The sequence below is a fragment of the Cornus florida genome, unplaced genomic scaffold (assembly GCF_030987335.1).
Source record: "Cornus florida cultivar Cherokee Brave unplaced genomic scaffold, ASM3098733v1 CherokeeBrave_3.0.0_Hap2_Chr06, whole genome shotgun sequence".
NCBI classification, from domain to species: Eukaryota; Viridiplantae; Streptophyta; class Magnoliopsida; order Cornales; family Cornaceae; genus Cornus; species Cornus florida.
In genome coordinates this window covers 44,610,787-44,679,239 of record NW_026775576.1, presented here as the reverse complement: position 1 = coordinate 44,679,239, position 68,453 = coordinate 44,610,787, and the positions used below count along the sequence as shown (strand labels likewise).

General features: G+C 34.6%; 3 protein-coding genes across 3 annotated transcripts; all 3 read left to right on the top strand.

Annotated features, from left to right (window-relative positions):
• The first annotated feature begins 28,416 nt into the window (after positions 1-28,416).
• On the top strand, positions 28,417-29,827 carry LOC132311409 (UPF0481 protein At3g47200-like). The gene is made up of 2 exons (XM_059809311.1): positions 28,417-28,735; positions 28,820-29,827. Exons 1-2 carry the CDS (start codon positions 28,442-28,444, stop codon positions 29,693-29,695), a joined length of 1,170 nt encoding a protein of 389 aa, XP_059665294.1. The 5' UTR covers positions 28,417-28,441; the 3' UTR covers positions 29,696-29,827.
• A 6,389-nt stretch (positions 29,828-36,216) lies between these two features.
• On the top strand, positions 36,217-37,185 carry LOC132314008 (transcription factor TCP19-like; the record flags this gene model as incomplete). The annotated part of the gene is made up of 1 exon (XM_059812932.1): positions 36,217-37,185. A coding segment is annotated over one exon (462 nt), but the record flags the coding sequence as incomplete, so codon positions are not given.
• Positions 37,186-37,578: 393 nt separating this feature from the next.
• On the top strand, positions 37,579-38,777 carry LOC132314007 (uncharacterized). The gene is made up of 4 exons (XM_059812931.1): positions 37,579-37,854; positions 37,977-38,030; positions 38,295-38,374; positions 38,456-38,777. The coding sequence occupies exons 1-4, from the start codon at positions 37,579-37,581 to the stop codon at positions 38,775-38,777; spliced, it is 732 nt and encodes a 243-aa protein (XP_059668914.1).
• The last annotated feature ends 29,676 nt before the right edge of the window (positions 38,778-68,453 follow it).

The window sequence follows — 68,453 nt, the reverse complement described above, 5'->3', positions numbered from 1 at the left end:
CCTTGTTATATGCATGACTTCCATACTTGGTCTTCCATTTTGTTTCCTACGGTGGCACATTGTTTGTGGGCCGGTTTCTGTAATGGTTTCGTGGTGACATTCCTTGTAAAGGAGTTGTCACATTTGCGTTGTCTTGAGCTATCCACTTCCTTAAGGTGGAAAGAATGCTCCCTTTTCTCGTTTGTCGTGTTGACATTTGTGGGGGGAATAGAGTTTCTCCTCTTCTTCTTGGTTCGTGTTAGGGATTTCACAGGGAGTGAGTCTCTTCTCTTCGTTGCGTTGTGCACGGCTTTGGGGTTGGCTGGTCCGTGAGGATCACAATTGTTGTCTTGAGTCCTTGGTGAGGATTTAGTTGAATTTGGTTGACTTACTTCCATGTAAGGGGTGAAGTCTTTGACATTGTTGTCTTTCATTTCAGAGACAGAGTCGAGTTATTGTCCTTCTTAGGACTGGCGGTTCTTTTTCCTTCGTGTCTTCTCTTGGGGAGTTTTGTCGTGATGGGTTGTGGTGCTCAAAGTGAGTGAATTGGTGTGAGATCATTTTTCGGGGACTTGTGTCCATATCATTGAGGATCTATTTGATTCGTGAGGTGAGCTTGATGTTCTTTTGAGGATGTCTTTTGGAGACTCGTTTCAGTTTGGAGACCCTAATGTGGTTGACTTTTAGGAAGAGCTTTGAGAGATCGTTGTTGGATATGGCTTATTTGAGGAGTTTTCTCGTCTTAGTTATGATTAGGTATTGTTTTGAGGAATCGAAGTTCCAGTGATTGTTTATGGATTGAAATCGAGGAATTTTGATTTAACTAAGTGTTGCCAAGTACGGTTTTGAGAGACTTATTTTGTGATATTGATTGTTGTTAAGATTTTGATGTGTGTGCCACTTGGTGGACTTGTATTTCGAGGATTTAGTTATTCGTGATAGGGATTTTGATCCGATATTTGATTACGAGGAGTAGTCTTATAATTGATCTATTTCAGGATGATATCTGGGATTTCAGAGAACTATTTTGCTTGTCAGGCTTTAGATTCATGATTGATGTTGTTAATAGGAGTGTTTTGAGACATTGGAGTTGTTGGTTTTGTTGTATTGAGGATTTAAGGCCTTAAGCATAGTAGTACCTATAGCATTGTTATCAGAGTTTAAGGATTGGCCAGGATGGTCCCGCCGGACATCTTTGGACCATATCTCAGCTCTCACAAAATGTTGGTCTCTGTAGTGCTTTTGGTAATGATCATTTTTGACATTGATGTCATTTGTATTGAGAGATTTCATGGGTAGACCTAGTGGGGGCAGGTTATGAACAAGTGCCTTATACCATCACGCTTTCGTACAATATTGTGTGCTGTGGGCGGGTGCTAGTTGCCGTCGATGCTACCTTGCTGACGAGTAAGTGTGGGCGGCCACTAGACACTGTCGTTGCTACCACACATTTGAGTACGTCGTAGGCGGGTTCTGGTCGCTATTCGTACTGCCACATCGTCTTTGTTTAGTACCTTAATTTGATACGTGGATATCTTGGAGTTCTTTTGGTGGTTGTTTTCGGATTCATTTGATGGTTTGTCAGAAGGGACATTTACAGTTGTTGTCTTCCGTTCCTTTGTTTGACCTTGGGTTTTGTGTGTAAGTTTCAACTTGTCGTATGGCAGTGGGGTCACTATTCTTTTAAGAGGTTGTCCTGTTATGAGCACGTGGGTGCGAATGACATTGGTTTCTACGTTGTCGTTCAGTTTTGGGATTGCTTTTGTAGCATTTTGTGTGCGATACTCGGAGATGTACTCCGTAGTTATCCTGGTTTCGCCTTTTGTTTTGTTGGGGCTAGATTTCGGGGACGAAATCCCTTTAAGATGGGAAGGTTGTAATGACCCGGTCATTTTTCTTCTTTTTCTTTTTCTAAGATTTTCACGGATATTTTTTTTTTTTCGTTGATCTTTTCCTTTCTGAGTTTGGTTTCTCATCACTTAGTGTTGTCTTGAGTGCTCTGGAATGGTTTCTGAGACTCTTTTCCTTGGATTGACAACTTCCTTTAAGGACCGCGTCAATTCCACTTTTTTATTTTTTCGACACTATTCACTTTTTGTCTTTTTTCCCTTTATCGTTTTTCCTTGCATAACCTCACTTCTTGTACTCGGATTTGATTCTGGTTCTGCATGCATTCATGATATTTTATTTCCATGACATTGGTATTTTTACTTTTGTAGAAAAGCGTGCTAGTTGCTTACTTGTTTCATAAAGAGGCATGAATGTATATTTTATTGTAATTATCCTTAACTTGTGGGGTTTTAGTGTAATTAAATAAAGTAATTATTTTTTGTCTTAGGGACCATTTTTTAATTTAATTTGGAAGATATTTTCAAAAATGACCTTTTTGCAATTATTGGAAAATGTGACAAGTGTCACATTCTCATGGAGCCACTTGTCGGCATTTGGGTGGGGAGACTTGGAAGCATAATTTATTGACATTTGGAGGGTGGAGATTCACCCACTTGTTGGCCTAGGATTGGAGCACTTGTTGGCTTAGATGGTTGACATGTGTAGGCTTGAGATTAGACCTAGGAAGGAGTCTTGGATTTGTGACAAGTGTAGGCTTACAAATTGGTCTTACATTAGTGTGTGTGTGAGAGAGAGGTAGTGTAAGATCACATAGTGAGTGGAGGATTTCTATTTCCTCCACTCACAATTAATTTCATTTGTAACATTATCTCCCTCACCACAAACCCTAGCCACCATTAGAGGAGCTTGATGCTTAGGCTTTGACCTTGATTTTTAAGTAAGTGTGGGCGGGCACTAGACACTGTCGTTGCTACCACACATTTGAGTACGTCGTGGGCGGGTTCTGGTCGTTATTTGTACTCCCATATCAGCTTTGTTCAGTTCCTTGATTTGATTCGTGGATATATTGGAGTTCTTTTCGTGGTTGTTTTCGGATCCGTTTGATGGCGCGTCAGGAGGAACATTTACAGTTGTTGTCTTCCGTTCCTTTGTCTGACCTTGGGTTTTGTGTGTAAGTTTTGACTTGTCGTATGGCCGTAAGGTCACTATTCTTTTGAGAGGTTGTCCTGTTGTGAGCACGTGGGTGCGATTGACATTCGTTTTTACGTTATCCTTCAGTTTTGGGATTGTTTTTGTAGCATTTTATGTGCAATACTCGGAGATGTACTCCGTAGTTATCCTGGTTTCGCCTTTTGTTTTATTGGGGCTGGATTTCGAGGATGAAATCCCTTTAAGGTGGGAAGGTTGTAATGAACCGGTCATTTTTCTTCCTTTTCTTTTTCTCAGATTTTCACGGATATTTTTTTTCCGTTGATCTTTTCCTTTGTGAGTTTGGTTTCTCATCACTTAGTGTCGTTTCGAGTGCTCTAGAATGGTTTCCGAGACTCTTTTCATTGGATTAACAACTTCTTTTGAGGACCGCGTCAATTCCACGTTTTTATTTTTTTGACACTATTCATTTTTTGTCTTTTTCCCGTTTATCATTTTTCTTTGCATAACCTCACTTCTTGTGCTCGGATTTGATTCCGATTCTGCATGCATTCATAATATTTGATTTTCATGACATTGGTGTTTTTACTTTTGTAGAAAAGCATGCTAGTTGCTTACTTGTTTCATAAAGGGGCATGGATGTATATTTTATTGTAATTATCTTTAACTTGTGGGGTTTTAGTGTAATTAAATAAAGTAATTATTATTCTTCTTAGGGACCATTTTGTAATTTAATTTGAAAGATATTTAAAAAAAGGACCTTTTTGTAATTCTTGAAAAATGTGAGAAGTGTCACATTCTCATGGAGCCACTTGTCGGCATTTCGGTGGGGAGACTTGGAAGCATTATTTATTGGCATTTGGAGGTTGGAGATTCACACACTTGTTGGCCTAGGATTGGAGCACTTATTGGCTTAGATGGTTGACAAGTGTAGGCTTGAGATTAAGCCTAGGAAGGAGCCTTGGATTTGTGACAAATGTAGGGTCACAAATTGGCCTTGCATTAGTGTGTGTGTGAGAGGTAGTGTAAGATCACATAGTGAGTGGAGGATTTCTATTTCCTCCAATCACAATTAATCTTAGTTGTAACATTATCTTCCTCACCACAAACCCTAGCCACCATTAGAGGAGCTTGATGCTTAGGCTTTGACCTTGATTTTTGAGAGCCTTCCATTCACCTTAGACTTAAAACCTTGGGAGACAAAAGTTTCCTCTTGCTCTCCTCTTCAAAACCCTTGTCTTGTTTTCCATTTTTGAGCTTGGTTGCTTGGGATTATAGAGATTCAATTCTCTATTGAGGTAGGGGGTGTTATAGTTTATTTTTCAAGTGATTTTAATTGTTTTTTGAAATGGAATACAAGTGATATGCATGTTTTAATGTTAATTTGAGAAATTAATGATTGTTGTAACTTGCATATAATTCACTTTTGACTTGGTATATGGCATGGCCTTCACTTGATCCTTGTTATATAATTAATTGGAGCCATTTAAATGAGTTTTCAAATCTAGAGATTTAAATGAATTTAACTTGATTTAAATTCTATTTAATTGTACCACGCTTGTTTTCCATTTTTGACTTGATATATGGCATAACAATAACTTAGTTCTTGTTATATATTTATTTGGGATCAATTGAACAACTTTGAAAAATTAGAGATTTAATTAATTTAAATTAATTAAAATCTACAGGATGATGTCTTGCTCATTTTGCTCTTTTGATTTGATATATGCAATGAGCATGCTATGTTGTTTAACATATTTTAATTTGAGGTTATTTGGGATAGATTTGAAATCTAGTGACTTTCCATAATTAGGTTGAAAATCTCTTAAAATGTAGTATTTTAATTACCTTGTGAGCATGCTACTAACTTGATGTATAATTAGTACTTGTGGCCTCTTAAAATGGTAATTAAATTAATATGATATATGTTTGTAAATATATGCTTTATGTGACATTTAAGATATAACAAACCTTATACTAATATATCATAAGATAATTAACAATATGCTAAGAAATCATTAATTAAATATGTAACTCTATATTTAATTAAATATGCAAAATAAAGCAATAAAATAATAATAATAATAAATAAAGAACCTAGACCAAGGCTAGTATTGGATACTATGTCCTTAAGACAGATTCGCTCCGCTATGGTGCTAACGGACTCAATGGCGTCTATCTCCTAGGATACAACGGTCTACATCCACTAGTAGCAGCACTACAAACTCGTGGATACGGCGAACCGTCTCCGTATAATACTCTTTCTGACTCAAAAACGCATCTATACTATATAAATGCTGAATTGGGTGCAATCTGAATCAAATAGTTCGGACCAATCTTAATATGGCTCGATGAAATTGGATTAGGGTCTAAGTGTTTCGGACCACTTAACCTATGGTTTGAACCCACTTGGGTTGGGTTCAAGTCTAGAGAGGGACATAGAAGAAAATGAAAATGAACAATTTGCAAATGATCCAAAGGGGGGTATTTATAGAAACAGAAATGCCTTTTCGGATTGGGTACGTCTCTTCATCATTGAACACAACCATTGCAATGGTTCACATGGTGTCTGTTCACCAATAGACACATCCATTCCAATAGGTTGCAATGGTTTACATGGTGTCTGTTCACCACTAGACACATCTATTTCAATAGGTTGCAATGATTCACATGGTGTATGTTCACCAATAGACACATCCATTCTAATAAGTTGCAATGGTTCACATGTTGTCTGTTGATTTTGAGTTGCAACCCTTTAGAAACAGATACAACTATTTGAAAAATAGATACAACCCTTTAGAAATAGATGCAACCCTTTGGAAAAGAAAAAAAAAAACTAACTTTGAATTTAAATTCAAAAACCAACCACCCATTTAAATAAGCCCAGCCCAAAATTAAAGGCCCAATCCAAGATTCTATTTAGTAAAAAGAATAATTGGACTTTTATAATTAGACCCAAGCCCAAGCCTAAGCCCAAGCCCAAGCCCAAGTTTGGCTTATTTAAATTTCAATTGGTTTCAAAATTTTTTCCATGTGGGACAAACACTTCTTACATTTTGCATACCCATTTAGGCTTATCAAAACACCACACTTTGGAGCTAATTTCTCATTCACTCGGAAACAGATTTGAGAAAGTAAATATACCACGTTCATCTCCTTACGGAGAGAAACGCGCTCATCTAGAGATCCGCAAAAAATTCTTAGCGGAATTTATTCCAAATCTCATCCAAAGTTTATGCTTTTAATGCCTCTGTTTCCAACAATCCCCCACATGAATGGAAATTTGCGTAAAATGCAAAAGATGATCATGTAGACATTAGAGAGAGTATAGTCGGAAAGTTACTGAGTCAGGATAGGTGGTTTTTGGCTTTGAACCTTCCCTAGTGTATTGCTATCGGATTTACTGGCTAACCAGTGAACGCGATATCTTGAACTGTTTAGCCGTTTGTGTGAACCAAGACAATAACAAACACACAGTACCTTTCCTCACAAAGTTGGTTCTCATTGTTGTGTTCATTTTGGCCCTGAATAACTCCTGGTATTCAATGAGTGCTCCAGAAAACTTAGCCTTTATAGTTCTCATAGAAGCGGCCCCACTTCACACTCATATAGGTGACTTCTTATTAAGAGTATCCTACCATACCCCACTTGAATTTTCAAGGTATAAGAGTCATTAAAAGCGTAGCTTATCCTAATCCTCACTGTAGGTAACACTGTCTCATCATAGAAATGGGCAGAAGATTTATATCTTCCCAGTGCTTCCGGTGAGTCACTCAGAATTTCTGTTGTCCCTTTGAACCTAGATCTTGGGATCTCCAGTCAGCTAGGTTGGGTTTCCATTAAGGTGACTCGTTAGCTTTCGACTGTAAACCCCATTCCCCTCGATGATCTGTACAATTGCTCTCTAGTACAACCCTCAATTTATATGTGGTCACAAGGTTGTGTTTAAAAATATTACACTCTGCAGAGATTTCTCCAGTTGAGAGTAACTGTATACTTTGTACCCTAAAATTGCTTAATGTTAACAATATCATTTTCTTTAGTGGCATTGGTGTAGACTTATTTTAAAATGTCCTCTAGGTGGAGTCTATTGACTTTCCTATTTGATTTTTTAAAGTTTTTAACTTTGAGTTATCTTAAGAACATGCAACTACATCTTTAATATAAAAGACATATCCATTCTTGGATTTGAAGTTTTTAATATCCCATATCCAAATTGCATCACTATTATACTTCCAATTTAGTTAGATACCTTGATCTATGCAATATTGGACTTAGGGTGTATCTCAACTACCCAATTTATTATTTTTCAGTGATCCTATCCTGGATTAAAAGTGTGTAATTAATCACAATTATTAAGATGCCTTGCAATCTTAACCAGTGATATACTTTGAATAGTATTTGTATTTGAGATTTAAATCTACAAAAGTTAGATAGACTTTTGTTGTCATAACTAGTATTATCACAATCTCACTCTATTGAGAATATACTATGTTATCAGATGTTAAATCTTTCATATTAAATATATCATTAGTATATCATTAATTTTTTAAGGCATATAATGACTTATGCATCACATTTATATCATTATCTCAGTACCAGCTTTAATCCACTCAAGGTCTTATAAGCTTGCACGCTTTACTCTTCAACCAGAATAAATAACTCAGCTCTTCCACTAGAAATACCATGTATTATTATTATAATACTATAAATGATTTTTGGTTCTATCCTAAACCTCTTAGGACTCAGAACACCCCACATTTATAAGTATTTCTCTTAAGATGAGTGATTTGTAACAAATTTCATCTATGGATAATATCTCCCAACAACTCTAAGATAATCCTAAAATTATATATATATGATATATTTCTTATGGTTTTCCAACTCCTGAAATTTCATATATTAAATATTTCACCTTATCTACCTTTCCAAGGTTCTATATTCGCTTCTCAACAAGCATATATACCAGTCTCTAGTGCATATGTATTCACTTTATCTCTAGCTTATTCTTATAATATGTCAGAGACGTTACTATGAATTAATGCTAAAGATATTAATTACAATGGACTCTAATTAATATTTGCTTCTACATCTCTTGTATTTATGAATTGAGTTATTCATGTTTAGGTTTATATTAAGTCAGTCAGATTAATATGTCATAATCTTTCATATGTCACACATCACATAACTCAATCATTTAAGCAAATAATTCTCTTATTATTTAAGCTTTGGATACATCACTACACAATGAACACTTATTTCTTAGCTATCATTACTAGTTAAAAGTGACTTTTTAAGCTATCATTACTAGCTTAGATTAAGCACACTCTTCTCATTAATCACTATTAGTTTATAATGAGCACCCACTTCTATGCTAATACCACTAGCTTGAAGTTAAGTTTACTCAATTATCAATTCTAGTAATTCTTAACTTTAGTACACACTTATCTAAGTAGTCTACCTTGGTAGATGCGTAATTTGTTTTGAAGAATATTCTTCAAAAACTACTACTTTACAAGTAGTATTATTCCCTCATACATGAGCAGTTATGATGTATAACTCAAATAACTTATGGCTAAAATGGCTACTCATCACCCTCGTGTTTTTTACTATCAAGTTAAGAGGTAGAACCAATAAACATATTTTCATCTTCCTCTTAGGTTCTGTGCACCTCATTAATCATTTTAGCTTATAGTTAAGCTAACTAGTTTGCAACTTAGTAACATTTTAGCTTTTAGGTAAATTGTACATTAGAGCTAACTAGCTTGATTTAGCTTGTCTTGGTGTACTTGCTTCGTGTATCCATAAAATTTTCCATTGAACTCTTTAGAGTTATCAGAAATCTCTCTCTTATTCAGCCCATTCACAGCTATACGTGTCTTAGACATTAATATAGATCTTTTCCCTTGACTATCGGGAGAACTAACGTAGATAGACTAGTCAATTTTTGTTTGTCGTATTACATACACAAACCGGTCATGAACTCGTACAAATATAATAATATCACACATTAGATAAATTATATTGTAAAATTGAATTACTATGCATACTAATTAATTCAACTCCATAGTTCAATATTATAGTAAACATTTATAAAAACAATATTGAACTCGCATAAATAAATATAACAATATAGTTTAATATTATATTATATGATTAATTATAGCGCATAATTAATTTAGGAAATAATAATATTAAGGAGAATATTTTGCTTCCTTAAAGCTTTGTGGCTCATTCTCCAATAAACATGCTAGAAAATTAAGACCAAAAGATTTAGACGTTCTAAGATTTAGACACCCCCACACTTTTAAGAATTTATAGGAAGATTTTTGACCTTTCCATTATTCATATGGTGTCATATTCGTTTTCTTTAGAGGTGTTTTATTGAGAACATGGTTTGCGGAAATCAAATCTTACCCCCCACAAATTTTCATTTAAATCAAGACTTATTAACATAGCATTCATCATTTCTTCGTGAATTATACCAAGTTCTAAACCATAAGAGCATGGTGTTTTGTATTCACCATCTCTATTATTTCTTAACACCTTGATCTTTTTTGCCAAGTTAATTCTCAACTTCATTTTTGTAATGTTTAAACATTTCTAAGGTTTTATTTTTGCTTCGTAGCAAATATACATAACAGTATCTTGTGCAATTATTGATAAAAGTAACGAAGTAACTTTTTCCATCTCTAGCTGGTATAAATTTAAAATAATATAATATACCACATAATATCATATTACAAAAATCACTCAACCAATATTGAATTATATCAATAATCTATTTATATAATATGCTAAGAAATCATTAATTAAATATGCAACTCTATATTTAATTAAATATACAAAATAAAGCAATAAAATAATAATAATAAATAAAGAACCTGGACTGAGGCTAGTATTGGATACTATGTCCTTAAGATAGATTCGCTCCGCTATGGTGCTAACGGACTTAGTGCCGTCTATCTCCTAAGATACAACGGTCTACATCCACCAGTAGCAGCACTACAAACTCGTGGATACGGCGAACCTTCTCCGTGTAATACTCTCTCTGACTTAAAAACGCATGTATACTATATAAAAGCTGAATTGGGTGCAATCTGAATCAAATGGTTCAGACCAATCTTAATATGGCTCTATGAAATTGGATTATGGTCTAAGTGGTTTGGACCACTTAACCTATGGTTTGAACCCACTTGGGTTTGGTTCAAGTCTAGAGAGGGAGATAGAAGAAAATGAAAATGAACAATTTACAAATGATCCAAAGGGGGGTATTTATAGAAACAGAAATGCCTTTTTGGATTGGGTACGTCTCTTCATCATTGAATACAACCATTACAATAGGTTGCAATGGTTCACATGGTGTTTGTTCACCAATAGACACATCCATTCCAATAGGTTGCAATGGTTCACATGGTATCTGTTCACCACTAGACACATCTATTCCAATAGGTTACAATGGTTCACATAGTGTCTGTTCACCAATAGACACATCCATTCCAATAGGTTGCAATGGTTCACATGGTGTCCGTTAGTTTTGAGTTACAACCCTTTAGAAACAAATGCAACTATTTGAAAAACAGATACAACCCTTTAGAAATAGATGCAACCCTTTGAAAAAAAAAAAAAAAAAACTAAATTTTAATTTAAATTCAAAAACCAACCACCCATTTAAATAAGCCCAGCCCAAAATTAAAGGCCCAATCCAAGATTCTATTTAGTAAAAAGAATAATTGGACTTTACAATTAGACCCAAGCCCAAGTCTAAGCCCAAGCCCAAGCCCAAGTTTGGCTTATTTAAATTTCAATTGATTTTAACATTTTTTCCATGTGGGACAAACACTTATTACATTTTGCATACCCATTTAGGCATCATATCAAAACACCACATTTTGGAGCTAATTTCTCATTCACCCCGAAATAGATTTGACAAAGTAAATATACCACGTTCTTCTCCTTACGGAGAGAAACGCGCTCGTCTAGAAATCCGCAAAAAATTCTTAACAAAATCTATTCTAAATCTCATCCAAAGTTTATGCTTTTAATGCCTCTATTTCCAACAATATAGAGTATCATTGATTTGCAAAGCTTGTTGAAATGTTTCTTGTGTAGGTATATAGCTTGTTAGAATATCATAATTGTTTACCTTGGAAGCTAGTTACTAAATTGAAACTTATTTAGTGCTTGTGGCTTAGGATGGTAATGTGACTCAATTGTTGTGAAATATTCTTACTTTGTGTATAAATTGCATATTGAGGGCGTGACTTGTCATATGCTATTTAAACTTGAATTCTATGACATGAATTGGGTGAATTCAACCTTACTTGTGCATGGAATATGGTAACTTGCATTTGATTTTGTATAAGTTTTGAACTTATTGATTTAATTTGGAAAGCTTGTGATGACATAAATTATGTGATGGTTAGGGTTTGGCTCTAGTACGGAGACAAGAGTCTTCTAAGTCATAAATGCGCACTAGGTGGTACCTTGTGAGTCGTAATTACCCGAAAATACTTGCTTGGTCTAGAGACCGCATGTCCTAGTCTTTCCACTATTTGATTTCACATTTAATTTCAAGTTGTTAATCATGGATTACTTGTAGCTTGAAAATTAATGCTTACTTTGGATATTTGAATCCTATTTAGGATACTTGAACTTGTATACTTGCTCCGTGAGTTTAAATTTCATTTAGTATGCTTATGCCGTGTATTCTCGCTTAGGCGTATCTCTTTTTGCTTAGTATGCTTGTGTCAGTATACTTGATTTACGAGATTTTCATATAAAATTTATACTTGTGTAAATATGCTTAGACATTGCATGACTTGTCTTAACATTGTTTAGTATACTTGGAAATGTATGCTTGTATGTTGTATAACATGTTTTGACATTGTTTAGTATACTTGAGCATGTATACTTGTATGTCGTAGTTCATTGCCATTGCATGAGTAGCTTAGGATGCTCACTGAGTCTTACCTTGTCATAGACGTTAGGTGGCATGACCCTTTTGAATTATTTCATGTCATTATAAAAATCTATAAAGAAATCGAGTTGATGCATGCTCATTCTCTACGAGTAAACTTGTTTACTCACTCCGAAGTTATTGAGGGATTTGTTCAGGTGCAGGATTCAAGACTGGAGATTTACACTTGCCTTGGGTGATTCTTAGATTTGAAACTTCTTTTAAAGTATTCTTGTTCACATGCAAATGTTAGCATGTTTGAGTCTTACTTTTAAAGATGTAATACTTAGTTACGTTCAATATGTTATTTTTGCCTTATTACATGTAAAGTGTACTTGGATACACTATTTGGGACCTATCTGATATGTATGACCTGAGGCCAAGGGCCACAAACTTTTAAGTTCAAGTATATGCATTTTGATTCCAAGTTTTGCTTTTGAAATGTAATCTCACTAACTTGGAGGTTTAACATGTCAAATTTTGTAAATGTTATGTAATAAGGCCATAGGCCATTGTAGCATACTTCAATATGTGAATTACACTTGTTGGCATGTTTGTATAGCTTAAAATCATGTTTTTGGTCCACATTCATGTTGGGGTTTGAGGTTTGGGTGAAGCCTCAACAAATTTTGTTCATAACAGGTCATTCAGTAATGTTTCAAGGAGTTTCGGTCGACTGAAACTCTATTTCGGTCGACCGATGCCTCAAACCGGTCTACCGAAACAACCAAGCCTTAAAATCATATTTTCAGAAAGTAGTCTGTGAGTTTCGGTCCACCGAAACTTACCCTACTTCTAATTCGATCGACCGAAATAGCCCTCATTTGCGCAGCTCTTCAGTTTAGTTTCAACACTGATGGTTCAACTTCGAAAGGCCATAACTTCTTCGTTTCTTATCCAAATGGGGTTATTCTTGAGCCTAAACTCAAGGATTTTGAGTCAGCCTTCCAATGCTACCTATGTCATTCTCAGATTCCAAACACAGTGAGAGATATTCATATTTTAGTGGAGTATTGTTAGTTTTCACTTCAACCGAAAAAGGGCAATTTGTGGGATTGTTGGTCAATGTTCTTAAAACCTCTTGGAATGTCTTGAAATGATTGGATTAGGTGGTATTCACCTTGTTTGACTTGTTTAGAGTCAAGTTTCTTTCTTTAATTGTGAATTGACCGTTTTGCCCCTTTGATAACTAATTTTGTCCTTTTTTGACCTTTGTTTCCGCTTTTGCTCTCTTTAAGTCCTGTGATCTCATGAAAGGTCACATTAGTGTCTTAGGAGTGATTCCTATCTCTTAAGACCTTGGTTTATCATTTGCTTCCACATTTCGAATCCGTTATCGGATTAATTTTCGGTTCATCACTGATGCACCGGGTTAAAAAACTTGGGCCGTTACACTACTTGAACGAAATGGAACACTTGTGGCAACACTAGCAGAATGTACGGAAGCTATGTTAAAGTTGATGTACCAGAATTGCGTAGATATAAGGTGTCTTCAGTATTTTGACTCCTATTTTGTAAGAGACACGATATTAGATATGTTGGGATTTATATGTCCTGGCATAGCAAATTATTATTTAGATTTTAGTGACATATGTTTATGACATATCTGAAATATTTATAATTTATATAATTGGTGAAATATATGTATTATATTTCGATTCATTATGGAATTGATAGTGTCCACTTGATTACAAGCGATATTTATATATGTATCTGATGGCGATCAATACATGAATATAAATAGTAATCATAAATTGTTCATAATCGGTAATTATGAATGGACTCATTATTAACTAAGATTTGAACTGGATCCGCGTTAGGTTGAGATATATTGCGAGAGCCGTCGTATGCAATTTCCAAAAATTCTGCCGAAGAAATCAAAATAATTATTAATTAATAAAAAAGTCTATATTTCTCTCATGCTTAAGAGTCAAATGCCATAACCATGATAAGAAGCAATTGCATACGACGGCTCTCGCAATATATCTCAACCTAACGCGAATCTAGTTCAAATTTTAGTTAATAATTAGTCCATTCATAATTACCGACTATAAATAATTTATGATTACTATTTATATTCATGCACTGATCGCCATCAGATACATATATAAATATCTCTTATAATCAAGTGGACTCTATTAATTCCATAATGAATCGAAACATAATACATTAAATTGACCAATTATATAAATCATATATATTTTAAATATGTTAATATATGTTACTGTAATCCAAATAAAAATTCACTATACCAAGACATATAAATCCCAACACATCTAACATTGAGTCTCTTACAAATTCGGAGTCAAAATAGTGAAGAGACCTTATATTTACGCAATTTTGGTATATCAACTTTAACATAGCTTCCGTACATTCTACTAGTGTTGCTGCAAGTGTTCTGTTTCGCTCTAGTAGCTTACCCATATGCCTCATTATCCTGAATCTCATCACACTTTTGTCCTCCGTCTACACCGTCCTTTCTTATTATCGCAACTAGCAAGGTAACTATTTCATGTGTATCAGTGTGTATGTATGTCTACTATTTCTTTGTTCCAACAACTCCATCTTGTTAATTAATTCGTCTGGATCACCATTAGTAATCTGAAATGTACCGTTAATTAGAATTGTATTAGTATTTGTGAGAACGCGTGTAAGTCATTTATGTACTGCCATCTTTATGCTTGTCATTCAGATCTCTCTCTTTATTGTATGATTCTCATTATTATTAGTGTTTGATATCTTCCCCAATATTCATCTTGAATTACTATGAAGTCAATCTTATAACAACTTGTAGATCGAATGTGTTCAAAATTGCAATATTATACTTGCATCTGCAACTATTTCAGATCCACTACAAGTTGAGACTTGAGACATCATTGGAGATTTACGAAAATCCTAGGTGTCGTCTTCTGGCCTTAAAAAATTAAGTTGGTTCTGCAATTAAAATATTCATGGTGATGCTATGGTCAATCATCAACCAGTTTTCTGGTTCATTACCTGATAATTACTTCAGTTTGATCCAACACATCTTCTTTCCCCTATAGCTTGTGAGCATTCATTGCTCCTCATTTTTCTGCGGTTTTGCCCTTCCTTCTTTTTGGTTAGGTTCCCATTGGCTAGATGAAAATAAATGCTATAAAATGAAAATGATACGAAGGAAAAGAAAATAACTTTTTAAGTTTATTTGGGCAGCCAATTTTTTTAATAAATTTGTGAAAAAATCTCATTTCATGAATAACATGAAAGTTAATAGAAAATATTATGAATTACTTAATCTGTTCATTTTATATTAAATATGTAGGTCTAAATAAATTTAAATTTAATAAATATTTTTATTTTTTAAAAAATTAAATGTAATATAAGAATCAAAATAATAAAATTTTGTTATAGGGAGAGAGGGGAGGGTAACTATTATAATATGCTCACCAAAAATCATGCATAAACAATTTCATATAGTTTTCTGTAGAAAATTTTTGTGAAAAGTTAGGTGGTTATAAAAATTATTTTTTCACAAAATTTTTCCTTTTTTTCCTAACCAAATTCTTCTGTTTTTTTTTTATTTTTTATTTTTTATTTTTTTTGTAAATCCCCTTGCACAATTATTATCATTTCATTTTCTATTTGTATTTTACCAAATCTCACTCAAAAAGAAAATTTCTCATTAGAATGACAAAACTTTGGTTGTTGTGCCTCATTTTGACAAAGTTCATTAGGGTGAAACCCACTTAAATGTGGTGGTCCTTGCAGCTGGCTGTATCTTGATGAAAATTTTGGTTGTATAGTTAGTGAAGTAAATAATCTAACTACCTAGACTAATAATGGGTTTAACTGAAATAAAAATCATTTATTAGCCGCTATTAGGGTTACATAATAAAGTGGAATGATCATTGAAATAAATAATTTAGCTACCCAAACTAATAATGCATTCCAGTGAAATAAAAATCATAACAATCATTCATTAGAAGCTATAATGCCAATGTAATAAGGTGGAATGGTTAGTCAAATAAATAATCTAGCTACTCAAACTAATAATGGGTTTCACAAAAATAAAAATCATAACAATCATTCATTAGTAGCTGTCAGGGTTACGTAATAAAGTGGAATGGTAAGTGAAATAAATAATATAGTTACCCTAATAATGGGCTCCACGGAAATAAAAATCATAACAATCATTCATTAGCCGCTATCAGGGCCTATGCAATAAGGTGGAATGGTCAGTGAAATAAATAATTTTGCTACCCAAACTAATAATGGGTTCCACAGAAATAAAAATCATAAAAATCATTCATTAGCAGTTGTCAAGGCTACATAATAAGGTGGAATGATCAGTGAAATAAATATTCTAGCTACCCTAATAATGGGTTCCAGTAAAATAAAAATCATAACAATCATTCATTAGCAGTTGTCAGGGCCTACGTAATAAGGTGGAATGGTCAATGAAATAAATAAACTAGCTGCAAACTAATAATGGATTCCACCGAAATAAAAATCATAACAATCATTCATTAGCAGCTGTCAGGGCTACGTAATAAGGTGAAATGGTCCGTGAAATAAATATTCTAGCTACCCTAATAATCGGTTTAACTGAAATAAAAATCATAATAATCATTCATTAGCAGTTGTTGGGGTTACATAATAAGATGAAATGGTCAATGAAATAAATAATCTAGCTACCATCAAATAAAAAATAAAAAAAGGCCTTGTGCGAGAATCAAGTTGTAATCAACAACTGTGTAGATATCAACTGAAGCAAAGCGGGCTTAATTTCCGCATTAGCAGCATAACATATTTATCCATCTCATAGCTCATTCCACATACACCACAAACTGGTTCCACCAACATCCCTCTCCACTAAACGTCATATATTACTTTGTGTTTGCCATTTTTTGTTGTTAAAACGAGTTCGATTGAGTTATAAATTTTTAGTTCGATTTGTCAAGATTGAAAACGGAATTAAAGATTGATCGTGTTCATACTTCGATATACTCCATGATTAAAAAAAAAAAAAAAAACAATGTTTTAGGAATCTAAGAGAGTGTGTGAGGACACTTGGAGATTCAAAATTAGGTTTTTGAAAGATTTTACATTTGCCTAAGGATGCAACTTGGGCATGCCCAATCGGACCATGTAAATTAGAGCATATTCCATGAGAGTCAATTTTCTCAATTGGCATGATTAAAGCTAAAAAGGGGTACCCAAAATAACTTGTTGTGCCATATTTCTGATGAGTAAGAAAGTAGATGGTAAACAAATACCTTCTTTACAAATGAAAACCTGATTAAGTTTATACTTAATCTGCATCTTACCTCCACCCAATCCGAACCCACCTCAACCTGACTTCGGATTAGTCCAACCAAACCTGAGATAATACAGATTCGGGCTTTAACCTGTGAGACCCAACTCGAATATTCCTGGGTTGGACGGGCTATTCAGGTCAATCCATTTGTTTTTTCTGTTTTTTTTTTTTTTTTCCCTTAAAAAAACTTTAAAAAAGTAGCCATCAGTAGTAGTATGCCTTTTTTTTTTCAAAAAAACTTTACGAGGATGACATGTCGTCTGGCGGAGCCTAGAAGAAGGTGACTCGCACAGACAGTTAACTCCTTTTCAATAGAAATTCGGGTCTTGTTGTAGTGTTAGCCATCTTTCTTTTGGGAAAGAGCATGTCAGGATTTTCCATCGGGGCACATCAAGGATGTGGAGGTTTGGAACCAATAGTGAGAGATCTCGCAGCAAAGGTTTTGATTTTCATGGTGACTTGTTCCTGAGACAGAGCGGGTAACTACGATTATATGACCAATCTCCCATTTATTATTTTGTCCCTAAGAGTTCTCTCAGGCCCCGTTTTACCAAATGAATTAATTAAGTTCAAATTTTGCAAAGATGAATAAACAGGTTTATATAAAAAAAGATGCTATAAAAATTCCAAAATAAGCTATACTAACTGAAAAAATTGCATCTTTCACAAATTCATACCAATCCATCAAATCATTCAAATTTTGATGTAAAAGGTTTATAGCCGGATTTAACTATTTGGATAATATATCCAAATCCACTCCTTCGTGATTGAAAGGAATTCCTATGGATCCAAGAACAAAGTGAATAGGGGTACAAGAAAGAATTACTTTTAGTAAAGAGGGGTCCATTGTTGGGATTTATATGCCCTGGCATAGCAAATTCCTATCTGGATTGTATTGACATATGTTCCTGACATATCTGAAATATTTATGATTTATATAATTGGTGAATTCAATGTATTATGTTTCGATTCACTATGAAATTGATAGTGTCCAGTTAATTACAAGAAATATTTATATATATATGTATGTGATGACAATCAATGCATGATATATAAATAGTAATTATAAATTGTTCATAGTCGGTAATTATGGATGGACTCATAATTAATTAAGACTTGAACTGGATCCGCGTTAGGTTGAGATATATTGCGAGAGCCGTCGTATACAATTACTCCCTATCACCGTCATGGCATTTGACTCTTAAGCATGAGAAAAGTATAGACTCTTTTATTAATTAATAATTACTTTGATTTGTTCGGCGGATTTTTCGGGATCCTTAGACCGACACTTTGGGTAGTTATGTAATTAATAGTTAGAGGGTTATATTTTCAATATTTGCATCATTGCTACTTGTATTTATTTTGAATTGATTATGGTTGATCACAAAGTAAATTCGAAGGCCTTCGTGTGTTTTTAGACAAAATGATTTATTATATATTTATTTATTTAAATTATTATTTTTGTCAAATAAATGTTTTATTGTGATCGAGCCAGAAATAATCAAAGGTACCAAAATAAATATATTAATTAAGTAGTCGGATTGATGGCTATATTTATCCGATAACTAATTATGCATAGAGGGGTCAAAGTGCAATATTGACTTAGAGGTTATTTATTATTTAATTGGAGTTCAATTAATTTCTTTTAGTGGAGTAGAAATTAATTTATGAATTAATTGAATTGGGTCCGTGGACCGGGCCAATTATTAATTCATTGTAGCCAATAAAATAATAGGCCCAATGGATTCTCACTCATAGCCCAACTTGATATTGGAATCATATTAGATTTGAGACATATGAATTAGAGATGGAGAAGGATTTGTTGTTTCCTTTTCTTTATTTTTATGTTGCCTATAAATATACATGGTCTATGTATATGTTAGGGTGTGATTTTTATGAGAAGGAAAAAGGAATAAATTTTCTCTCTCTAGAAAATTAGGGTTGATGTTCTCATCTAATGGAGGCTCCCACAAGCCTAGTTTTCCAAGGTAATTCATGGAGGCTTATGAGTGATTCCTAAAGGCAAAATAGTTACCAAGAAGATTGAGATCCAAGTAGAAGGCATCTTGCTAAGGGATCTACAATAAGTGAGAACATTCACTTTAGAGGAAAGTTTTAAAGGTTTACTCAGACCTTTGATGTAAGTATTCAATCCATTAATTGAATGATACACCATATTTATTTTTGCATAAAACTTGTCTCTATGTGATGAATCAAGATCTATGAATTTAAATCCCTCGAAAAGTTTTTGATGTAAGTATTCAATCCATTAATTGAATGATACACCATATTTATTTTTGCATAAAACTTGTCTCTATGTGATGAATCAAGATCTATGAATTTAAATCCCTCGAAAAGTTTTTAAAACTAGCACGTTTCCCAACAGTGGTATCAGAGCATGGTTTGATTCATTACTAGAGATCATGATTTTATGAAAATCATCATTCATGGATCCAAAATTATATTCATATATATTTTTATTGATGTATGTTGATGTATGATTTAATATGTTGATATATATTGATACATGATGATGTATGAATAATTGTGAATGAATGATGATGTATGGTTGGGCCATGGATGAAGCTTATAGGAATATTACATGTAATTTTATCTTTGGATGAATGTAATTAAGGCTTTGATTTAGCCGTTTGAAAGTTCAATGATGTAATTTATTTTTCCCATTGTATTTCAAGTTGTAAATATTTTTAAAGCCATGTAATATTCATCAAAGGATGCTATGAAGCTTCAAGAAGGTCCAAGAGGGTTAAATTAGGCTTCAGAAATTTTTTGGGATTTTTTTAGCAATTTTTCAGAATTTTTCTGGAATTTTTTAAGGCCTAATTTAATTTCTGGAAATTTTTATTAATTTTTCTGGATTTTTCGGCGTTTTTCCGGTGGCCGGAGCATCACCGGCGGCGAGAAGAGACGTCGGAGGAGGCTAGAATCAGGTGTGGCAGCTGTGGGGTGAGCCTGGCGCGTGAGGAACACGCGCCAGGAGGTGACATATGCTGGCGCGTGCATTGCACGCGCCAGCCAAGTGTGTATGGCCTCCACGCGCGTGCAGGCGCGTGCAGGCGCGTCCCACGCGTCCCACGCGCGTGCCAGCGCATGGGGGCGCGTCCCACGCGCCCCAGACGCGTGCCAGCGCGTGGGGGCGCGTGGCTTCACCTGCAGCATGCCCCAGGCGCGTGTGAGCGCGTGTGGGGCCCTCCAGTCGCGTTCCAAGCAGTGTTTTGCTTCTCCTAGCGCGTATCAACCTCCTGCGGGTGTTTGCAAGCTGATGGAAGATCCTCGCGCGATACTTAGAGTAATTAAATGTTAAAAGCTGAATCCATTGGCCATTTAATTTGCTTTATCTGTCATTTATTGTTGTATGTGATGCATGAAATAATTAATTGCTAATTATTATTGTTCATGCATTGGATCCATGATATTTATTTAAATGGCTTGATTTATATTAGTTAAATTATGAAAATTAATTGGATTTGATTACTAATTAATTAGAGGGCACTTATTGGGAAACGAAAAATTATTTTTATTTTTGAAGTGTGCCTCAAGTTAAATATTAGTGAATCGTTTAAAGTCCAAATATTTTCTAAATTTAATTGGATTAAAATCAAGACGTTTTGCATGCATTATATCATGTAAATGAATAAAATGAAAACCCTGATTATGAATGATTAAAAATTGAGTGGGAGCGGGGATTTTTATACATTGCCCCATGGCCTTCGTTATTAAAACCATTGTAATTAGATCTTCAAAAATAAGGCCCCACGCATGATTTGAAGAGTCTTAATATTACAAGAATGGTTGTCTCATGAAAATGAAAATATTAAATGTTCATTGTAATTAGATCTTTAAAAATAAGGCCCTACGCATGATTTAAAGAGTCTAGATTATAATGACAACATATTTAATGTTTTATTTTTCATTAGAGCATAGTGTTAGCTCCCCAACGGAGTGGTCTACACTAGGTGATTTTAGAAAGGCTAAACATAATCGGGAGTCATTTCATATAGATAGACAAGGCATTGTCTTAAGAGATATGGAGATGATGGGATTTGCCCGCCAATAGCAATAATGAATTTCGCCAACCGAATAAGTTATTGGTGTATTGGTTATCCGATTTTTCATGCAGTGGTTAAGGGACCCACATACTATTTTAATGGAAGTGCTCACCTAATAGTAAATGAATCTCAACAATAGTAATAATGAACTCCTCCAACAGGATAAGTTATTGACATATTGATTGGTTGATATATTATGCTACAGAGTTGAGGGACCCGCATTAATTAAAAGGGATTGTTCACCAATAATGATAATGATCTCTTGTTCGATTGAGATTTATTATATTATGTGGTTAACAAACTCATTTTAATTTTAAATATGCATGACAGAATTAATAATTCACCTTGCATATTGTATGAATGCATTTATATTCAGATTAATTATGTCTAATCCAGTTTATCTACTTGCTTACATATTCTATGATATTGGACCTTATTTATAATGACTGGAAAATGAACTTAGATATTTTATTCACAACGTAAGGGTACAAAATGTGTTTATTACTCCTATACCTATCTCTTTTACTTTGAGATACCAAATTTGACATTAATGCTTTTAATAAATTAGATAAGGCAAATGATATGACTTGGTGCAATATTCTAGAGTTTAGCTCGAATATACTCCAAAGCTAACATTTGTATTATTTTATTTTCTTCAAGCATCATATTAAATGTCAATGAGATATTTTGGTGAGATTAGATAGAGCATATGCCTAAGTACTGTGTCAAATTTAAATACCATCAAGATAGCCTGATGAACTCCAGTTTGAAATCAAATTTTGGAAAATGATGGTTTATTATTTAAAAATTAGCTGGAGATCAATAAGGCTGACTTGGGTGGTAAGTTTCAAGTTGACATGATTATTGCCTTGTTACCAAACTCATTCGACTCTGTTAGAGTGAACTAAATAAGGAATCAGTTTGAGTTCACACTCGTTGATATTCTTATAGAATTGGTAACAGAAGAAGGGATAATCAAGAGTATGGGCGTTCCTATCAATCTAACCTAGTCTATACCATCTTCTTCTAGGCCCAAGTGGACGGGCAAAGCAAAGAAGAAGGATGATAATAGGACTAGGCTAGCACAAAACATAGGTATCTAAAAGGTTAAAGGGAATAAGGCAGTGTATGTTGAGGGCGAATGAAACTGTTTCTTTTGCCGTTAACTAAGACACTAAAGGACAAACTGTCTAAGCAATGACGTGGCATAGGAAAATATATATTTAATCATTGAGCCATGTTATGTGGTTGTATCTATTGATTCCTGATGGATAGATTCTGGAGCCACTAAACATGTTTGCAATTTATTGTAAGGATTTCAGGAATCCAGAAGCCTTGATGATATGGGTATATATTTATCTTTTGACCTGATGCCAAGGTTGTAGCTAAGTCAATGGGAGTATTACATCTGAAAATAGAGAGTATGAGGATATTAGTATTAGAGAACTATTTTTATGCACAGAAGTTAGACGCTATCTTATTCTTGTTTCACTTGTGGTTTATAAAAACTGTGTTGTTATTTTGTAAAACTGGTTTTATAAAATTGAAATGATATGCGATTACTTCTGGTGTATTGAAAGATGGTTAATATACTATAATCACAAATTCTTAAGATTTGCAGGATGTAGAAACAAATGTTGCATCTTCTAGATTGAATGATAAGAGAAAATTTGTTATTCCTGACTCATTGTATTTTTAATGTCTATTTTTGGGTTGTTATCAATCAAAATAAGATTCAAAGATTGGTCAAAGAAGGTTAATTACCTAGTGAGGCAGGGGAGCCTAAACCAAACTTGTGAACCCTGTTTTGAAGGATAGATAACTCTTAGGGCTTAATCAGCCAGATGAAATAGACATAAAGGACAATTGGAGTCGGTACACACTGACACGTGTGGTCTTATGAACATCCAAGTAATATTACTCACGTTTTGGATAAGTTTATCTGATGCAACACAAGTCTTAAACTCTTGGTATTTTCTGAGAAGGTTAAGACTGATGTGGAACACATATTAGGTAAACTTGTCAAGACACTTCGATCTTATCGAGGATATGAGTATTTCTTGGGATAGTGCAAAGACTATATGGTCAATGAGGGTATGATGTACCAGTTTTCCGCAATTGACGCTAAATGTATTTAGGTGTCAAATAGGAATAACAGAATTCCACTTAACATGGGTAGATCTATGATCAGCTATGCTACATTATCTCTTTCATTTAAGAGTTTAGCGTTAATGACATCGATGCGCATTATGAACTGCATTCCATCTTAGTCTGTCTCAAGGATACCGTTGAGCTGTGTTTTTGACTAAATATTAGTTTGAATCATATGCACATATGGGGTAGTCTTGCACATGTGCGCTTGATATGGACAAGTAAGTTGGAAGCAGATCATAGGCATGCTAGATTTGATAGCTACTCTAAATGTCACTAGGATGGATTATTTTATGATCTCAAAGATAAAAGTTAATTGTTTTGACTCACTGTTTATCTATAGGAGAATCATATTATGAATCACATACTTAGTAGCATAATGTTAGAGAATTTGGTATGAGTACCAGATGTACCACATGTGAACACACTTATTATAGAGATTGAGAATAATATATGAATTCCCTATTGATGCGTTAGCATCATCTATTACACAGATTCTTGCATCGGTACATTAATGTAGTGGGAGGATTATCATCCAATTCGATAGAATCATGTTTTTAGGTGAGACCATTATGGACATCCCTGTTAAACATGAGTTGGACCCAGTAAGCTACACGGAAGCGTGAACCGATGTGGATACAGATCGTTTTGGTGAGTTACTATGAAATCAGAGTTGGAATCTATGTATTCTAATAAATTCTGGGATCTTGTAGAATTTTCTAGTAGGGTGATTCCTATGGAAGGCAAGTTAATCTACAAAAAGATACCAGAAGATTTCTTAGTGAATAAATCATGAGTGTACAAGGGAATGTCATTATTTTTCTTAATTCTATATATTGATGACATCCTACTCATTTATAATGACGTGGAAGTTTTGTCATCAATTATAAGGTAGTTGTTCAATTACTTTTAAATGAAGGATTTTCAAGATGTAAGCTATATTCCTAGGATCAAGCTTTTGCAAGATCAGGTTAAAAGAAAAATAGGCTTATCTTAATAATCCTACATTGATAAAGTTTTGACCAGGTTTGGTATGCATAACTCAAAGAATGAGTTCTTGCTTTATTGATATGGATGGCTCTCTCTAGTAAGTAGTTTTTCAAGACTATCAAAGGAGATTGAGCAAATGAGACTGGAACAATATGTTTCGGCATATGAGAGTCTCATATATGCCATGGTCTATACCAAACAGGACATCCGCTACATAGTAGGGATAGTCAGTAGAGATCAGTCCAATACTGGACTTGACAACTGGTCTATTGTGAAAAATATCATTAAGTACCTAAGGAGAACTAATGATATCATATTCATTTATGGATGTGATGATATGGTCCTAGTCAGGTATGCTAGTTCTGATTTTCAATCAGAAGTAGATACTATGAGGTTCATGACTTAGTGTATGTTCACTTAATGGAAGGGAAATCAGTTGGTAGATTGTCAAGCAGATTTCAACTGTTGACTCAAACCTGCAGGTGGTGTATATTGCAGCCTTAAAGGTGGCAATATAAGCCTATTGGTTTGATCTCACTGATTTAGAGGTTGTGGAGCATACTAGCTTGCCTATCGAGCTATATTGCGACAATAGTGCAGAAGTAGTCCAAACCAATTACCCAAGGTTCCATAGATGAACAAAATACACTGATAGGAAGTATCATGTTCTACATGATATTGTCCGGCAAGAAAATGTACTTATAGCTAGAACATTGCATTGGAACACAACTTTGTTGATCCATTATCAAAGGTGTCATTGATCAATAATTTTGATCATCATCTGGATAACATTGGAGTTAGGTGCAATTTGAATTGGCTATGAGGGCAAGTGGGAGCTGTTGGGATTTATATGCCCTGGCATAGCAAATTCCTATCTGGATTGTATTGACATATGTTCCTGACATATCTGAAATATTTATGATTTATATAATTGGTGAATTCAATGTATTATGTTTCGATTCACTATGAAATTGATAGTGTCCAGTTAATTACAAGAAATATTTATATATATATGTATGTGATGACAATCAATGCATGATATATAAATAGTAATTATAAATTGTTCATAGTCGGTAATTATGGATGGACTCATAATTAATTAAGACTTGAACTGGATCCGCGTTAGGTTGAGATATATTGCGAGAGCCGTCGTATGCAATTACTCCCTATCACCGTCATGGCATTTGACTCTTAAGCATGAGAAAAGTATAGACTCTTTTATTAATTAATAATTACTTTGATTTGTTCGGCGGATTTTTCGGGATCCTTAGACCGACACTTTGGGTAGTTATGTAATTAATAGTTAGAGGGTTATATTTTCAATATTTGCATCATTGCTACTTGTATTTATTTTGAATTGATTATGGTTGATCACAAAGTAAATTCGAAGGCCTTCGTGTGTTTTTAGACAAAATGATTTATTATATATTTATTTATTTAAATTATTATTGGGTTAAATGCAAAAAACCCCCCTGAACTATTGGGGGTTTTGCAACTAACCCCCTTGAATTAAAAAAAAACCCCTAAACTATGAATTTGTTGCAATTTGCCCACTCAGGCCACCGGAAAAGTAAAAAGACGAAACTGCCCTTCCAAGTTTGTTATATACTCAATACAACCAAACCCGAAGCCACACACACTGTAGAAATGGAAGAAGTGGCGGCAGCACTGGTGGAGATCTCTTTGCAATTCGTCAACCGTGGATGTGGAACAGAGCATCGATCATCGTCGTAGCCGCCGAGCGAGAGAGAGAGGGGTGAAGGTGATGGCAGCCGGCGCGTGAGAGAGAGCTCGGCGGTGTGGGTTGTGGATATTTCGGCTGGTAGAGAGCTCGATGGTGTAGAACAGCGACTAGGGAAGTCGCGATTCTGGCACAAATCAGAGAATGGCACAGCGGCGACGGATCTGGCGTTGGCGACAACGGCTTTTGTGCGCCGGTGATTGATAGAACAGCGGGCAAGATGGGTTGTGGATGAACTTCGGCAGTGCTCGGATGGGGGCGAGACGGTGACGGCGAGCTTTCGCAGCGGTGGGCGACGGGTTGTGGAGAGGACTCAGCCGCAATGAGGTGCTTCACGGTGTGATGGCAGCAGCGAGCTTGCCTTCGGATGATGGTGGTGGTAGTGGAGCCACCACTAATGACGACTCATGGTGCAATTAATTTGGGGTGATTACCAGTGACGACTCGTGTGTATATCTATATATATATAAATATATCGATTGAGCTTTGGTGTTTCAGTACGAATTACTGTATTTGAATTGATTCAATTGGGAAATTGTTTGAGAAACGTTTGTGGCTACGGCGGTGATGGCAGTGGCTGGACTGGTTCACTATGAATTATTTAAATTTTTTAAAATTGTGGTTCAATTGCTTCGAATGGTGGTGGCAGTGGGATTTTAGTGTGATTTGGGTTAAACGGCTTTCGGTGTGGAAGATGGGCTTGTCGGTGTTGAACCACGAACGCCTGCTGTTGAAGATGGTGAACAGTTATAGGGCGTGTTTGGGTATGCTATGGGGTCTATGGAAATTAAGGGCATTTTAGTCCTTTCATGCATATAAGGGCAGTATGGTCTTTTAAAATAAGTAAATTATTTTTAACGGCCAAAACTTGCCGGATTTTTGCCGGATGGAGTTATCTGAAACAAAATTGAATAGTTCAGGGGGTTAGTTGCAACTTTTGTAGTTTAGGGGGGTTAATTGCAACTTTGTCAATAGTTCAGGGGGGTTTTTTGCATTTAACCCATTATTATTTTTGTCAAATAAATGTTTTATTGTGATCGAGCCAGAAATAATCAAAGGTACCAAAATAAATATATTAATTAAGTAGTCGGATTGATGGCTATATTTATCCGATAACTAATTATGCATAGAGGGGTCAAAGTGCAATATTGACTTAGAGGTTATTTATTATTTAATTGGAGTTCAATTAATTTCTTTTAGTGGAGTAGAAATTAATTTATGAATTAATTGAATTGGGTCCGTGGACCGGGCCAATTATTAATTCATTGTAGCCAATAAAATAATAGGCCCAATGGATTCTCACTCATAGCCCAACTTGATATTGGAATCATATTAGATTTGAGACATATGAATTAGAGATGGAGAAGGATTTGTTGTTTCCTTTTCTTTATTTTTATGTTGCCTATAAATATACATGGTCTATGTATATGTTAGGGTGTGATTTTTATGAGAAGGAAAAAGGAATAAATTTTCTCTCTCTAGAAAATTAGGGTTGATGTTCTCATCTAATGGAGGCTCCCACAAGCCTAGTTTTCCAAGGTAATTCATGGAGGCTTATGAGTGATTCCTAAAGGCAAAATAATTACCAAGAAGATTGAGATCCAAGTAGAAGGCATCTTGCTAAGGGATCTACAATAAGTGAGAACATTCACTTTAGAGGAAAGTTTTAAAGGTTTACTCAGACCTTTGATGTAAGTATTCAATCCATTAATTGAATGATACACCATATTTATTTTTGCATAAAACTTGTCTCTATGTGATGAATCAAGATCTATGAATTTAAATCCCTCGAAAAGTTTTTAAAACTAGCACGTTTCCCAACATCCATAACTTCTATTCAAATAGTTTATGTATCTGTACAAACGGTTTGACCGACTCGGCTCCCGGTATGACATTTGCACATTTACAGGATTAGCTGGCAAAGGCATCCATCCAACAGCAGATCCTTTAGATTCAACGTCAAGATAGCATTGCACAGAACACGTATCTATTGAAAAGTCAATGCACTTGAGTATACTGCATGCATATATATAGCAGTAGATAAAAACATATACAAATAAAGCCCTTTAGATCCATCCAGAACAGCTCTGTCCTAGCTTGCTCAAACCAACCAACCCACAAGTCCTGACAAACACAAAGCTAGCTAAATAATAACAAATCGGTAATGGCCAAAGAAGAAAATTCAGAGCTTGAGTGGATGTTGGAATTTATTCAGAGAGATATACATGAAAACAGATCATGCAACACAGTCTCTCATGGCTGACGAACTGTCGGCGCCAAGGGTCTATGGCATGTATGAGGTCCCTGATGTGCTTCTTGAACAAAACAGAGACGCCTATACTCCAAGCTGCGTATCTATTGGGCCTCTTTCCAGATTGTGGAGAGAAGATCTAAATGAGATGGTGGCGGTGAAAAAGAGGTATATGTGTGAGCTTCTTGAGCGAAATGGAACATTTGGGGCAACACTAAGAGAATGTACGGAAGCTATGTTAAAGTTGAAGTCCCTTGTTGAGGATTGCTATTCCAAAAGCTATGAAGACTTCTATTATGTAAGATACATGTTGTTAGATGGTTGCTTCATAATTGAACTTCTTTACAAGAAATACGTATATATGTCTGACCCAATTTTGCAGAACCATTTGAAGTACAATCAGGTCAGACATGACCTGGTATTGCTCGAGAACCAGATCCCCTTCTTCGTTCTTGAAGAATTGTTCAGGCTGACTGTGGAACGTATCCCCCCGGATAGTACTACTATGGGGCCCCACCCAGTCTCCCTCCGTAAATGTGTTCTTTCATTGTTTGGAGATATGATGGGAGTAGGAAATATTGGTGGTGAAATAGAGAACCTGAAAAACAATTCCCCTTATCACATACTCCATTTTTTACACATTTCCCACCAATCTCCTTTAGAGAAGGCACCAATATTTTACACACATATGGAAAAACCTAGATTCAAATACAACGCAACAAAACTCCGTAGTGTAGGAGTCAAGTTTGTGACCCGTAACAGAGTAAGCCTGTTTGATCTGAAATTTACTATTCCTCGTCGCTTCTTTTGTTTGTGGAAAACAGGTCATTTTAGAATCCCACGTTTCTCTATCAATGAAATCACTGAAACATTCTTGCAAAACATCATTGCTTTTGAGTATACTTGTCCCGGTGTTGACAGGTACTTCACATCGCATGCTCTTGCTATGAGTATCCTCATGGCCTCTGCCGAAGATGTTAAATTGCTGGAAGAAGCGGGAGTCATATGCAACCATTTGGATTCGGGTGAAGCAGTGTTGGAAATCTTCAAGAATATTACCAGCAATGAAAGCATTGTAAGAAATCAAAACCTTCTTTACAAGGATATGTGGAGACAGGTGATGGGTTTTTGCTCACCTTGGCGACTAGCTTTTGCTAATGTAACCACACAAATGGCAGTAGCCGCTGCCATTATCCTGAATATCATCACACTTTTGTCTTCCGTATATACTGTCCTTTCTTATTACCACAACAAGTAGGTATTTATATATGTTGATCTTGAAGTATATGTGTGTGTGCCTATTCCTTTGTTGCAATAAATCAATCTCGTTGTTTCATCTAGATCACCAGTAATTATTTGAAATGTACCGTTAATTAGAATAGTATTAGTACTTTTGAGAATGTGTGTAAGTCATTTATGTAGTGTCATCTATATGCGTGTCATTCATATTAGAACCTTTATACATAATCTCTCTCTCTTTATTGTATGATTCTGTCATTAGTGTTTGATATATTCCCCAATTGCTGTCCTTTTAAATTAATTGTCTGTTTATAAGCTGTTGAATTATCATCTGAAGTGTATTATCCATGTTACAAGACATGTGTAACACTAATTGGGCCTCTCCTTTCTGTCAGTTGGTCAGACTGAAAGATGTAAATTTGGGTTGAATATTGGAGTAATGACTTTGCCTCTAACACCAACATTAAGCCATGAATCATTCCAAATGTGAATTATTCCTTCCGTCAAAAACTCTCCAACCCAACCCTTTAGCAACCACCTCCCTTGCGGCCAATAAACTAGACCACGCCCACAAAGCTCGGCATCTTGGAGAAGCTTCAAGGTGTTGGCAAGGTAGCACACAATGCCGCTCCTTACACTGGTGGGCTTGGATCGAATGCCATAAAATGTGTGTCTTACCTGTCTTACCCTCATTGGACACCAATTGGTTTTTCAGATGAGATGGCACGGCCCAATCCAACACGAGGAAAGAGCTGTTTGGAAAGTATTTGTTTTTCAACAGCTCATAACCCAGCATGCAACTTCCAACTCTGTTCTGCCAAGAGAGGTAGATTAAACGCCTCAAAATTTCTAAACCCTTGCCCACGGTCCTTTGAAGAGCACAACACATCCCATTTGGTCCAGCGTAAACTTTTCTTAACCTCATTTCCACCCCACCAAAAATCACACGCCTATGGCTGGAAGTCCAAGATTATAGCTTTCTTTCATATGTTCCATATTAATCCCCAGCTGTGAACATAGACTTTGCCCCCAGAGAAGTACTTGAATTCGGCTAAAAAACCACTATGTTATTCATGACCTGATTTATTCTTGTATTTCTACTGTCACACTTGGTTTTTAGTAATGGATGCTGTCATGGACTCATCAAACCTACCAATCAAGTAGAAAATTGCGAATTTTTATCACCCAACTTTAATCAATCAACTCTAGATTTCTGTCTTCAGAAGAGTTCTTCCTCACTCCAGGGATCACACAGATGCTTCCTGTTTTTCTAAAGAACTGATTCCTTTTTTTAAAGAGGGTAGGATTTGTATTGAGTAGAAGAAAACTAAATAATGAGAGTCTGCTGCTGAAATATGAGCATCACATACACTATCAAGCAATCCTCCTCTACCATTATCTCAAGTGAAAGGATGACCTTGAAACTTGAAAGCCTAAATCCATGAATTGTCTAGTGTCCACCATTCTTCAGAAATTCCTTAGGCATGCATGGTTTGACGAGAGGGCTACACTCGCATAGGTTTCAACCTTCCACCTCTCTTCTTTCATTTATGCAAAATTTCATTGAAATCACCCATTACATGCATGAGTTTCAAGCTGTTGTAAAACTGACTTTTCCATAAGGATGCAACAAAACACAAAACAGCAAAAGAAGACGAGGAAAGAGAACTACGGGATGACCAAGAAATAGAAATAAACTCCAAAGATGATGTGAATCAAAGAGCCTAGGAACAAAGAGACACTAAACCAAATGACGATGAACGAAAAGAGCCTAATAACAGAAATACAAATTAGCAGATATAGAAAGCAAATGCTAAACCAACACTACAAGGTAAACAAACTAACAAAAACCAAATGGCAGACACCAAAGGAAAGGAGCAGCCTAAGAGAGCAGGCTACAAACTGGAAATGAATTTGCCTTCTTTTTGTAATAATTGCATAATTTATCATTTATTTAGAAACAAAAATGTGCTCTTCCAATGACAATGGGTAATAGGTTAAATGGTATTGATCTTTTTTTTGTAATGACCCACTCCACCACATGGTATGATATTGTCCGTTTTGGGCCAAGCCTTCACGGTTTTACTCTTGAGCTTCACCCCAAAAGGCATCATACTAATTGGAGATGACACACTTATATATAAGCACTTCACTCTACCCAGGCAATGTGGGACTGTGCACCCGTAGCTCGCCAGTATGGTAGCCTGTCAGTGTCTCTCATCCACTCACGGCACACCCGTCCACAGGGTCATTACAATTCACCTCCATTGGAAGCCCGACGTCCCCGTCGGCACACTTCCGGTTGGGTCAGGCTTTGATACTATTTGTAACGACCTACTCCACCACATGGTATGATATTGTCTGCTTTGGGCCTGAGCCCGCATGGTTTTGTTCTTGAGTTTCACCCCAAAAGGCTTTATACCAATTGGAGATGACACACTTACATATAAACCAGGCGATGTGGGAATGTGCACCAATAGCTCACAAGTGTGGTAACCTGTCAGTGTCTCGCGCCCGCCCACGGCGCACCCACCCACAAGGTCATCACAATCCATCCCCGTTGGAGGCCCGACGTCCTCATCCCACATATGTAAGTGTGTCATCTCCAATTGATACGAGGCTTTTTGGGGTGAAGCTCAAGAGCAAAATCGTGAGGGTTTAGGCCAAAAACGAATAATATCATACCATGTAGTGGAGTGGATCGTTACATTTTTCCTTTTAAGTTGAGTGTTTGAACCCATCTAGGACAATATTGTGAGTGAGAGCATGAGTGTGCTTGAACTTTTGGGAAAAATAAATACTACGTAAATAAATAATTGTGGGCTTCCAATGCTTACATGCCATGGCAAATGAGTTTAATCACTATTTTTTTTCAACAATGGTGGTCTGGCACTCCATATATACTACATTATAAGGCATGTGCAATTTTCTTGTTCCATAAGCATCGTGCAATTACTTAAAAAATAAATTGGGGGAAGAAAATTCTCTCGAGAGTAATGGAGCGTCATGTGCACTCAAGGATAGTAAGAATCACTCTATAGTGCATTACACAATAAGTACTGATAATGTGATCTCATACGTTTTTAGTGTACTTCAACGGTACTTATAATGTGATCTCAAACGTTCTTATATGTGCACTCGGGACTCAACTCAGGATCGTTCGTTAACTAAACGAGCCGAACTTAAGTTCATTTTTCAGGCTCGTTTAGTAAACGAACAATGAGCCGAGTTTGAGCAATTTTGAAGCTCCAAAAGCAACAATTTTGAAGCAGTTGCCACCAATATCATAAGTTCTTATACAGACCGGAAGTTGTAGTTACTTGTAAGTAAATCTTAATCAATCACTAACTTTTATTTCGTTTGCTAGAAGTTTTACACAGCAGTAAAAGTCATTTCATTGCTTGTCACTTCAAAGTAAAATCGAAAATTATTTTGAGAAGGATGAGGTTTGTAGACTTGATCAAAAGCCTAAACTGTATAATTGTTTTAAGTGCATTGGCAGTGACATCGTTGGATATTTTATGTAGTTATGAAAATTAGTGTTTTTCGGTTGTTTTTGTTTTAGGTTGCTTTGTTTTTATGTGTTCTGATTTAGTTAATGTTCGGTGGCTACTTATATTCTTCATTTTAGTTTTTGTTTTTATTCTTGATTATGCAAATTCCGTTGAAATATTCTTGCTTCCGAATAGTTATCTGGTTTATTTGAAAATATTGAAGACGAGTGACTCTGTTCCTATGAAACCCGCAGCAGCATCACTATTGGATGCATATTTTAAGTAGTCTACAATTGCACATGTTCACGCACGGTGTGCCCTTTTCTTGTAATAATGAATCTGTTGTTTGGTAGATATTATGGACCTCAATAATGTGATGCCACAAATAACTAGTTGTGTTTAGTAGGTGTCATGGTGTGCCCTTCGCTTCTATTCATTGAGGGCAGGATCAGCATCAGTGGAAGTAGGAAATAATTTTAAGAAAATAGAAATGTGGGTTACTTTTATATTTCTAGGATCCATAAAATAAGGTTTTGCTGTTATAAAACATGGAATTCTATGGGAACAATGAACATAAATAGTTACGAATTGAGCAAGAGAAAAAGTAAACAAAAAATGGTAGAGAAAAATTATACAAAATGGCCAGTTATTAATGGAATTCCTTGTCAGCACACTCTGAAATACTCGTTTGGCCAAAGCTTCCAAACACATCATAAGCTAAAACCGTGCTCCCCTCTCTCCCTTGGACTATCTGTTCTTATATAATTTTTTTTAATAACCAGTGAACTTTTTAAAATTTTTAGTTCTAGGGAGGATTGAACACTGTGCTTAGGAAATGGAACCAAGCAAACCCTGTATTGTTAAGTTCATTTGGAATCACAGACATATGAACAGTCTCTGTAACAACATTAGGTAAAGGATTGTTCAATCAACAGATTATCATCTATACGAAAGATCGATCCATTCTCCTTGTAGAGGGTTTCTTTATAAAGCGACTCATTTTGAATGTATTGGTGTTCAACCAAAAGTCTGACATAAATGTTATGGGGTTTGTTCACACCTTAGATAAGGGCATCTTTCATCAAGGATGTTAATAATATCAAAATTTTATGTTCAATTTCTCAATTGGTAGGACCATAGGTGCGATGATTTAATAGATGGATGACAATGTCTCTGATTCAAGTCATGATCCCGAAAAACTGAAAATGAATGGCCTTTTTTTAAAAAAAAAAATCAATGCATAATTTACTTATGCAGTGGAATAAGGTCCTTGTCCTTGAGCTGCACTCTGCTGAAGAATGGATTGACTAATTCAACCATCAAGGAAAAATTTGTATATATCGGAGTCGATGCTTATTAAGTACCTCAAAATTCAAGATCCAAGTTCTAGTGTGTATTAGTTACATGATGGTTGTTGCTACTGCTACTTCTATTAGTTTTATTTATTTTATTATCATTATTATTGTATATATGTTTATATACGAGTATATATTATTGTATATATTTATATTTTATTATTATAAAAATCAGTATTATTTTTCTATAAAAAAATCCAATCAATAACTATAATTTAGTACGGTAAATAGAGTCATGGATTTTGACCGTCCTATATTAAATGATTAGTAATAAAAATGGGTATTTTAGTCTTTTGAATATATGATATTTTAGATTAAAATATAGGAGTAAAAATATCATTTCAAACCCTTTTAAAAATAAAATGGTACTGCAGCATCTCTGTTAATTATCATGGAAAATATGAATGTGATCCGAATAAAGAAATAAGAATTATTATTATTTTTTTTCATTGGATTATTTCAATTTTATTGAATTGTTTGTCCACTTGGGCCTCATCTTTGGGCCTTGATCTTCTTTTATTTTACCTGCTCTTGGGCCTCCTGCATCCGGACCCTGATCTTTCTTTTCTTGTTTGTCTATGCATTTTGCTTTTGCAGCCCAATCTATACGGTAAATATTTACACTATTTATACAATTTGCTTGATTTTCAGAAAAAATAAAAATATAATTCATTGTATTGAAATCCTTGCCTCCTCATTTTTTATCTATAAAAGAAAAAATATATATTTATTTCTAGCTTCCCTCCCCCCCTCATTTTTTATTTATAAAAGAAAATATATATATTTGTTTTGATCATAAAAAATATATAAACATCTAATGATATACTTCCTCAGTTCCCAAAAAAAAAAAAAAAAAGTGGCCACCTTTCTATTTTTAGTTGTTCCAAAATAAGTGTGCAATTGAAAAGTTAATGTACTATTTATTTATTTATTTATTTATTTTATTTTTTTGGTAACATTATCATTTTAACCTTCTTGCATTGAATTTGTAAAAAATAAATCATCACATCACTATGGATTTATTATGAGTAAATTTGGTAATTTATTTACTATCAATATAATAAAAAGACACTAAAAATCATCTTCTTAAAAAATTAGATTCCCAAAAATTGGGATAGAAGGAGTAATAACTAACAACTACAAGTGTTTTAATACTTAAAAAAAAAAAAAAAAAAAAAAAAAAAAAAAAAAAAAAAAAAAAAAAAAAAGAGAGAGAGTTCCATACACAAACCTATTTATGCAATATACAGATAGTAATAAACATAATAAACTGATGTAAGATTGAAGTGTTGCATGGACCATGAAAACGTACAATGTTAGAGTTGCTTGATCAATTCAGTGGGATGTACACACAAATTTTTTAATAGTAGAAACAATAAATCCCAAAGTAATAATAAAAAATAAATTAAATAAATAAAACCTAGATGTATCCTAAATATATAAAACGAGATGGTTTTGAGCACAGGAAGGGAGGGTTGCATAGGATTCCCTCCAGCGGATTAGGTATCAACCAGCTTCAAAGCAAACAATCAAAGTTAGATAACGGTTGAGAATTATCAATTATTCTATTAGGAAAATACTTCTATCCTGCGCAGGAAGGATGAAGTTCATCCTACCTGCGTACGTGGCAACATATTATGGCGCCACGTGTCCAATACTAAAATAATTATGAAAATGGGTCATGCCTATTTTTACGGGTTAAACCCGCTCTTCTCTCTCTCTCTCTAAATGCAGAACCCCTAATCTCAGTCTCAGCCTCCGCCTTTCCACTCCTTCTCCCACCACCATCAACGCCATCATCCACATTGACGACCACATCGGAAGGAGACAGCTCGAGGAAGAAGAGAAAGCGAGCGTGTAACAGTGATTTTTACGACGTAAACGATTCGGTCTCTTCCAATTTCGCGTCGGTCGCGCCGGTGACGCTGCAAGGTCTAGTGCCTGTGTGGGCCGTTGGCGGTGGAGCGAGGGTTCTTCCGCCGAATGCCATCCCTGACGGAGCATTTTTCATGATTCCTCCCGCCGGTGCTGCCATTGCTGGACCTTCGAATCAGCCTCAATTATGGGCAATTCTGGTCACGGCGACCCCTGCTTTTAATGTATCCGCCTTTCCACTCCTTCTCCCACCACCAAGGCGAGTCAATGTGTACTAGAACAAGGCCAGTTGTGGGAGGTTCGTCCCACGCGCCGTACTGATGGACCTTGAACCGGGCATACAGAGACAGAGACCGTGTTTTGCTTTCACGGGTCTGTATTTTTTTTTTTTTTTGATGTAGTTTCCTGTTTTGCTTTCACGGGTTTGTAATTTTCTTTTTTAATGATTTTCTTTTAATGCCTATTGTCAATTTTCCAGTCTTATTCAGACCATAAAAAGGAAAGCAGATTTTGTGGTGGGTATTTACGATTTCTTACTTGGTTTTTGTTTTATTGATCTCTCTCTTGACAGTGATTGGGGTTTGAAGCCAATTGGTTTTGCGGTTCAAAAAGCGTTTCAAATTTTACATCGTACCTTTACTTTTGTGGCCGATCTCTCTGGCAGAGTGTGCCGACGCCGAAGTCGTTGAGAATGATTGCGTTGATGGTGGTGGGAGGAGTGGTGGAAAGGCGGAGGCTGAGAATGAGATTGGGGTCTTTTGCATTTAGAGAGAGAGAGAGAGAGAGAGAAGAGCGGGTTTAATCCGCAAAAATGGGCATGACCCATCTTCATATTTATTTTAGTATTGGACACGTGGCACAATAATATGTTGCCACGTCATCGGAGGGGATGAAGTTCGTCCTCCCCGCGTAGGATGCAAGCATTACTCTTATTATTAAATAAGTGATGGAATCTTAGAGGAAACCCACCAAGCCTTCTGTTTTGTTTTGTATTTCTTCACTCTAAATATATAAGATTACAGTACATAAAAACAACACATATAAGGCCAGTGCAGTGGTATTGGCTTGCTTGCTCAAACCAACCCACAATTCCTCACAATTTAAGACAAACACAATGCTGCCTAAATAATAATAATCAATCGGTAGTGGCCGAAGAAGAAAATTCAGTGTTTCAGGAGATGGTGATGCTTCTTCAGGGTGATATAGATGCAAACAGATCAAGCAACACACAGTCTCCTCCGATGGCTGGCGAACTGCCCGCGACAAGGGTCCAAGGCATGTATAGGGTCCCGGTTGTGCTTCGTGTACAAAATGAGGACGCCTATCGTCCAAGCTTCGTATATATTGGGCCTCTTAACGGTTGGAGAGGAGGTGTAATGGAGATGGAGGCGGTGAAAAAGAGGTATATGGGTGAGCTACTTGAGCGAAATGGAACACTTGCAAATGAGCAGAATGTACGGTAGCTATGTTACAGTTGAAGTCCCTTGTTGAGGAATTCTATTCCCAATTTTTTTTTTTGGATGATGTAAGATGCATGTTGTTAGATGGTTGCTTCATAATTGAACTTCTTTACAAGAAATGGGTAGACATGTCCGACCCAATTTTGCAGAACCATTTGAAGTACAATCAGGTCAGACGTGATCTGCTATTGCTCGAGAACCAGATCCCCTTCTTCCTTCTTGAAGAATTGTTCAGGCTGACAGTGGAACGTATCCCGTCGGATAGTACTACTCTAGGGCGCCGCCCAGTCTCCCTCCGTAGATGTGTCCTTTCATTGTTTGGAGATATGATGATGGGACTAGAATATATTGGTGGTGAAATAGAAAACCTAAAAAACAATTCCCCTCATCATATACTCCATTTTTTACACATTTGTTATCTATCTCATTTGCAGAAGGCACCGATATGGTACAAACACAAAGAGAAACCTACATTCAAATACAGTGCAACAAAACTCCAGAGTGTAGAAGTCAAGTTTGGGTCACGTATCAGAAGAGAAAGCCTATTTGATTTGAAATTTAGCACGGATCGTCGTTGCTTTTGTTTGTGAAGAAGAGCTCATTTTAAAATTCCACGTTTCTCTATCAATGAATCTACTGAATCATTATTGAGAAACCCCATTGCTTTCGAGCATTGTTGTCCCGGTATTGACAACTACTTCACATCACATGCTGTCACCATGAGCATCCTCTTGGACCCTGCAGAAGATGTTAAATTGCTTGAAGAAGCCGGAGTCATAAGTAACCAGTTAGGTTTCGGTGAAGCGGTGTCAGAACTCTTCAAGGATATTACCAGCGATGAAATCATTGTAAGAAATCAAAACCTTCTTTATAAGGATCTGTGGATGCAGGTGACGGATTTTTGCACACCTTGGTGACTAGCTCTTGCTAATGCAACCACACAAATGGCAGTAGTTGCTGTCATTATTCTGAATCTCATCACACTTTTGTACTCCATCTACACCGTTCTTTCTTATTATCGCAACTAGCAAGGTAACTATTTCATGTCTATCAGTGTGTATGTATGTCTACTATTCCTTTCTTCCAACAAATCCATCTTGTTAATTAATTCGTCTGGATCAGCATTAGTAATATGAAATGTACAGTTAATTAGAATTGTATCAGTACTTCTGAGAATGCGTGTAAGTCATTTATGCACTGTCATTTTTATGCTTGTCATTCAGATTTCTCTTTATTGTATGATTCTCATTATCATTAGTGTTTGATATCTTTTCCAATCATCTTGAATTACTATGAAGTCAATCTTATTACAATTCGTAGATCGAATTTGTTCAAAAGTGCAATATTATACTTGCATCTGCAATTATTTTAGATCCACTATAAGGTGAGACTTGAGAGACATTGACATTTAAGAAAATCATAGGTGTCTTCTGGCCTTAAAACAACATAACACTAAAAAAACAACAGAAAAAAAAAAAAAAAAAAAAAAAAAAAAAAAAAAAAAAAAAAAAAAACAATTTCTTAGAACCAAGTGAACCCAAAAAAACTCAACTAAAAAATTGACTCTAAATTATCAATATTTAAGACTAGTAAAGATTGCAAAAGGAGGACAAATCATCAATATTCAAACTCAAGCGTTGAAGAACTAAAAAAATTGACTATAAATCATCAATATCTAAGAACCAAAAAACGTTGAGATTGAATATCTTAAAAATTGTTCTTTCTCTCTCTCTTTGTTTTTCTTCTTTATTTTGTTTTTTAGAGTTATTAGGCCTTGATATATTTTATTGTTTTTGTTTAATAAAAATTTTCACATTTAGCAAAGCCCATCACTCTATACCCTCTTATCTCTTAGTTAATCGTCCAAAAACTTTTCTTTTTAAAATAGTATTAAAAAAATTCAAAAATACAAGGTAAAATAAAATAATAAAAAAAACCTAAAAAAAAAACTAGGTATACCATAAAAATAAAACCTAAATGAACCCTAAATTGGAATGAAATTAAACACAACATGCAATATCTACTAAACAAGGTCGTTTGATTGAAAAGAAAACTGAGAAAATTTATATTCCTAAAGAGAAATTGGTTGGTAGTCACCAAAGAAGAAAAACTGATGATAAATAATATACATATATATACATATATAGAGACAGAGAGAGTGTGTGTTGATTTCAAAGATTGTGTCCGCGCGCGTGCCAGAGAGATTAATTTCAAAATGAGAGGGGTTGGAGCTACGAGAGAGAATATACAATATCTAATTTAAATTTATATATATATATATATATATATATATAATTATAATAATATTGACCACAAAAGGTATTAGTGTAATTCACTTTAAAAAAAAATAATTATTTCCTTTCAAAAATTTTATTTTGAGATGTCCCATTCGAAGCACTATTTTTATAATATTTTTAAAATATTTTTTTGACATTTACTTAATTAAATAAGTACACTAATTACAAAAAATTTCCGTATTTGTCTATATTTTAACAAATATAAATTTAAAAATTCAGAAAAATATTATAATGACGTTAGTATAGCGAAGCTACCGTCAGATAGCATCATATGACATTTGAAAACACAACTCTTTAGTCTGATAAATATAAAATAAAATAAAATAAAAATAAAATAAAAAGACAGCTTTTTAGTTAGTTTTTAAAGAAAGATGGCTTTTAATATGTATAGTGTGGTTTGGAGGCACAGGAGCGGATGCATAGGATTCCCTCTAGGGAATTAGGAACTAGTCCATTGCACTACTGGAGCAGGAGGTTGAGATTTATTATTAAACAAGTGATGGCAGGTAACAAACAACTAGGCTTTTTTTTTTTTTTTTTTTTTTTTTTTTTATAACTTTAAAAATTCTCCATCTAATGGTTGACCCCATTAAACACAGAAAATCATCATATACAGGTATCCATCCAGTGCGGGTGTCTTGGCTTTTGGCTTTAGGGGTGGCAAAAATTCCAACCCGGTAGGGAACTGCCCACCCCCGCCCCGCCCCGTTTAAAACAGGATTGGAGAACTGTTTACTTAAATGGGGTGGGGATGGGGTGAGGTGGCACTGATAGATTTGACAAAAACAACAACCAAGAAGGAGACAAGGATGAAGCAACTAGCCGGTACTCCTACCGTCGTACACTCCCTCCTGCCTCCTTCACCATCTTGATCCACCGCCTCAGCCAACCTCCGCCTAAGCCGACATCCCCCTGTTTTTGCAGATATTTTTTCTCGATCATAGGTTAGTTCAAACAATAAGATCCATCAATTGATACTATTTTAAGCCAAAATCTTTTTCTTGCAATTTTTTGGTTTGGATTTGAAGTTATTAGAGGCGAGATTGTAATTTTGTTCTCGACTTTCCGAGGACGACGAATTCACAAACCGAGTGCCCATATCCATGCTACCCACCGCTAACCGACACCAGAATAGGGTGTCATATCCATGTTTTTTATGTTATATTTTTCAAATTCTAAACAGAGTGCAAAATTTGGTTTCATTAGGGTGTCATATATATGAAATGGGAAAATTCATTACTGTTAGGAATCACTAATATATTTTGATGTTATGTGAGATGTTATATATATATATATATATATATATATATATATATATATATATATAATGATTGTGATGTTGTCTTTTTTGCATAAGGTCAAATAAATGGTTGTAGAAGTTTGTTGAGGATGACCAATTATGGAGCGGGGGCGGGGGTGGCGCAAGTGGGGATGGGGCGGGTGGTGGTTATGAGGATTAGGGGTAAAAAAATAATCGGTTATGGGGCGGTTTTGGGGTAGCCAAATTTAAACGGGGACGGTGATGGGTAATGAGAAACCCGCCCCATTGCCATCCTTACTTGGCTTGTCCAAACCAGCCCAAAAATCCTGTTGCTAACAATTATTATACAGGCATGAATATACGATCAACAGAGAGTAGCACTGCACATTTTTGAAAAAAAATTCTAAGTGTTGAAGGGCAGAAATTTGAAGAATTGTGTCCATGCATGCACCATTCAAACACAAAACCATTTTTATGAGAGTTTTTGAAAAAAAAATTTAAAGATAAAGTAAAAAATGAAAGCATGAAATCCTATCTAGTAATACAAAAGATGAACAAAATAAAAGAAAAGAAACCGAAAAGAAAAGATATACAAAAGATTTCAAGATAGGCTCACAAAAGTCCCAAGCAAAGTAATGATTCCCAAGCTAGCTCCTCTCTCAATCAAATACCTAGAATTGTACAAAAACAAAGAATAAGCAAAATATATACACAAATCCTATACTAACCATCAAATGTTCACTAAGGTTAAATTGAATCAATTAAACTGTAGTCCCTAGCAACGGCTTCAAAAATTGACTGGGCCTTTGTGAGAGGTCGCTTCACAAGGCCAATATGAATGTGGTTTTAGAAGCATTGAAAGTCAATTTTACATTTATAAAACTACCACTACTATATAGCATAGTGAGTAGGGATCGTCCACAGGGACTAACGGCTGGATTCAATTTATAATTAGTGAACAATTGATTGAATAGAAAAGAAAGTTTATTTAAAATCCTAATTAAACTAAACAAAATAATAAATGCAAATAAAAGAAAAGATAAATGGATAACAGAATGGAGGTAGAGATACTTAAGTCATGGACTCTACCTTTGGCCTTGTAATTTTACCATTGCAATCAAATTGGAGAAAATATTTGTGCAATAATAGAATTGTAGCTACAAGCACACAATCACGGTCAAGAAAATATGTAAATCAATAAGCATAACTCATTAAAACTAAGCATGAATTGTCTACCTACTTACTTCTACACTAGTGTTGTAGCACAACCCATCAAATCTAAGCATGAACTATCAAACCAATTGCAATTACATCAATTAAGCACCATTGTTTAACCATTACCCACATAACTACAAGAAGTGAAGATGTTGAGATCAATCAACTACAATCAATGCATAAGACAATGTAAAGATCATAAGAAGACAAATGAAAGAATTAAACACATAACTAAAGTTGGTACAACCAAATATAATTCGCAAGGTTAAAAAATCTACACAAATAATCCCCAAATTTAAAGACAAATAATATAATACTTGGCTTAGAGCTTAATCCAAGCCCTAATAGAAGAAATCGCTAGCCATAGAGATGACGAAGATGAACATTGAAGCTCCAGTCCCCATCTCCAAGCACAGCCCAAGATCTTCAATGGTGGAAGAGAGGGTTTCTAGAGAGAGAAAATCTTCAAAGCATGGTCTTTCATGAACTCCAATCCGCATATCCTCCTCCAAAGGAGGCTTCATCCTATACATATGCTCGGATTTGGGCTCTAGGATGGTCAGAACTCGGCCCAAGGATCTTACATTTCATCCATAACCGGAGTTCATTTGAACTGAGCTTTAGATATGCTTTTATAGAAAACTATTGCGATTTATGATCGATTATATTTTCCTACGATCGATCCTATTCTTACCACGATTGATCCTGATTTTGCTTTTGGTGCTTTTCTTCTTCGTTGCAGTTTGGTTGACTTCAAAAAGCTTTAAAGCATTGGATTTAGCCCGTTTAAGCCTTATTAACCTGAAATCGACAATAAAATAAATTACAACTAAAAAGATGAATAAAGATAAATTAAGGTGCTAGCAACCATAAGATTAAGGGCCAAAATGTGCATATTTCGGCACTCATCAATGGTGTAGTACGTTTTGTTTTATGTGGTTCACAAATTATAATGCATGCAATGGTAATATGTGTGTGTGTGTGTGTGTGTGTATTTGTGTGTGTGTGAACTAGTATTTAATGTTTGATCCTCATTAATGAAGTAGCTGCATATATAAAATATCCTCTATAAGCACACACCTTATGTCTTTTATAAAGTTAATTTTCATATCTATTTAGTTGCTGGTGGGATTGACTCACATAACCACCCATTATGTCTTTTATAAGTGTGGTAGAAACTTTGTATGACTTTAAGACGCAATAATGACAATGGAGTAAGTGGAAAGCGCAGTAATACATATTTAAGACTTAAAACTTCACATAAATAACACACTACTTCATAGATAATTAAAATTAACACAATACATACATAAATAGGGATACAACAGAAGAAAATATTGACTAACACACAACATACATAAGCTCCTCCAACCCACATAAAGACATATATAAGTTCCCAAAGAAAACTATCAAAACATTAGTTGGCAGGTTACATGCCGAGCAGGAAGTTCCCGAAAGAACTACAAAATTCTTCTTCACAACACACCCTTCCCATCAGATGGAACGGGAGCCGCTTGACTCGCTTGTATCCTCCATCACCTCCACAATCATTGAATCATCGTCATCTTGCCACTCCTTTTTAAGCCGCTTCAAACGCCGTTTCATGGTCCTACACAACCTCCAAAGCCGGGCCACGTCTAGTGTGAGGTTATCAAGTCTTATTAACAAGTATTGACTAGTTGGGGGAAGATCAACGGGCATTGCTGGTGGATTGGGAGAAGGAGGAGGGTTGTTCCCTCATCTTCCTCAGCGAACTGCTCTCGTGGATCGTCCACTGCTGGTAGATGATGACATTTTATAAAGGTTGGTGGTTTTAGAAAATGTTAACAGGCTTCTATTTATGGTAAAAAAAATAAAAAAATTAATAAAAAAAAAGGATTACTAAGGATTAGACCCAAAATTAGTGATCCAATTGGTTTTTTTTATTATTCTTCACCTACTAAACTATTGTAGCAGAAGATAATTTATTATTTCACAATCAATCCTTTTACATCAGAATGAAACAAATATTTACGGATGCATTTAAAATATTTAGTGATGCATTTTAAAAAAATATTTCATTGATGTGGCTAGAGAAGACCATTTTAAAAAAATATTTAGTGATGCATCAGTAAAAAAATATTTACTGACGCATTTATAAATTCATTATCATTCTTCACCTAAACCAGTAATTATGAAACTTCATATGTGCCAGGATATACATAATTTTTTTTTATTTAAGAGAGGTGATATGATATGGACGAGGCAGCTCAAATGAAATAAATGAGTATGTTTGAACCAAAATTTGTTGTCCACCGTGATAGCATTGCCCACACATTAATTATATTTCCTAAAAACATTTTCAAAGGGGCATAAAGTAGTTATGTATATATATACTTGCATGAAATATAAGTGGGTGTGGATGCAAGTACTCTGGAACTTACGAATTTGCATAAATTATTTCAAAAACTTTAGAGAACACATGAATTGTATCTCAAGTAATGTGGATGTAAGTACACTGGTACTTACAAATTTATTGGGATATTTATTATAACATTGGAATGAAACTATGTACAAAAACATTGGGATGAGTCCTACATATGTATTTGCATAAGTGTAACGACCCATTACCAAAATTTCATCCATGTTTTGGGACAAGTTATGAGTTACAAATGTGTACATTACCAAAATTGCAAGGTAGGATCAAACCAGTGGTCCTTTAGGTGCCCATGTCCACATTTTGCTCTCGGTCCGATTGATCGAATATAAATCTGATAAATCAGATTTTTCCGTACTTAAAATATTTTGAAAGACCTCCAAAATCTACTCTCGGTACGAACAATCAGATTTCAATCCGATCGATCAGATTGAAATAGACTTAAAAATTTTTGAAGTGTCTAAATCGATCGAATTGACCAAATTTCAAATAATCATAACTTGGTTATTTCTAACCTAACTTTCCCATACTTAAATGAATATGCTCTGATTTGTACATATGTAAGCTTATAACTTAAAAGATGTACTTGAATTATATTAATTGGGCCCAAATAAATTGGAATAACTTTAGAGAACACATGAATTGTATCTAAAGTACTGTGGATACAAGTACTATCTTTGTTACGAAATTTTTGGGATTTTGTTTATAACTATGGAATGAAATGATATACGTAAAGATTTGGATGATTTGTACATATGTAATTGTATAACCCTATAACTTAAAAGATGTATTTGAATTATTTTAAACCCTAAACCCAAAAATATTAGAAAAACTTCAGACAACGCGTGAATTTTATCTGAACTAGTGTGGATGCAAGTACTCTGGTACTTACGACTTTATTGGGATATCTGCTATAACTTTGGAACGAAACGATGTACATAAATATTGGGATAATTTGTACATATGTATTTGCATAAGCGTATAACTTAAAGGGTGTATTTGGATTGTATTACTTTGGCCCTTCAGAAATTGAAAAAACTTTAGACAACACGTGAATTCTATCTAAAGTAGTGTGGATGCAAGTACTCCGGTACTTACAAATTTATTGGGATGTCCGTTATAACTTTGGAACGAAACAATGTACATAAATATTGGAATGATTTGTACATATGCATTTGCATAAGCTTATAACATAAAAGGTATATTTGGATTGTATTACTTTGGCTGTTCAAAAATAGGAAAAACTTTAGACAACACGTGAATTCTATCTGAAGTAGTGTGGATGCAAGTACTCTGGTACTTATGAATTTATTGGGATGCCTGTTATAACTTTGGAACGAAACGATGTACATAAATATTGGGATGATTTGTACATATGTATTTGCATAAGCCTATAACTTCAAAGGTATATTTGGATTGTATTACTTTGGCCATTTAAAAATTGGAAAAACTTTAGACAACACGTGAATTCTATCTGAAGTAGTGTAGGTGCAAGTACTCTGGTACTTACAAATTTATTGGGATGTCCGCTATAACTTTGGAATGAAACTATGTACATTAATATTAAGATGATTTGTACATATGTATTTGCACTAGCCTATAACTTAAATGGTGTATTTGGATTGTATTACTTTGGCCGTTTAAAAATTGGAAAAACTTTAGACAATACGTGAATTCTATCTGAAGTAGTGTGTATGCAAGTACTCTGGTACTTACAAATTTATTGGGATATCTCTATAACTTTGGAACGAACGATGTACATAAATATTGGGATGATTTGTACATATGTATTTACATAAGTGTATAACTGAAAAGGTGTATTTGGATTGTATTACTTTGGCCTTTAAAAAATTGAAAAAACTTTAGGCAACACGTGAATTTTATCTGAAGTAGTGTGGATGCAGGTACTCTGGTACTTACTAATTTATTGGGATGATTTGTACATATGTATTTGAATTATATTACTTAGGCCCAAATTAATTAGAAAAAACTTTAGAGCACACATGAATTGTATCTGAAGTAGGGTGGATAAGCATTGAAATACATATTGCGCAATTTAAACCACTTTTACTTTTGCATCTGTGCATACTTTTTGACAATAAGTTAAATATCCCTTTAAACCACACATAGCATAGCATATCAACATACAAAATAACCAATGTCAACCCTATTTTAGGTTCACAACTAGAAGTACCTTATTTAAGAAAGAATGACAATTATAATTATATTTATTTGCTTATATAAGTCTAACACTCACACCCTATCAATCATGATCTAATGTAAAGACATTAAAATTCCACACAATAAATCATACGAACTTATTATATGGTCAGTCCAATACTAAAACCATGTCAAGTATTATGTTCTGTCAAACAAAATTATAACTGGGCAATTCAATAATTATTTTGTATAAGTTAAATTTCCTATGCAACCTTACCTACCAACCAACTGTACTTCTTCCCTACTAACAAAATTAGGAAGGTAATTGACAAGACTTTTACACAATGTCATCAAATTAGTTACAACCCACAAACACTTATGTCAAACAACTCCAATGAGCACTCCCAAAATGGTCTTATAATTACACAATTTACATCAATCATCTCCTTCTTCAACATTGGCAACCCTATACAAATCCTCACGGACTTTATTCTTGGGATCATCCAATAGTTGAACAAATATCTCAGAATGCATTACTTTAGAGTCTACCTGCAAAATTTATAAATATTACACAGAAACAATACTAAAACGTGTACCTTATCTATTTTACACATATATAGAAATAATAATAATAAGACTACTTACACAAAATTTTCGACTAAAGTTACTGCCATTCCACAACTCCATGTACCTCATTAAGAACAAACCACAACTATACCTGATATGCAACAAGTATTTAAGTGATGTACTCAATAAGGGATAGTATTCGATTTATGATACGTTGAATAAAAAATTAATTATATACTTGTATTGAAAGTGATGTTTACATACGCATCATCATGTAGAAGTATTTTATGGTCTAGCTTTATTTTGTAATGTGGCCACTTGTCTTCCTCCGGGGGAACCTCAACAAACTCTTCCTATCATACAAATCAACCTTCATAGTATACATTTTTCGTAAAACAAACATTAACAAATGGGGTATTTTCATTAGATAGGTGTGTACAACATAATTGGCAAATGCAGAGTATCTATGTGGTCGTCCGAATAAGCATAGGTAGTTCACTACTTTCTTCAGCTTGTTGACAACAAGTAAAAACTAATGTTTCTCCATGATTGCTGGAAAAAATAACTACATGGTAATGAACATAACGTTAAGGACAAGAAAACAGATTGCTGAAAAATAATAAAGCAATCATTCGTATGTTATACATCTTCTACTTTAATGTAATGCACACGAAAGTACTCCAAAATCGTTCAACTAACCAGCTCACAATTGTTAAACACTGTGGAATCTTGTAGCTTACACGCTTTCTTGTATTGTTCCCACAATTTTTTAATCAAAGGCCTGTGCTTTTTTGGACTTTCATATTTGATGACATTGTGTTATTTCAAAATTTGGACGACACAACTTTCGAAATAGTACTTATTCAAATTCCCTCCTTGCTCTTGGTTCAACACTATTGCTCCAAATTTTACAATATGAATTGACAAATGAAATTGTAATAGCTTCATCATATCATAACCATAATGTTAGCCCAAGAATTGACTCTAGAGGGGGGATGAATAGAGTTAATCACAAACAATGGATAATTTTCGCAATATAGAAAAGCAATTTCAAGTAAAGTGCTTAACACAATTGTGCAACTATAAAGATATGAAATTTAGCAATTAAATAGCACAATTATAAGAGAGATAAGGGAAGAAAAATTGCAAACATTGACTCGGCGATTTTAGCGAGGTTTAGAAACTCCTACTCCTCGGCTCAAGACTCCTCTTGAGACTTCCTAATCCACTATGGCTTCTCCTTACGGGTGGAGAGCAAACCTTTACATGAAGCAAGACTTTGCTTCTTTTCCTTGCTAGGAGAACACCCTTCTCCTAGGCTTCTTTTGGGTCACACCAACCCTTACAAGTTTGTAGAAATATTGTAATTGAAATACAAGATTGAATCTCTCTTAAGATAGATATACAAGTGCAAGCTCACAAGAAATATCTCTCAAATATTGATGTACAAACTTTAGCTCTCAACTAGAGTATATATGAATATAAGTAAAGCTCAAACTCTATAAATGATATGAATGAGAGAAGATGATATAAGTGAAGAGCAAAAGCTCTAATGAACTCAATAAGATCTCTCAAGTGTAGAATAGAACAAAAGATCTATGAAGATTCGAATTAGAGCAAAAGTCCTTTGAATCCTTAGTTAAATCTCTCAAGATTTGTATATGAGTGAATGAAAAAGATGAAGAGAAAATTTGAGAACAAAATCTCTCTTTAATGCAATGTGAAGGCTTTCAAATGATGTCTCTTAATTATTTAGACATTCCCTACTCTATTTATAGAGTTTGCAAGCTCAATATAGCTGTTAGGAGTTCAATGCACAAAAGTCAAGGAGAAAAGAGCCATTGCATTTTGAAATCTGCAGATTTGACAGAAACCGGTCGATGTATGACATAAACCGGTCGACGTCTGGCATAAACCGATCGACGTATGCTCCAAACCGGTCGACGTAAATGATTTGTTCCAAAAAATTCAGTATTGCCTAGATACCAGTCAACTTGAAGTTATAACTGGTCGACGTAAAATCTGGTGCATTGACAAGTTTGACAGATGACAGCTTATGCATAAGACTTTTAGTACAGGACATCTGCACACAGCTTATTTCCATTGAAAACGTTTAAGTAAATGTCCATTTACTTTAAGTTTACAATGTAAATAAGGAAGTACCCCCCATTTAGATTCAATAAAAAATACTAAAAAATTGAAATCCAACTAAATCAAAGTGTAGAAATTCAGTTTTAGTACAAATTTGGATTTCCGACAGTTTTGGTAAAAATGAATCCTTATGTAGACCAATGTAGACTTGGTTAAAAATTCTAATAAAATCAGTTTAGGCTAGTTGAAGTATAAAGAGTTATTACCGGGAAAAATTATTTTGAAATAATCATTATTTCAAAAATCTATTTTTCACACTGAGCCAAAAACACAGTTTTTCATGACGCGCATTTTGGGGTCCTAATTTCCGTTACCAACTCATGGTAATAAGGCTTCTCATGCCTTAATTGTTGACCAATATGAATTTTATGATTGATATGCATGGTCTTGGCATTTCTAGCACAAGTGATGAGTTCTTTCAAATCTTATGCAAGCTTGAACTAACTCACTCTTTAACAAAGACTCCATATGTCAATTGCATATGAATGAAGTGCATAGTCAATTACTAATGGATATAGGAGCATACGAATGATGATATGATATGCATGGTCTTATAGAGATGAGCTTCAAATGGATTCATAAATACTTTGACATTGAATCCTAAACACTCACCATCCTATCTACCCCTTTCTTCACGCTTTGTCCATGATCGTGTAGGTTTTCAGGTAGACTCGATTTCTTCCTTTCTTTGAGTTGCTTTCTTGCTCGTTGTAGTCCAAGCTATCTTTGGATGGACTTTACATTTGGTTCCTTGCAACTTCAAGTTCCTTTGACTTCTTTACTTTCTGTGACGACCCTGGATTTTTCAACCCAGTGTGTCTTGTGATGACCCGAAGCGGATCCAAAATGCGGAAGCAAAACAAAACCAGGTCCTTAGAGATGTACATCATCCCTAAGACACAAGAATGGCCCTTCAAGACATTTCGAGACTCAACGGAAGCAAAATGAAGACAAGGGTATCAAAACCCTACCAAAAGAAGGACCAAGTGTAAAATGGTCATTTTACCCTAAGAGGAAGGAATTTGAATCCCAACAAGTTAAATGAGATCAAAAACATCCAAAAACATCCTTTAGTAACTTTATATGAAGTCCCAAGGCCAAAGGAAATGAAATCCCAAATGAACCCTATCCCGGTTCGAACCAAAACTGACATCCTCTCACTAAAACAAGTATATCTTGAGCTAGGAGAATAATCTAAATCTAAAATTGGTACCATTGGAAAGCTTACTTTGACGTGATTAATTTAGACTCAAGAACGGACCAATTCGGAGTTAAAACGAAAAAGTTACATCAATTTGAAGTTGGAAGGCCAAAGCTGAAATCTCTGGAGAACTTGAACCAGTTCAGCCCCCCTTGAACCTGTTCAACATGGGCAATAAGCCCAAGTTGGACCAAAAGACACCTCTTGAACCGGTTCAACTTGGGCAGAACACAAAAAATGCAGCAGAAACAGTAAAAATACAAAAAAATGAGTTTGCAACACGATTTTCAAGATCAAGATGACATTTTCCGGAAAAATATCGTGAAGAAACTCCCCCTAAAATTACATTTTCTATGTGACGTAGTCAAGACTGGAAATTATTTCCCAAAGGAAATCCCCAAAATGCCCTTAAGCCGAATTTTTCAACAAAAAGGTGAAATGAGTTTATAGGAAGCTCAAAACACAAACGAAAGGGTTTTTCATGAAAACGATAATTCACGCAAACATAAATAGTGATTTTGAGCTCGCGTGAATGGTCCGCGGCTCCCGGAAATGGCCGAGTCAAAATCCGACCCCCCGATGGCCAAAAAGGCGAAAATGAACTTAAAATGGAAACTTTGAAAACCAAAATCAACAAATGACTTCAAATAACCATTTGGCCTTTGGTCACATTTCATACATGATTAATAAGACCCTATAAAAGAATGAAAATGGAATTCCCACACCCGATGCACCCATGGTGAAACGATAACTTGTGATTTTTCAATATTTTCATGATATTTCATGAAGTCAAAAATTACATAGTATACGAAACACATGTTATTGGCCTCCGGCCTCATTTCATACATGTCAAATACATTATAAGGAGTGCACTCATGTACACATTACATATATAGAATCAAATATACACATTTTGTCAAATAAAGCTACAAAAGGCATCTCATGCTAACATTTGCATGAAATGGAAACTTAAGAGCTACAAGCCATCCAAGGAGTGATGAGCATCACGAACCAAGTCTTCGTACCTGAAAAATGTCCCCATAACGTGGGTGAGTAACATAAAACTACTCGTAGGAGATGAGCATGCATCGACCTAACTTTTTACAATTTTATCACCTTAAGTTGAAACATGTTAAAGGGCCCATGCCACCTAGCGTCTATGTCAAAGTGAGACTCAGGGAGCATCCTAAGCTACCCTAGATCATTTCTAGCATAAATCACATCCTTCATGTAATTCCAAACAACATAGAAACATGCTATACAAAACAACAAGATATAGATTCTCAAAGTCATCAACTTGAAATCTAAAATACGAAAAAGACAAAAGTGGGTCATGCCACCTAACGTCTATGTTCCAAATGAATCTATAAGACCATTCCTAAGTTGCTTTTGAACAATATAGCATAGATGTACTTAACAACATCAAATTTCACAATGATTCACTAAAATCATAAAACATAGATGTACTTAACAACATCAAAATGATTCATTAAAATCATAAAACATAGATGTACTTAACAACATCAAAATGATTCATTAAAATCATAAACATAGATGTACTTAACAATGTCAGAATCGCCAATAGCCAAAACCACAAGTCACAATATAAACATGATTGTTAACTTGGAATTGAATGCGAAAACAAGTAGTGAAAGACTTGGACATCTAAGTTCGGAATTCTGCCGAGACCTCAATGGTTATTCCGAGCACTAACCCGCAGGAAAGACCACCCTAAGTGCGCACTATCTCAATTAGGGAGAACTCATACCTCCCGTACTAAAGCCAAACTCTAGCCATGTCATTTGTAACAACAATGTCCCAAGACTTCAAAATAAACCAAATAAGTTCACAACTTATACATAATTTATATAATGCATGAAAACACCTTCCATGCACAAGTAGGTTGAAACCATACAATCCGTGCCTTAGAGTTTCAATTCTAAAATGGCATATATAATGTCAATTACAAAGTGTACAATTCATTACACAGGGCAACAATATATTCCATAAAGAAAACATGTTCTCATAAATATAAATATAACAACAAGGTTGTCCAATGCTCAAAACACAACAAAGTGAATATATAACAAGTTCAAGTCCATGATTCGAATATAGAAACAACTTCTAAAATACCAATGATCCATGGAGCCATTAGATATAATCTAATTAAATAAGATAATCAAATTCTCTAGATTTCAAATCAAATTCGAATAACCTCAATTTAATATATGTTAAACAATATAGCATGCTCATTACATATATCAAATCAAAAGTGCAAAATGAGCAAGATATCATCATATAGAATTTAATTAATTTAAATTAATCAAATCTCAAGATTTCAAAAGTTATTCAAATGATTCCAAATTAATATATATCAAGAACCAAATCATGGTCATACTGATCGACGGATCGATTACAATTATAAATCAACCCGTTTTGCAATAGCACAAATCACTGTAAAATAGGGCTATTGGTCGGGTAAGTCGAACCACTGGGACTGCTAGTCTATGGCAACCTAAGTATCTAGAATCATCTTTTAGAATGATAAGGGGGTTTATAGAGGATTTGTTGGTTTGTCACTTAAAGCTAGGAATTGAAATGCAGAAAACAATAGCTTGCAAGAAATTGAAAAGATGAAATACAAGTAGAGAGGACTAGGGAAGTGAATCCACCTCCATCCCTATACACATGCTAGATTAGAACTAATTTGGGGGAAAAACAACATAAATGATGGTCATGATACGTAGCAACTCTTGGTTGCTATAATATCCTCAAGAAGTTCATTAAATAAAAAGGCAAGAATAAACCATCAAAGATTCACATGATCAACTACCTAAACTAAAATGTAGTCTAGAACATGCTTACTAAGTCAAGGATTATCAAGTCCTAAATTAAATGATGAAAGCACATAAAGCTAAGAATCAAGTATAGACCATCAAAGGGGAACCCTAAGCAATAGACTATCTAGGTTCTCTAACTCCATGCCATTAAACCATTCCATGATCTAACTTCCATTGTCACTATGAAAGTACAAGCAATATGATTAAGAAAGGTAACCATCTAAGACAAGATAAATAACTCAAAATAATCATTTACAAACATTTAAAATCCATTACAACAAACATGGGGCTCTAGATCATGAAAAGACCAAAAAAAATACATTGATGTCCCCAAAATAGAACCAAGCTAGAACATGCTTACAAGGGAGGGCTTTATCACCTCCCTAGAGGAAGAATTAGTTACCCATGGATGCCTGAGAAGAAGGAAGAAGCTTTCCTCCAACCTCCATTTTCGAGCTCCCTCTTTGTAGCCACAAAAACTTTATCTTCTCCCTCCTTTCTCTCTCCACAAATCTTGCAAAATGAAATATATGATGATCATATCCAAGCTCTACCTCTCCTTTTGTAGACATCCTCTCACCAAACCCCTCAAAAACTAAGCTTCATCTCCCCCCAAAAGAACATTTCCAACCAGTCCATAAAAAAGGGGAACTAAAAATTGAGGGAATCAAGGAACAAGTAGGCTGAAATGTTCCTTTGAGCGTTCGAAGAAGGGGCTTCAAGCGTTCGAAGTATGCCATGGAGTAGACTGTCAAGATTTCGAGCGCTCGAAGGGGGGCTTCGAGAGCTCGAAAATGCACCAGCATGCTCTTCTCCTTCTGCTGCTCCGAATTCTTTTTCATGCATTCATCCTTGGCTTATTGAGAATCTTAAACTCCTTTTTCATTGTAGGAAGTTTTCATAAACCCTCTTTGACGGTTTCCTCTTGGAAATCAAAAGACAAAAAGGCTCAGAGTGACTTGATCTTCAAAAAGGCCTTCAAAAGCTTCCATTTTACTTCCTTTTGGAGGATAAACCTGAAAATACACAAAAATACAGAAATTGGAGATAATATATACAAATAAACCATAAACGAACTTAACTAATGCAAGTAAGGGCGCTTGAATATGCAATATTCGGCACTTATCACATACCATATCTCAAGTCTAAAATGGAATACAAGTAAAATACAATTTACTAGAATTTAAATCAATTAAACCCATTTAAGCTCTAGATTTGAAAACTCATCTAAATCATCCCAACTTAATATATATCAAAGATCAATTCATGGCAATGCCATTTACCAAGTTTAAAATGAGTCATATATAAGATATGATAAATCACTAATTTATCAAATTAACAAAAGACATGCATACAACTTATATAAGCATCAATAGCATGCAAGATAACAAAAATACAACCCTAAAACATCCCCTACCTCACTAGAGAAGAGTCTCTCTAGAATCCAAGGCAAATCAACACAAAATGGTAAACCCTTCAAGGGTTATGTAGAGGAGGATGAGGGGAATAAAAAGTGTTCCCAAGTTCAAGCTTGGAAATCAATGGAAAGCCCTCAAAAATCAAGGTCAAAGCTTAAGGCTTTAGGCTCCATCCATGGAGGTTAGGGTTTTCTTTACAAGAGAGGGAGGAAATGGAAAATAATGAAGATGAAATGTGAGTGGAGGGGATAGAGATCCTCCACTCACTATGTGCTCTTACATTACCTCTCACACACACACTAATGCAAGATCAAATTGTGAGCCTACATTTGTCACTCATCCAAGCATCCATTGTAGGCTTAATCCTAAGCCTACACTTGTCAACCATCCAATCTAACAAGTACATCAATCCTAGGCCAACAAGTGGGTGAATCTCCACCCTCCATGTGTCATCATCCAAGGCCTCAAAATGTCTTCACACAAATGTCAACAAGTGGACCAATGAGAGTGTGACACTTGTCACACTTTTCAGAAATTGCAAAAAGGTCCTTTTTAAAAATATCTTCCAAATTAAATTGCAAAATGGTCCCTAAGATGAAAAATAATTACTTTACAGTAATTACACAAAAACCCTAAAAGTTTAGAATATTACAAAAAGATATGCGTCTATACCCTTTACAAGAAAGTAAACACTTAGCATGCTCTTCTACAAAAGTGAAAATACACCGAGAAAAAGACGAAAGGTGAATAGTGTCACAAAAGTGAAAATGTGAAAATGACTCGGTCCTCAAAGGAAGTCGTCAATCCACAGAAAAGAGTCTCGGAAACCATCCTCGAGCACTCAAGATGACACTAAGTGACGAGAAACCGAACTCAGAAAGAAAAAGATCAACGGAAAAAAAAAAAATTCGTGAAAATCTGAGAAAAGGAAAGGAAAGAAAATGACCGGGTCATTACACTTTCCATAGATGTGATCTTGAGTAATGGAATACTTGGAATGGTCTTTATGATCTTCATTGAGGTTCTTCATTGAATATAAGTCATCTATAACACTCAATGTGAACATTAGTCCTTAAACACCATTAATGATTTGTTATCATCAAAACAACTAGATTATCCTTGGATGAAATCCTTAAGATCAACAATCTTCCCCTTTTTGATGATGATAAAACATTGATGTGTTTATAAGCAAGTTGAGTAGCATTTGAAAAATGCTCCCCCTATTAAAGTGTATTCAATGAACATAATGTTATAAAATTGCATGCTTGATATATCATAAATCATTTTAGACATAAACATGCATTTAAGATCATTTAACATATCACATATCTCTCCCCCTTTAGCATCTCAAAAAGGTGGGAGGCCTAGACAACTTCATTTAGCATAGATCATTAAGCATAGTGAATTGATTATCAAGAAATGGCATTTAAGTGGTAATGACTATAATATGCTTTAGAATGCAACATATAAGCAATTATATCATAAGGTACCAATTTCATTGACAACATGAGTTCGAATCATCATTTAAGATTCATGTCATATACAAAAGTATATATAATCAAATATGAAACAAAAATGAAGTATAAACTAGAATGAGCATAAAGGCAAACAACCTTTTAGAGGCAAATCTTAAGACTCAAGACAACTTCAACCCTAATATATTTCATCACATTTGATATCCTCAAGAAAGAGGAAAATATCATTAAAATCATAAATATGAATATGATAACCAATGAATATGATGACCAAAAAGTCATATTAAGGCATGTTTAACAAAATACAAGATAAGTCAATTAAGCTAAGCAAATCATGCAATATTCCTTCACAAGAGATTACTAATAATCTCCTCCTATCAATATGCTTCTATTTGCATCATATATTATTCGATGATTATGCAACAAATTGAACAATGAAGCAATGATAGGTAAAGTATGCTTAAGATATATCATGAAACAAGTCATACTTAAAAACCCTTAATTCATTAATGAAAATGATAAGATGTATTATTTAAAGATTATGGGTTTCCCAAAAGTATATAAGCCAATAAAGAGATGTAATTATGACACATAGGAGCAAGTATGGCTAAAATCATAAAAAATGAGGTCTTGATACCAAAATAACTTCTTTAAGAGATGTAATGAGAGATTGGCTACATGAATTTCCATGTGGATGAGCAAACTATCTCTTTTAGACACATTCTTTAAGAAGTTATCAAAAAATATCACATGAAATTCTAAAGTGCTAAAAATGGATACATCAAAGTAGAATAGCACTTGAGATATCACATTAGTCATCTAAGCTAGAATAACGTGTTCTTTGAATGACATATTCCCGAGATTAAAGTGTCAAATAAAGATAAGAAATTTAGCTTTCATGACACTAAAGGAGATTCAATTCTTAGAAGAAATCAAGTTTACTCACCATGCTAATTTTAATTCATTTTGCATGCCAAAGGTAAACTTCTTGGCACAAAACATGAATATTAATTTAAAGATAATATAATTCTTACAAGTTTAATCAACATAATATCCTCAATGGTTTTGAAAATACATATGTATCAACTTTGGTCAAAAACCATCATCCTTGAGATAACCACTAAGCCTTTTGAAAAGAGCTCTATGAGCTTATTTTTAACCACATAGGCTATAGATCATTTTAAACATGTAGTTCAAAATATATGCAATTTAAATCCAGGTGGTTTATTTTTGGAGACCTTTGAATTTAAAGTCACTTAAAAATGCATGTGATAAAAATCATTTCATGTAAACACATGTAGCATTTTTGTTCCTTTAATCAAAATCACATGTGCACAAAGTCATTCATTTAATTCCTTCTTCAAGGTTGAAGACTTGGAGAGATATTCTAGCCTAGTTGCCAATGATGACACATGTTAACTATCATGATGCGAATGAAAAGAAACATAGATAAAAGTTTACAACTATAAAAGAGAATTGGTTCTTTTATCTAGCACATATAGAATGTTCTCCAATGAATGATCACTTGGATGGTGGTAAACATCTCAACTCTTAGGAAGGCAATATAAATTCTCATTCTTCATTTTAATGAAATGGCTCTTCCAATGGAGTTTTGTTCCTTGAGATTTTCAATTGAGGACTTATTTAATTTCTCATTTTGTTAAGTTCAACTAAACCTTTTCAAGATGAATAACCTCATTTTCTATATGCATGGAAATGACACAATAAAGTGGATAAAGCATTTAAAATCACAAAAGCATATAGATGACTTTTTAGTCATTGCTACTTTGATAGATTTGATAAGGTTCAAATGAAATAGCATTAATAAGGTTCAAATGTCTTCATGAGATAGTGTATGCTTTCCTTTGATGGCATATCTTCCAAAAAGTAAATCTTTCACAAAGATTGGGCATAGTTAATCTAAAGATTATTTGAAAAATAGAATAACATTTCGTGTTAGCATATTCATAACTCATATGCCAAAACAAACTACTTTCATGCAAAATTATCAAAATCTATAACATAGACATTTTTACATCTATTAGCAACAAGTAGCACATTAAGAATGTCATGCTTAGAATTTCACGATTGAATTCTTCATATAAAATCACATTAATGAGAAAGGAATTCCTTACCCATGGTGCTAACTTCATTAGCTTGGGAGTTGTTTCTCAATGTGATGCATCCTTTCCATTTTGTGAGTGAGATGAATTCTTGGCATGATATTTTTTTTGTGCTCTGGCCACTAACTTGATAATCCATTTGTTCTTGAGTGAAAAGGATTTTAAACCTATAAAACATACTCAAGTGGCATTCTTGGTACCCAATTCTTTTGGGGTCCTCATGAGTTAGAACATATTATTAAGGTTTCTTTTGGAACATAATTCAATATTAAGCACAAATGTGACACTACCTTTAATCAACATGCTTCAAATTAAATTGTCAATTTAAATGTCTTTAGCATGCTAGTGCAAATGTCAATTCAAAAAATAGACATGCTTATGATTACATTCAATTCAATGAATCCATATGAGATAAAAAATGAGTGAATCAACAACTTTTCATATATGGATCATAATGTAATTCCATGAGCATTGTCCGTAATAAAGTTCAAGAATTGACAAAGAGGAATATAATTTTTCCTAAGTAGGCAACATTAAACAGAGTGTCCCCTTTTCGAAATCCTTAAAGGATTCAACAATTTGAAAGAAGATGTATATCTTTCTAAACCAAATTTATTTTTCAAAGAATGTTAGCTTATTGGAAAGCTAAGTTCCTTTTAAAATTTACACCTTTTTAGAATGATTTTCTTTTAATTCAAATGAAAATCTTCAAATGCAATTTCAAGTAACATAATACATGAAGAATTATTGTACAATCAATGAAGGCATGTATTGAAACAAATTGCATAAACAATAAGTAATTGTACCAAGAAGATAAAAAATCTACAATGTATATCATCTTCAATGGTCTAGTATAATTCTCATTTTATAGATTCTTCATATATAATGATCATTGGCATGATAATACATTTTCATTTTTGATGCTCATAGATGATTTCAACACATCATGGAAGTATATAATCAAGCAATTTTGAGCATGAAAATATCCTTTAGCATTTACCGATTACCTTGCCCTCGGAGTTATTCCAAGGTGTGATGTTTCCTTCATAATCCTTGAATAAAGAAGATGCCATCAAGTAACCCTACAAGGAAAGGTTACAAATTCTCCTTTTGGTACCCCTTGTGTCCATATGAGTAAGGCAATGGAACATAAGTTCCTTTTGGAACCCAAATCTTCTTTGACCTCAACTTCTTTCTAAATGGACAATCATGAATCTTATATCCTAATCTTTTACAATAATTGCATTTAGAGGATTGGGTACCACTCTTGACAAAGTGATCATACAAAGGCTTTTTTTCTTTTCAACAAGCATGCATCTTTAATATGAGGATCATATCCTATCTTATTTTTTAAAAAGACACTTCTTTGATTACTAAGCATAGTACTCAAATTCTTCTTTTCTTTGGTAAACTTTGCTAAAATATCATTTTGATCATCAATGATTTTCTTTAAAGACTCATTTTCGGAAATAAGATCAATTGATGAAGACTCTTTAGAGAATACACATTTCATTTCATTTTTCAATGACTCATTTTCAATTTGAATCTTTTCTAATTTTTGCATAAGATAATGATTTTCCTTTTTCAAAGAGTCATTTTCTATTTGAACTTTTTCATGTCTTTGAATGAGATCATAGTTTTCCTTTTTAAAAGAAGCACATTTTACAAGCATATTTTCTAGCACACCTTGTAACTCTTTAAACGCATCAAGTAATTCATTGTGCTCATCCACAAACTCATTATAGGAAATATTTACATCAAAATCATCATGGTTAGAATTTACCTCATCTTCGTCGGCCATGAGACAAAGATTGACCACCTTTTTTATGTTACTTGCTTCTTTGCTAGAAGCTTGGAGGTTTATACTCTTCTTTTGCATTGCATCACTTTCTTCACTATAAGTGAAAGAGTTAGTTCTACCAATAACATTCAAATGATTAGTAACGTTAGTAAAACCATAATGTATCTCATTTATGCTAGAGGATTCATTTATATTTGATTCCTTATCATGACTTAATCTAACATAGGCTAATTCAAGCAAGTCCCAAATTTCTTTAGCCGTTTTACAAAAGATAATTTTATTGAACTCATTTTTGCTCAATGCACAATAATGATAACATATGGCTAAAGCATTACATTGAATTAATCTATGATCATTTTCATCCTATTCACTTTTTAATTTAGGAATTTCATTGCCTTCAATAACTTTGGTTGGGATATGACCACTATTTTCTAAAACTTTCCATAAATTAATGTCAATACTTTTTAAGAAGGCCCTCATTCTAATTTTCCAATAAATATAATCATTTCCATCAAAATAAGGAGGTTTATCATTGGGTTAACCCTTTAAGAGTATGATACTATCATTGTTGGTCATGATCGTACTCTTAGACGGTTAAGTCCTTTAATAGAGTTTAGGCTCTGATACCAATTGTTAGCCCAAGAATTGACTCTAGAGGGGGGGTGAATAGAGTCAATGACAAACAATGGATAATTTTCACAATATAGAAAAGCAATTTCAAGTAAAGTGCTTAACACAATTGTGCAACTATAAAGATATGAAATTTAACAATTAAATAGCATAATTATAAGAGAGATAAGGGAAGAGAAATTGCAAACATTGACTCGGCGATTTTAGCGAGGTTCGGAAACTCCTACTCCTCGGCTCAAGACTCCTCTTGAGACTTCCCAATCCACTATGGCTTCTCGTTACGGGTGGAGAACAAACCTTTACATGAAGCAAAACTTTGCTTCTTTTCCTTGTTAGGAGAACACCCTTCTCCTAGGCTTTTTTGGGTCATACCAACCCTTACAAGTTTGAAGAAAGATTATAATTGAAATACAAGATTGAATTTCTCTCAAGATAGATATACAAGTGCAAGCTCACAAGAAATATCTCTCAAATATTGATGTACAAACTTTAGCTCTCAAGTAGAGTATATATGAATATAAGTGAAGCTCAAACTCTATAAATGATATAAATGAGAGAAGATGATATACGTGAAGAACAAAAGGTCTAATGAACTCAATAAGATCTCTCAAGTGTAGAATAGAACAAAAGCTCTATGAAGATTCGAATTAGAGCAAAAGCCCTTTGAATCCTTAGTTAATTCTCTCAAGATTTTTATATGAGTGAATGAGAGAGATGAAGAGAAGATTTGAGAACAAAAGCTCTCTTTAATGCAATGTGAAGGCTTTCAAACAATGTCTCTTAATTATTTAGACATTCCCCACTCTATTTATAGAGTTTGCAAGCTCAATATAGTTGTTAGGAGTTAAATGCACAAAGGTCAAGGAGAAAAGAGCCGTTGCATTTTGAAATCTGCAGATTCGATAGAAACCGGTTGACGTATGGCATAAACCGGTCGACGTCTGGCATAAACTGGTCGACGTATGTTCCAAACCGGTCGACGTAAATGATATTTTTCGAAAATTTCAGTACTACCTAGATACCAGTCGACGTGAAGTTAGAACCGGTCGACGTAAAATCTGGTGCATTGACAGTTTTGACAGATGACAACTTATGCATAAAACTTTCAATACAGGACATCTGCACACAGCTTATTTCCATTGAAAACGTTTAAGTAAGTGTCCATTTACTTTAAGTTTGCAATGTAAATAAAGAAGTACCCCCCATTTGGATTCAATAAAAAATACTAAAAAATTGAAATCCAACTAAATCAAAATGTAGAAATTCAGTTTTGGTACAAATTTGGATTTCCGACAGTTTTGGTAAAAATGAATCCTTATGTAGACCAATGTAGACTTGGTCAAAAATTCTGATAAAATCAGTTTAGTCTAGTTGAAGTATAAAGAGTTATTATCGGGAAAAATTATTTTGAAATAATCATTATTTCAAAAATCCATTTTTCACACTTAGCCAAAAACACAGTTTTTCATGACGTGCATTCTGGGGTCCTAATGTCCGTTGCCAACTCATGGTAATAAGGCTTCTCATGCCTTAATTGTTGACCAATATGAATTTTATGATTGATGTGCATGGTCTTAGCATTTTTAGCACAAGTGATGAGTTCTTTCAAAGCTTATGCAAGCTTGAACTAACTCACTCTTTAACAAAAACTCCATATGTCAATTGTATATGAATGAAGTGCATAGTCAATTGCTAATGGATATAAGAACATACGAATGATGATATGATATGCATGGTCCTATAGAGATGAGTTTCAAATGGATTCATAAATACTTTGACATTGAATCCTAAACACTCACCATCCTATCTACCCCTTTCTTCACGCTTTGTCCATGATCGTGTAGGCTTTTAGGTAGACTCGATTTCTTCCTTTCTTTGAGTTGCTTTTTTACTCGTTGTAGTCCAAGCTATCTTTGGATGGACTTTGCATTTGGTTCCTTGCAACTTCAAGTTCCTTTGACTTCTTTACTTTCCATAGATGTGATCTTGAGTAATGGAATACTTGGAATGGTCTTTATGATCTTCATTGAGATTCTTCATTGAATATAAGTCATCTATAACACTCAATGTGAACATTAGTCCATAAACTCCATTAATGGTTTGTTATCATTAAAACAACTAGATTGTCCTTGGATGAAATCCTTAAGGTCAACACATAAAAATACATATCAATTATTTTAAATGTGTTATGTAAATCCATGCACCAAGTTGGAAATCCAATTCGGGTAAAAGAACTCAACTATCTCTGTTCAAGAAAGATGTCAATTGTACATGGAAACCAAAATTTCAGTAACAAATATAATTATAAAAGAACCAATTATTATACATCCAATAGTATAATTGTTCTTACTAACTAATTACAGAGGGAAAAATCAAAAAACGACAATAAATATACTTAGGAAATTCACAAATGTGGGTTACATTTACTCTTCATCATGCCTTCGCGTAGCAACATAAGTCAATAATTCTAATGCTTTTTAATTAATTGAGTTGTCTTACTGTCCCTAAATACCCATGGAGAGTAGTAATATGGTGATGGGTTTCTGTTCCTCGTACTTCTTCTAATTTTTTCCACTGCATCATTCCCTTTAGTGTGTAAATTTTGTAGGGAAATATCAAGGATTAAACAAATGGGAGTTGCTTCTGTTGTTCCTAGGTGCTCCTCCAAATCCATGCCCACAACATCATTCAACTGTGTCCTCTCATCCTCATCTAGTAAGTCATTGCTAGTGGGAATAAAGTGGGCATCATCTCTATCGCCGAATTCTGGTTCAAATTCTTCGCCCTCACCTGTGTGAACGGGGGAGTAAAATGTTTCCCTCTGCACTTCATATTCAGAATTATGTGACGCATCTTTCTTCTCAATAGACGCTTGCCCATCTGCTGTACCCATCTTATCTTCAGAAACACTTGTTTTTGTTCCACCCCCTTTTGACTTTTTTCTCATCAAACTCTCCATTTCCTTCACCTTCCTCTTCAACCTTTTTCTATTTTCTTCTTCTCTTTTCATTTCGTTGCGAAGATCTTTCACGCAATGTTGCATACAAAATTGTAATTGGTTAGCACTGATTAATTGCATATTCACAATTTCATACATACTCATTAACCGTAAAGTAATATATCTTTACCTTAAACTCACTTTCCGAACAATTACCATTGTCATTTTCACCTCTCGACCATGACGACCATATCGGAGAATGGGACACATTTGCATTCCTCGGAGATTGTACATTGGAATTGCTAAGCACTTATCTAGCTTTAAGAAGAATTAACTGTTCCATCTAAATATTTTCAAGCTTATGTAAGTAAGTAACGCAATGGTATCATAAAATACAACAAATATTGAAAATTGAAAATACTTTTTTAATTTACTCTAATACCTGACCCATTCCAAAACCTCCCATTTTTAGCTCCCATTTTAAGCGTTCGCGTACAAGGGCAGTGTCTCAAAAACCAAGGCTGGTTTTATCGCCAGTGGTAGGATAACAAGGTATTGCATTACATTTTATGACATATAGAAGCTGAATTAAATTGCACCCTGTTTAATCAATTATGATTCATATTTATGAGATAAATAATAAAATATTTTGCAAAATATAAGTAGGTAATGTTATTAACCTGCAGGAAAAGCTAGCAACTAATATACTCATGCTTCTTTTTTTTTTAACCTTCAGCTTCACCCAAGTGATCCATTAACGTTTCAAGCACATACGTGCACTAGTTGTAAGACTTTATTTCATTCACATTATCAACATCATTTAATTCTTGTACATGTGCACTGTAAAGTCCATTAGCTGTTAGAAAAGCGACACATGCAAAAAGCATAAACGCTCTTTTGAAATCTTTGCCGGGCTTGAATTCTTCTACCCTTTCCATCAAAGCATTTACATGCAACCCATTGTGATATCCACCTTAACGTATCCAATCGGCATCAAATTGCCGACATGTAGGCACCGCCGTGATTCCAGCAAGTAAGCTGATGATGTTGTGGATATCAATTGCATTAATTGGGAGATACTGATTATCATCAAGTTTAATGCGACGTTTGTCTAACTCTAAATGTCCAATGATGTAGTAAAACAGTGGGGTAGACAAATGCTCACATTGTAGGTTCAACAAATAGCCCAAACCTATATTTGTAACGTCCTTCCTCTTTTCCTTTCCAAGTGTGGATATTGTTTTAATGAATTTGGAAATAGAGCATTTGTTCCACCCATGTTTAATGTTGTATTGAACCTTAAAAATCATAAATATAATGTCACATTAACAATTTTATATAAGTACCAGTAACGAAGGATACATTTTTTATTTTTTACTGCATATTATGTTGTTAAAACAATAACAAATTAATCAATTTAACAAATTACCTTCTTCTTGGTTTTATTCACCGCTAAGCCACCACAATTTCTGAACTCCATATTATGCAATCTTTTTTCCTCATAAAAATGAGCCTTCTTTTCCATAGTCATTGCATTCCATGCATCCCTTGATTTATTCTCTATTATTCTTCTTACAACACCCTTGATTGGGCCTACTAGACTGTCACGACCCTAAAATGATACCAATTCTAAAAAAAAATCGGCATGACCTCTACTAAAAAAGGTCCTACCACAACTTGTTGAAATGCATAAAAAAAAAAAAAATGTAATGACCTCACTTGGCCATAAACTAATTTATCATGTCCCAACGCACAATGCAAACAATATACCAATTCCCAAAATAACTATATACATATAAGCAGAGTCCCTTCCCTCCAATTCCTTCAATAATAAAAAAATATATATATGGAAGTGCTACCCCACTACTTAGTCCAATACTCCTTCAAAAGGAACATAATCTATTTACATCAATTTACAGTCCATGAAATTCAGCTGAAATCAAAAGTCCATAATTTACAACATTATACAAATTATATTAAAGTTTTATAGAATAGTCAAAATTTACATTTACAAAATATTAAAGTTGTAAAACAAAAATAGCGAAATATAAAATTTTCAATCCCGTCTAAACTTGTGGTGGATGGTCGTTCGCCACCTCCTTTCCGTGTCTTGAAAAATATTAATAATAAGAGGTGAGCAAAATTGCTCAGTTGAGGGTGCCTAAGACACACCTCTTGTGACCCTGTGAATCCAAACAATGAATAGGAATAAGGAAATTGGGATCATACCATGCTGGGAAAATATATATATATATATATATAACCACAATATCACATCATTAATCCAATACCACAATTGAATATGTCATGCAATGATATGCTATGCCACGCAATGTCACTCCCCATTTTCCAAAACTATTTCCATCATCATTTTCAAACCGTTAGTGAACTCGTCCCATGGCAACTCCGTGGCGGCACGAAAGAAGGATTGGCCACTATCCCTGACCCATGGCAACTCCTGTGATACCCCTAGATTTTCGGATACGGGTTGGCCAGGCCCACGACCGATTACCCGAGGATATCAAACCAATTAGTAATAAACGAATACAGAATACAATTAAGATAAACAGGAATAAATAAAATTGCTGAAAAGAAACTAAAACGATAAACTAAAACTTAATCCTCAGAATAAAATTCATCCTCGTGCAATCATTCATCTTGAAGATTTAGTATCCTTTTCCTTGGATACTCTGAAATCTCTACCATTAGGATCCTCTTCGGACTCCTAAGTCTCGCGTGTCTCCTTTTTGAGAACAACGGAAGTTGTGTTGGCCACGACATGCGGTGACCTAACACCAAAACCTTAATCCTTTCTTGGCTTATACTTTCTAAGTAATGCCAACCCCATAACTAAACCTTTAATCCCAAGTTTTGCTTCTAGCAAAGAACTCGACAACGTACTCAAAAAATTTGGACAATTTCTCGATTGTGATGACCCTGTGAGCGGGTGTGCCGTGGGCGGGTGCGAGACACTGACAGGTTACCACACTGGCGAGCTACGGGGGCACAGTCCCACATCACCTGGGAGAGGGAAAGATGAAGTGATTATATGTAGGTGTGTCACTCCAATTAGTATAATGGCTTTTGGGGTAAAGCTTAAGATCAAACTTGTGCGGCCTCAGGCCCAAAGCGGACAATATCATACCATGTAGTGGAGTGGGTCGTTACAAATGGTATCAGAGCTTGACCCAGCTGGAAGTGTGCTGTGATACCCCTCGGATCCGGAACGCGAGTTGATCAGGCCCAGGCCCAACCCGAGGGATACCAGACAATTTAAAGTATTTTAAAATGAACACGGATTACAAAATTATGAAGAAAATAAATAATAACGCTGAAAGAATTCTAAATTAAAAATCCTCAAATTATAATTATTAAAATCCGATAATCCAAAACTTCATAAGTTTAACAACTCGGGAATCCATCCTTGTGGACCCTTAATAAAATCCCAAACTGAAACTGAAATAACTGAAATGAAACATAAAGTTAAATATAGTGAGTAGTCATACGTAAACGGAGGAGTGAGTGACTGTATCTGCTCTGCACATCCAAGCTCTAACCCTGGAATTGACGAACACCTGAAAAATAAAGAGTGGGTCAGGCCCACATGCAAGTCCTATTCTACTACGATCCAAACAATAATCCGATACGCAGATACATCCTAGATAGCTCAAAAATTGTAATACCCTTAATTTTAAAAGGATAGTCTCGGTATTTATTTATTTGTTTTAATTGTATTTTTAATTATTCAATTGATTATTTGACTAATTGTTTATGTATTTAATTGAAATAGGTACTACTTGATTATTTGATTATGTGTCTATGTATTATTTGTATTTGTCTATGTGTTAACTGTTTAATTAGATTACGTACTTAAATGGTATTTTGATTAATTGTTAATTAAATGTTTTCGTTTCTTTTATTATTTTATTTTATTTTTCTTTTATGGTTATGGTTAGTGGTAATTGGCCAACCAATTGGGTCCCATGGACTACTTGGATAGGAGGTTGGATGTGTATGGATTATTACCCGTGAATAGTTGTGTATGTATATATATAGATTTATATTATATACATATATAAAAAGGAAAGTAATTTATTAAT

Bases quoted from the DNA above. Each gene is read 5' to 3' on its own strand.
- LOC132311409 (XM_059809311.1), top strand. From the start codon at position 28,442: ATGGCTGACGAACTGTCGGCGCCAAGGGTCTATGGCATGTATGAGGTC. The intron at 28,736-28,819 runs GTAAGATACATG...CCAATTTTGCAG, and splicing joins GCTATGAAGACTTCTATTAT to AACCATTTGAAGTACAATCA.
- LOC132314007 (XM_059812931.1), top strand. From the start codon at position 37,579: ATGGTGATGCTTCTTCAGGGTGATATAGATGCAAACAGATCAAGCAAC. The intron at 37,855-37,976 runs GTACGGTAGCTA...CTTCTTTACAAG, and splicing joins CACTTGCAAATGAGCAGAAT to AAATGGGTAGACATGTCCGA. The intron at 38,375-38,455 runs GTTTGGGTCACG...TTTGTGAAGAAG, and splicing joins CTCCAGAGTGTAGAAGTCAA to AGCTCATTTTAAAATTCCAC.